The 72,089-nt window shown below is 34.3% G+C and overlaps 3 protein-coding genes across 3 annotated transcripts; 2 read left to right on the top strand and 1 right to left on the bottom strand.

Annotated features, from left to right (window-relative positions):
- Window positions 1-1,158: 1,158 nt before the first annotated feature.
- LOC140977541 (probable 2-oxoglutarate-dependent dioxygenase AOP1) lies at window positions 1,159-2,948 on the top strand. Its single transcript, XM_073442290.1, has 3 exons — window positions 1,159-1,579; window positions 2,100-2,421; window positions 2,587-2,948. The coding sequence occupies exons 1-3, from the start codon at window positions 1,209-1,211 to the stop codon at window positions 2,833-2,835; spliced, it is 942 nt and encodes a 313-aa protein (XP_073298391.1). The 5' UTR covers window positions 1,159-1,208; the 3' UTR covers window positions 2,836-2,948.
- Window positions 2,949-24,356: 21,408 nt separating this feature from the next.
- On the top strand, window positions 24,357-26,083 carry LOC140977504 (probable 2-oxoglutarate-dependent dioxygenase AOP1). Its single transcript, XM_073442246.1, has 3 exons — window positions 24,357-24,790; window positions 25,276-25,597; window positions 25,697-26,083. Exons 1-3 carry the CDS (start codon window positions 24,420-24,422, stop codon window positions 25,943-25,945), a joined length of 942 nt encoding a protein of 313 aa, XP_073298347.1. The 5' UTR covers window positions 24,357-24,419; the 3' UTR covers window positions 25,946-26,083.
- A 35,171-nt stretch (window positions 26,084-61,254) lies between these two features.
- Window positions 61,255-62,764, bottom strand: LOC140977510 (gibberellin 3-beta-dioxygenase 1-like). The gene is made up of 2 exons (XM_073442252.1): window positions 62,114-62,764; window positions 61,255-61,986 (listed from the first exon to the last, which is right to left on the bottom strand). The coding sequence occupies exons 1-2, from the start codon at window positions 62,602-62,604 to the stop codon at window positions 61,365-61,367; spliced, it is 1,113 nt and encodes a 370-aa protein (XP_073298353.1). The 5' UTR covers window positions 62,605-62,764; the 3' UTR covers window positions 61,255-61,364.
- Window positions 62,765-72,089: the final 9,325 nt, after the last annotated feature.

Genomic DNA, 72,089 nt, shown 5'->3' on the forward strand with positions numbered 1-72,089 from the left:
AATCATAACCACGGACTTATCCTCTCGATGAATGATAACCACTTGGAAAGTCCGAGGGAGGGTTGTTCAGTATAATCATCATATGACTACCCATCTGTATGTTTGGACATCTCTATGCCCTTACCAAGAAACGCAGTACACAACATCACAGATGCTAGTCTCGAGCTCGAGCGACCTTTATCCCTGTTTTAGGCGGCTGAATCGACTAGGAACGAATTTAGAATATGCAGTGTTTACAAATGAGTTTCAACATCGAATTACGATTCATTTGTATTAAAGCATAATCAAGGACTTTATCTATGCTGCTTGCATGGGTATACAGATAAAGTACAACAAAACCATTAAAAAGTAAATTATATTAAAATAAAGATTGTTTATTACAACTGAGTCAATAAATTCCCTAGCCAACAGTTGGCTTACAGGGCATCTCTTCTAACATAGATCAAGAAAGATGCTCGAGAATAATCCGATTTAAGTTGGTACAGACTTGAAGGATTTTGGTGAATATTTTATTACTTCCTAGTTTTTCTTGATGCAGTTGTTTGTTTATTTAATTCGAATTATTATGGTTGACTTGTTTTCTGAAATCACGAGAATCTCGCTTACACTAAGGCTATCTTTTATTTTATTTCCAACATTTATAAAATATGTCAAAACACAATTAGTTGAGATAAAAAGTCATAAAATATAAGAGTTGAAACTTTAAATTGTTGAGAAACATGTTACTTTGTCTCTCTCATTAAATATAAAATGCATGTTTCAAAAAATATATAGACACAAATGCAACTAATTTAGATTTAGTAAGAAATTTTTTTAAAACAATAGATTGACATTCATGATGTTGATCGATTGTGGAAATATAATTTTAAGAATTATATGATTAAAACAATATTCTTCATGACCGGAACCGCGGTTGCTACCCTTTGGATGTGCTTTTGGTTAACCATCGAACTTAACACAGTAGCCTACAAACCACGTCAAATGGGTACACTACACTAGGTCTGACTCAACTAAAAAAGTATTGGTAGAGAGAATCGAACTCGTGACCATTTGATCTTGCGCTCATCTATTTCATCAACTTGTACAAAAAACACGTTTTCTTGATTGTACGTAGGTCACGTAGCTTATAAATGTATATAGGCAACACGCCAACACTTTTCATACCTTTTTATCTTCCAACTTCCATAGATAAAAAAAATTAAAGAAACATGGGCTCAGAAACTATCAAGCTTCCAATCTTCAATTTCTCAGAACTGATTCAAGGAAGCAAAAGCCCCAACTGGGAATCTGTTAAGAACCAAGTAAAGTTCAGTCTCCAAGAATTCGGCTGCTTCGAGGCAACATATGATCAGATTCCTCAAAATCTCCGAAACTCGGTATTTGAAGGGTTGAAGAAGCTTTTCGAGCTCCCTTTACAGAATAAACTTCAAAACAAGTCAAATAAACTCTATCATGGCTACATTGGCCAGCATGCCAAGGTGCCACTCTATGAAAGCTTGGGAATTGATAATGCACTCGACGACGGGAGTATCGAAAGCTTCACGAATCTTATGTGGCCTGAAGGAAACCATGATTTCAGGTAGGAGTTAATGATCTTGTAATGAATTCAAAAATCTTGATTTTTATTTCATATTGTTAATTAACTACATCCAGATGAATAATTTTGGAATGCGTGTAAATTTTTTGTTAGTATGTGTTTTTCAGAAATGGAGTCTAATGAATGAATTTGAGTTGTTTCAGTATGTAAAAGAGGATTTCAAAATTTTCATTTTAGTGAAAAATATCTAAATTTTAAAGGATTTGAGATTTGGGGACCTGCAAATTATTTATGGAATATAAGTAATTTCTATTAAGGATTAATAATTTTTCACTTTCCTTTCAAGATATTTCTCTGGGAATTAGATCTAAATAATCCATTTGCAGTCACTTTGATATAATTTTTGCAAGAATACAAATCAACTTCGAAATTTTCGTCATTTTAATGAGTTTTACCTTAGTTTTATATGCTTCTCTTATAATATTAATTTTGGCTTTCTTGGAAACCATTTATTTTTTTGGCACAAAATGTTGCTATGCTAATTTTCAATTCCTCTTGGTAGCAAGAGTATTCAGTCCTTCTCAGAGCAGCTATCCGAATTGGATCAAATTGTGCGTAAGATGGTTCTTGAAAGCTTGGAACTCGAAAAATATGTAGACGAACAAATACAGTCGACAAATTACCTCATTCGAGTTCAGAAATATGATCCCCCGAAGAGCCATGAAACCGAGCTTGGATTACCGGCGCACACAGATAAAAACATGGTGACCATATTATATCAAAATGAGGCAAAGGGATTGGAAGTGCAGACAAAAGATGGACGATGGATTTCAGCACAGTCTTCTCCGAATTCTTTCATTGTCATGACCGGAGAATCTTTTCATGTAAGTGCCCACCAATATCACTTGAACTACTACTTTTCCTTTAGCGTGCATTTGGATTAAGTCATTCGAAATATTACGTTGATTTGAAACCCAATATTCTGATTACTGTGTATATAAATAGGATCGAACTCTAAACACTAAAATAACTTTTTGTTTAAAATCAAGGCATGGACAAATGGAAGGCTGCATTCTCCGCAACACAGGGTGATGATGAGAGGAGATGTTGTTCGTTATTCAATAGCAATATTTTCAGTTCCAAGAGAAGGTTACATTATCAAAGCCCCTGAAGAAATGATTGATGAAGAGCATCCCTTGCTGTTCAAACCCTTTGATTATTCGAAATTTCTTGATTTCTATTACAAGGATATGGATCAAAAATCCTTTGGAGCTCTAAAAGCGTACTGTGGGGCTTGAAATTTTGAGAAGAATTCGTGTTTAGAGATCATATCGGTGCTTTGGCTTGATGTACCTGTAAGCGTGTTTTTTTAATAAGATGTGAATCATTTAATTATGTAGGAAACAATTACGAGCTTCGTATTGTTATTATTATTGTCAGGCCCCATATTAATTACTTAGTATTTGACGATAATTATTTGAAATTAAAGTGCCAAAATATTAGAACGTGTGTTTTAATGAATTGGAAAATATCGGAATTATAAACAATATTAAAATATAATATGGAGTTAAATAATACACAGTATTTAAATATACCACCAGGAAACTTTTTTAACTAAAAATATATTTGGGTCACACATACACATATCGTAACACATACTCACAATAGATCTGTTTTTCAAAGAATCATAACCTAGCTCACGTTTTCCCCGAATCCATCGTTGTCGCCGATTTTCATTGTCCTGGAGTGATTCCAACGGTGTTAACGTTTCTTTCGGAAGTGTAGGACGAGGAGAATACGGTTCTAGATGAGAATCGAGATGAAATGGGGTAAGGATTGTATCTTTCTCACGAAACAGTCAAGCTCGACACAAACTCTCATTGAGGCTGGGAAATTCTTGTAGTTCTAGTCTTTCAGCTTGAATCTTGAAGGTATTTTGGTGTTTGCTACAAAATCTAACTTCTAAGAGTTAGAAAAAAGATAGCATAATACAATTGGAGGAATTTGGGATATTTCCTTTAATTACGAGTAATAGTTTAGTTACATGGGTATATATATACAAGTGTATGAAAATAAATCTACAATTAATAAATTAACAAATTAAATAATCAAATCTTTACCGTTTGTTAGTCTCTCCATCATTTTACATCCTTCTAGAGAACAATCACATGTGTGATCCCAATCATGTGAATAATATTATAGTGTTGTGCCTTCATACTCGAACCCAAGTTTCACTCATACATATTACTTGACTTGCCTCTGCTAGCTCAACAAGGGATTTAGCACGACTCTGAGCATGGATCCAAAATTGGTAAAGTAGGCAGGGAATAAAGGCTTTTTAAGTACTTCTGCAATCTGATCACATGATGGAACATGTCGGACAAATAGAGTGTGGGACAGAACCTTCTCTCGAACAAAATACAAATCAAGTTTAAAGTGTTTGGTCTAGGAATGCTGGAGGAACATTGTAACGTCTGTCGTTTTAATAGTGCAGAAATATATTTTTTTTAAAGTTCATATTTACAAAATAACATTTAAAATAGTCGTATTTATTTGACAATAAAATATCGCAATTTAAAAATAATCAACATCATCCAAAATCCAACGTAAACATCGATGAGTAAAAATCATAATACGAACAACGTATAGAAATGTCTAACTCCTCTCAAAACACATGGATCAATATGCGAAAAAATAAAGGTCCTCGGGTCCTGTCGTCGCACATCCCGCCTACCTACTCAGTCTTCGGCACCTCCGATCCCCTGATCAAAATGCTCACCTGCATCACACACCCCTAGTGAGTCTAAAGACTCAACACACCTGTACCAGTAATAACGAGTACATATACGTAGCACACAACAGTTAAAAATAGCATAATCAACATGCATTTCATGTCTGCAGTAAAATCGTATACGTAAACGTGTCCTGTCAAAACATGGTAAAAATCATAGCATGCATCATCGTATCAGCATATACGTGTTAATTTCCTTAATTTGAATTCTGTTCATTAGCTTTGACTTTCGTATTATCATGTCAGTCGATGGATCCCACTGAGTCCCGGCCTTACATGTCATCGTGTCATCGTGTGAGTCACAACTAAATCACTTCCTTCAAAAACGTGTCATCATATAATCACTTAAATAAAAGCATGCATATACATAATTTTTCCTTTAAACCAAGCATGCAACATATTTATCGTGATTACGTAAAAATCATGAACATGATGCATAAACGTTTAAAATATCATAAATTTGTGCTCAAGGCGCTGCCAGGACCAAAATCTCACCCTGGGTGCAAAATGACCATTTTTGTCCCTAGAAACCCAAAAACTATCATTTCACCCCTGGACCTCTAAAATTGACCCAAAGCTTACCAAACTCCGTAAAATGTCCCAAAACATTTTTTATAAGCATTCCTAGATGTAAACTCGAGCTCATTTTACAACTTAACCGATTCGTTTTAAAACTTGGACCGGGGTCCCGATTTTAACCCGAATCGAATCGAAACTTAACCAAAACTTTCCCAACTTTTTACCATAATTTAAACAACTCATTCTAAACCATTTACTACTTAAATTATGTCCTTTAAATCCATGAAACTTCAGCCAACAACCACATGTGTGATCCCAATCATGTGAATAATATTATAGTGTTGTGCCTTCATACTCGAACCCAAGTTTGACTCATACATATTACTTGACTGCTAGCTCAACAAGGGATTTAGCACGACTCTGAGCATGGACCCAAAATTGGTAAAGTAGGCAGCGGATAAAGGCTTTTTAATTACGTCTGCAATCTGATCACAAGATGGAACATGTCGGACAAATAGAGTGTGGGATAGAACCTTCTCTCGAACAAAATACAAGTCAAGTTCTAAGTGCTTGGTCTTGAAATGCTGGAGGAACATACAATTCCGTAAAGAGAGATCGAATCCGAAGCAACTCGAACGTAGCATGATCTAAACTCCGATATTTAGTTTCTGTATTAGATCGGGAAACAACTTGTTGGTTCTTGGAGCTACAAGCAACGGGGGAGGCTCCAAGAAACTAGCAGAAACCCGAAGTGGAGAGACGATCATCCGGATCACTCCCCGAATCCTCATCGCAAAAACCCGTGAGAGACATTCGAGTACAGGCTTCCATTGTAATTGATCAACAGGAGTTTGCATGAATTGGCAAAACTTATTGACACTAAATGCTATATCTGGCCTAATGATTGTTAAATATTTCAATGCACCAACTGATATAGTTTGTCATCATCAAAAAGATCACCTTCCTTGGCCAATAGTTTGAGACTAGTAATCATTGGAATTGGAAGAGATTTGGCACTGCTCATTTTTGTCTTTAAAAGTAGATCTTGAACATATTTGGATTGGGATAGAAAAAGAGAACCATCGGAGAGCTTGAAGACTTCACTTCCTAAAAATAACATACGTTTCCCAGATTTTTCAGAAAAAACTGGTTGTCTAGCTTATAAATAAGAGCAATATTTAGAGTAGAGTCACTTCCTGTTACAATGATGTCATCCACATGCACAAGAACATAAATAATTAAGGCAGAACAAAATCTAACAAATAACGAGGGGTCGGCTTTTGAGGCAGAAAAACATATCTGTTGTAAGGCTGATTTCAATTTATCAAACCAAGCACGAGGTGCATGTTTAAGACCATAAATAGCCCTATGTAATCGACAAACCAATGTAACATCACCCTTCTTTTGTTAAAACCCCGGAGGCTGCTGCATATGAATTATCTCATAATGGGAGCCATTAAAAAATGCGTTGTTAACATCTAATTGATGAATGGGCCATTGCTTGATCAAGGTAATGGTGAGAACAAGTGGAATTGTTGTAGGCTTAACAACCCGCGGGCTAAAGGTTTCAGAGAAATCAAAACAAGCCATTTGGGAGTAACCTGTTGGGACATCGTATTTTCGCACCCAAGACGCAGCGGAATTTAAAAATTTTGTTCTTGGGCGTCATGTGTTTATTCATAGGGTGTTTAGGATTATACCTTTGCGTTTTAGACGCTGGACTCCAAACTATTCTGGTTTGAGACGAATATAGCTTTTCTTGTAATTCCCTACGAACGTCCTTCTTTTGATCTCGTCTAATTAGGTACACGATCGAAGACTGTCTTCCTCGCTTGGTTTGTACTAGAAAATCTAAACGATTTGTGCGTTGAGATTACGCACTCTGAATTTCCAAAATCAGGTGACGGTGTAGCGTCGTCGGCGCGGTGGAGGAAGGAAAAATCACTTGGCCAAAATTTTTCCATTTTATTTCTTGGCCGAGAGCTTTTCATGAAAGGGATGGGATGATTTTTTTTTTTCTTAATTGATTCTCAATCAATTATTATGGATTCTCAATCCATAATTAAGCAAATCAACATTTCCTTTTTGCCAAAATTTTCTTCCAAAATTTTTATGGTGGCCGAGAGTGTAGATTGCAATTGGGAAGGATTTTGTGAATTTTTTTATGAAAAAAATCTCCCTATAGTTATGCCCTCTTATAGTATATTTATAGAATGAGACTCCTAATCTAATTAGGAGTCTCTCTCCCACAAAGACTCTAATAACTACATTATATTAAAACTCTCATGTAATTAATATATAATGTATTTATTAACTTTTAATAATACATGATATAATACCATATACACATATATTATATCACAATATAAAATATATATGTACATTAATTAAATTAAATAAACATTATTGAATTTATAAATTAACTCATTAGTTAATTTTAATTCCAGACTCCTCTAGAACATATATGAGAATTTGTGCATGTTAGTAGTCACCACTACTAGCACAATCATTTAATTAGTAAATTTCAAATTCACAAAAAAATGATTCTGGACTCATTATAACCCCGATCGACGATCCGAAAGCGCCGATGTACCAAGGATACAAATCTTGTTCTTATAATGAAAATTAAAAATTTCGAAGATTAAAATTTTCATTTACCAAATTTGGAACTTACCATATATGGCAGCTGCCAGTTTTAGTGAACTCTTTTACAAAACAGATAGTTCCACTCTCTTTCCTTATTTAGCAATCATGCTAACTTCCATTTCTTCCATCCTATGGAATCAGCTCATAAACTCCTTTATAAGCTTCTTTTTTTCTCTCCATCAAACTAAAGTCGTCAAATTCCAACTCCTTGAAATTTGATTATCTCAACGGGAACACAGAATCCGATACTTGTGTGTCCCTCAATGGTTCAGGGATACAGCTAGCCATGGGTTCACATCTCCATGCGATTCAGAATAACATTTATTCTTATTCGGGTTTACCCTAATTAACCCCATTCTTTTCACCAACTCTTTGATCAAGAATGTCAGAACTCATTTCTGATTGCACCCATCGGATCCTAGTAAGAGCGTCTAGTAGCATCGTCCCATGATCCCCTAGGTATCACTGATAGTGTCTGCAAGAACCTTTAGTCATGGTTAGCGTACAGTACGGTCCCTTCAACACATATATCCCGGTCAAATCTGCAACCATTGGTTTATTGAAAGTTGCATATGAATTCGACAACGATGCGATTTATCTTTGAGTACTAATAGCGTCATGGTATGTGCAAATAGGAAACACCTTTCCCTAAAGAACATTTCTTGCTCTGGAAAGAGACTCCTTACACTATTAACTCATCAGATCACATAGGATGTCTTCACTCGTAGGCGAACGACGAATCCCCGACTACAATGCATTTGCTCCTACGTATTTAGAAACTACACCCAACCTCGCCACTTGATGACCCTCGATGGTGTCGGTAAACGGATCAAAGTGCATGCTAGTACGTATAGCTCCTACATTATCCCGGGTCAAAGGACTAATGGTGTACAACCATAACTGCGGACTATTCCACTCGATAAGTGAGAACACTTGGAAAGTCCGAGGGAGGGTTGCTCAGTGCATCATCACATGATCACTCATCTGTGTGAATGGACATCTCCATGCCCTTGCCAATGAAACATGGCGTTTACACCACAGATGCTAGTCTCAAGCTTGAGCGACCTTTATCCTTGTTTTAGGCGGCTGATTCGACTAGAACCTGTTTAGAATACACGGTACAATTCCTAATGAGTTTCATGATCTTACGTTGCGACGCAGACCTCATGGTACCTATTGTATATTCAAGGACTTTATCTATGCAGCTTGCATGGGTAACAGATAAAGTATAATGTAATAATCGAATAAAATCGTAAAATATTATTAAAATAAAGATTGTTTTGCATTAGAGTCAATAAAGCCCGGGCCACAAGTTGGCTTGCCGTGCACCTACTCTAACATTACCCTTATAAAAGCACGGGCCTTGTGACGAGCAATAGAACCATCAGAGTTATATTTGACTTTATTATACATAATAAAGTTTATTTACTTAATAAAGTCATAACCTCGAATCCACAAATATCTCATAACTTACTTTATTTACATAATAAAGTCATAGCCTAATTTTTTTGAAAATAATATAAAATTTTAATTTGAAGATAATGTTTATTACCTTCATTTTAAACATGATATTCTAAGTTCCTGTATATTTAAAGTTAGTGCTTATCATCCAAAATTTAATGTTCACACCGTTAATTATTGACACAAAAATCAACTTCATTATTTTGAATATCCAAAAATTTATATAATTCTTATCTCAGATTTTCGTAAATAATTTATTATCTCCGAGTCAAATCTTTCGACTTAAGTTGGAAGCGTAAATCAACTTTATCTCTGACTAGTACATTCCCAAAAATATAAGTTAACTTATCTTTGATAGGTATATTCTCAAAAATATAACACAAATTATCTCTTATAAGTCCATTTCCAAACATACAAGTTAATATAAATCGTTTCTTTCTTACATAATTCCACAAAAATTGGACAACTAGTACAATTTACGTGTTAAACAGGATTTTTCAAGAATTTTTTTTAAATAAGAAATTTGGAAATTTTAATATAAAAGGAAAATTTAACTACTGAAGTTTAGAGAATAGTAAGCGGAATAGAATTTTGAGTTTCTTACACGAAGTTATTGGCGATTCAAAATTTCCAAAATTACAAACGCGAGTTCAAAAGCCTAAATAATTGAATTTCGAAGGTGATATCATGGTGAAAGGAACTTTCATTGATATTTTTACTCGATGGACTGATTCGAATCAAAATGCAGTAGGTTTTTGCCAAAATTTGATTTCGGAAATTTTTTCTATCAAAATATCATCCAGATTATGAACCTATTTCTCATACCACTTAAATTTCACGCTCCGAGAACGAAGTGTAAATGACATCCGACGTTTTTTAACCACTTACATGGAAAATAATAAGTCTCGTAGTAAATAGACAAAGACATTCTATTTCAGAGAAAACATTGTCCTTACAAAACTAAATTAATGTGGAAATGGTTCTTAAAATAAAAGAGTACAAAAATGCGGAAGCGATTACAGATAGCTATAGAATCTTGAAGCAAGAGACTTGGTCTTCGTATAATTGGGTTTCTTTACTGACCCTAGAATTGATAATGTTCTTCTTCCTCCACCTGTTATTCAGAAACGTCTGCTTATTCGTTTTCTTAAAAAGTACTAGAAATTTTTTTTTCTCCTTAATCACCATAATTAAAAATATACATATATATAAATACTTTAAAATATCTTTTCACCATTTTAAAAATAAACATACAACTAACATTTAAAAATCCAAAGGAAAATATTTTAAAGCATAAAGTCGTCAAACGTTTTACCAACCTAAAAACATTAAATATGAAAAGTGCAGCCCATACTAAACCTTTCAAAACATAAATAAATAGTCATAAAATCTTTAACGTAAAATTATAAACTTAAATGCGGAAAATAGAAGCGCTGGTCCTCGGGTTATGTGCACCTCCAGTCCAGTCATGAGATTAGGCATCCAAGCCTCCCTCAACATTATTATACTCACCTGCATCAATCATACTTAGTGAGTCTAAAGACTCAACACGTCATATCCTTGATAACAAGTATTACATAATACATATCACATGCAACAGTGAAAAATACTTGTACTTAAAATAAATTTTTCATGATAATGCATAACTTTAAAAATAAACAATTTCTTAACCCTTTTCATTTCAACATATTCATATTCATATTCATTTTCATATTCGTGTTTTGTTGAATTCAGATCGTGATTGTGACTCGTATTCTTAATCGTATTGGGCAATGGATCCATCTAGAGAAAACCACAGTACTGGGCGACGGAGACACCAGCGACACTCTCACCGGTCAACTGGGCCTTTGCCAACGTATTAACATATTCGTATCCGTATTCGTATTCGTATCCAAGAAAACACGATCGTCGGGCTCCCACTGGGACCATAACCATCACGATATTTCCAACATATCATCGTATTTGGTCACAATCCCTTCACGTCCTTCAACATGTTATCATCACTTAATAAAAATCATGCATATACGTATCGTTTTTGTTTTTAAAACCAAGCATACAACATTTCTTTTAAATATACGATAATTAATCCATAAAATCCATGAAAAATTTGAAAATCATGATTCAACATACAAAAACTCTTAAACATCCATAATCATTGAAAATAATCATATTAGCATATAAAATAGCATTTAGGACACTGCCATGACGTTTACTAAATTTCAGGTGTAAAAAACTGTTTTACCCCTAGACGTATAATTTTACGTTTTTGACTTTTTCTTAATTTCTTTGACTCTAACATGTCCCAAATAATTATTTAAGCCTAAATTAAAATTCTCATAATTTTATTTAGCTTAAAAACTAGGCTTTTTAATTAATTCGTAATTAATCGTTTTGAAAGCGTTTTAATCCCGAAAAATCCAAAACTTTAATATAAAATTCCTAAATTTAAAACTTAGTCATTTTATATTATTTTAGCCCTTTTGAACCACGACTCGACCCTCGTGAGCCGTGTTTCGAAAAACCCTAACATGACACTTGGAAGTGCGCCCCAAGCCATCTTTCGATTTTCTTGAGCCACCCCCGAACCATGTTGGTCCAGACCCTGACCAACCCCTTAGGAAACCCCCTTGAACCCTGGGAACCCACGGACATGACCCCTAACTCGAAGACAAAACCCCCCAACCCCAGCTGGTGCATAGCTGAGAACCCCCTTTGGTGAAGGAGTCTTCCTGCTCGCTTAGGACCTAGCCAACCAACTTAGCCCCTGGACATGACCCTTAAGCACTCTCTTAGGGCCCTAAGGCCTCACCCTAGCCCAGCCCCTAAGCCACAGGCCGAGCCCCTACTTCCCTGAAAGCCAGCGCAGCCTGCGCGTGTCCTTGAATGACTCTCGGGTAGGAGTCCTTCTTGGCAAGGACTCCTCCCAGCCCAGTTACTTGAGTCCTAGCATGGCTAGGACTCTTCCCTTGACTCACCCTTGGTCTTAGCTTGGTCTTGGTCCCAACCGAATCCAAACTAAGCCCCCAACTCGTGAAAACCGAACCATAAGATCACCCCATGTCAGATTTGGTTCCAGCTTTGCGTGTTCTGTTTTGTGCCGGGTTTGTGGCTTATTCTAGGACCCCAAACTCATGTAAAACAATTTCTAAACATGTCCTAATCATGGCAGCCCCTTTATGCACATAAACAACACAATTTGGATAACAAATCCTACTTGAAATTTCATGTCATATGAAAAAAATGAAACTTTAACAAAAGTGTCACTTGTTTTCCAATCTTTTCATGCATAAAAATGTACTATGGTGTGATGATGTTTTAAAGGAAATAAGTATGCGTGTATTTGCGTTTTTAACGTACGAATTCTCGTTGACGATTGCGAAGAACGACGACAAGACCCTAGGCTTGATTTTCTTTGCACTCTCGCTTTTTTTTTTCTCTCAAATCTCCCTTGTGTGTGCTGTGTAAGGTTGAGAGAATTTGGTGTGTGTGCCGTGTCGTTCATGTGTGGGTTTTGAGGTGGGTTTACATATTTTATAATAATTAATTCACTAATCAAGGCTTAGGCCTATTAAGCTAACAAATTAGTCTTAATTAGGATTTAATTAAAACATTAAAAATACTTTTTTCAAAATAAGTTTGTGAATTAAATAGCCGGGTTGCCAAAAAGTTCTTATTTTTGTTGAAAAAAAAATTCCAATAAAAGTTACGTCCCGGCGTATAAAATCACCTCAAAAACTCCTTATTTTCAAAAATATGCAAAAGCATCATTCATATTTTAAATAATTAAAAACAATTATTTAATAAAAACATTTTATGTTTTTCAGCCCTCGATCTACGTTCTTCGATCGCAACTTGAATAATCCTTAAAAATACAATTTTATGCGTCATGATAATTAAATCATATTTAACATATAATCATGCATGTCACATAATCAATTAAGCAATTAAATCAATTAATTATTTATTTTTCATATTTCTTAGATTTGCATGTCGTTGGGTTATGTCGTCTTAATTTTGGACCTTACATATTCGTTCTTATCAGTGGAAGGGAGTAAGGGAATGAGCGTTTTGGGAAACAGTGGGGACTGATCAAATTCCAGAATAATAAGTTATATGCATACATATTTGTAAAGTGATCATTTTTCAAAACATAAGTCGAAACAGAGCATATATAGTTCAGAATTTATATCAAATCGGACGACCGTATCATATCATAACAGGATCTTAACCAAACAAAATTTTATCAAATCAGAATCACACAAACACATATCTTATTATAATGACCATGAGTTATCCTGAATCTTGTACTCCCTTTAGTGCGTTCTCCTGTAAATGAGCTCTGTTTGAGCTCTTTTCTTGCATCTGGGATTCTTCTATGGCCTTATCCTACAGGCAGACTCCCTCTGGGGAATTTTTCCTCACAAGATTTCCCAATGCGCCATTATTAGAATCATATCAAATAGATTTATCACTTGAAATGAAGGAATGCATCGAATTAGACGAAAATGACTGATGAAGTCGGAACGAAACTTAGCAAAAGTTGTAATACCAAGCATATATTTAGTAACACGAACTAAGGCATAGCAAAATATATAGTAATCGATCGACTTTTAACACATATATATTATTTAAAACATATATAAGCTCACTTACACTTGGTTCAAATGTGAGGTTTGAACTTGATCGAAACTTGGACGAAACCTTGGCAGAACTTGGACAAAACTTGGACGAGAAACTGACAATACCTCGGGTTGGTATTTGGACGTGATCCACAGACATAATAACTGTAACGACCATGGGCTATCCCGATCTTGGGCTCCCTCGGGGGTCTTGTCCCATCTTGGGTTCCCACTGGAGCCTTTTCCCTCACGAGCTTTCTTATGCATCATTACTCATAGGACTCTCCACACCAGGTCGGTGGAGTGTTACCTCCCCAAGTCTCGAACCCATGACCTCCTGGCATAAGTACATAGTTCAAAGAGACTTGGTACCAATTGAGTAACGCCCGAAAAATCAGTCTACGTAAACTGCATGCATGCAAAATTATTTTAATTGCTTAATTGTTTTATTTAAATGATTTTAAATGCTAGCATGATATTTTTATACGATTAAATGTATAATTGTATGATTAAATGATCATATGACATGATTTCATGAAATTAAGGATTTTACCCGAATATTCAATAATAGGCAAGGGAAAGGAGACCGGGGACGACCAAGGCAAGAATGTTTATTTTTTTAAATAATGGCAAGGGTTCTTAATATGATTTAAAAATGATTTAATTTTTCTAAAATGTTGGAGTTCGAATTATTTTACGAGTCGAGCTCGATTTTTCCCGGGAAGTCGGTTTTGGGCAAATAAAGAGTTTTAAAAGATCAAAAATATTATTTTATGGAAACTTATTTTATAAACTTTTATTTTTTAATTAATTAAGTGTTATTGGTCCCAATTTAATTAAATTAAGTACGCCTAATTATCCTTAAGCATGCAAGCCCAAAACCAAAGCCCATTTAACTTGTTAACTAAATTATAAATATGCAACCAAGGTCTTTTAATTACCATAAATCAGCCTCCATCAGCCGTGAAACACATCAAAGCACACACCACAATTTTGAAAAATAAGGAGAAGGAAAGCTTCTGTTCGTCCTTCCTCGCCGACGATTAAAAATTCGAGCGTTATAAACGCAAAGGCACTTTCCTAAACTCTTTTAAACATCATACAAATCATAATATGCTCGATTTAATTGTTTATGCTTGAAAAAAATAAGTATTCGATAAATTTTACGGTAGAACGTTTATACGACGTTTTTGCGCTTTTACGAAAAACGTTTTTTAAATCCAACGATACGCTGCCAAGGTAGGATGATATAAGATTGTAACATGATCAAAACATGATAAATATTGAAGAAAACAAGGCTGGAAACCGTAGGATTTGTTTTAGAAAAGAAGGGCCGAGAGTTGGTGAATGCGTGTGTTTGTTGTGGCTCAAAGGGTTCGATTGTTTTGCATGGTGTCTTGGGGCTCGACCAGGGCAGGGGGCTGGGTCCTAAGGGTAGTGGCTAGGTCCTAGGCAGAGTCCTAGCATGGCTAGGACTCGTGGTTCAAGCTGGGGAGGAGTCCACGAAAGCTACGACTCTCCCCAAGCCTTCTCTCGGCCAGCTGATGTACAGGGGGGTTGTGGCTCGGTGTCTGGGATAGTGGTCCAACATGGTATAGAGTGATGGGCAGGGCTTGGGCCAGGGGCTGGAGTTGCTGGGCTCGACATGGCTCGAGCCAAAAGCAGAAAACGTGAGGATGGCAGCAAGGTGTACGCAGGTTGCTGTCTTTGGTTCAGGGGTTCGTAGCTTGGGTTCTGGTGGCTGTGCTGGTCTAAGCTGCATCTAGGCTTGGTCCAGGGATGGTCAGGGTCAGGTGGGTTTGGTGGTGGCTCGGCTGGAGGTGACCTAGGTTGACTAGGAGTCTTCTAGCCTAAGTTTAGGAGAGTGCAGTTTTGGGTCTGGTTCCAGCAGGCTTTTCGAGGGTTTAAGTGGCTGTTCAAGGGCTTTGGCTTGGTCAGTAGGGTGCCTAGATGGGTTGGCTCGGGTTTGGCTCAAGGTGGCTCTGGCGTGGCTTGAGTATTTTGGGAGATGGTTCGGTGTGTTCCTCGAAGGGTCAAAAATGAGATTTTAATAACTAAAATTGAATCCATGGGGCCACGGATGTGGCTCATGACTTGGGAGCGTAGGATAAATACTAAAAATGTTATGTTTAAAATTTAGGATCAAAATATCGAGTTTTGGATATATCCGGGATTTTATCGACGCACGAATTGCTAATTAAAGAATTAATTGAAAAGCCTAGTTTTAAGCTTCATAAAATTATATTTAAGCTTAAATAATTATTTAGAATAATCCCATGTCATTAAAAGTGACAAAAAGATAAACTCGAGAATTTTTACGTCCAGGGGCAAAATGGTCTTTTTACACTTAGAAAAATACGATAACGCTTGACAGCGTCCCGAAGGATCATAACGCATGTTAAATGATATTATATGATTTAAAATGATGATTTTGATGATAGTATGTATTTTTACGATTTATGGTAAAGCTGTGCAATTTATACTATTTAGAATGTTATTTTTGGAAAGCCATGTTATTTTATGATTTTTAAAAGAAAAGGAAAAATATTTTGAGGGATTTGAATTGACTGTGACAAATGATATGATGTATGATATATGATTTTGTGGAGATGACGTGAGGGCCAAGGCCCCAGAGGGAACCCATATTCGGGCCAAGGCCCCAGAGAAACTCCGTTCACGGGCTAAGGCCCCAGAGGGACCCCGTCTATGGGAAAAGGCCCCCGAGGGATCCCGACGATCGTATTTCCATGGTGAAGCCTAGTGCCCACCCCCATGGACCATGTGGAGCTAAGACTGCAGTCGACCAAAGGATAAAAGCTAATCACTTTCAAGGATCAAACTTCACCCAAAATGATATATGATTGAAAACTTATGATTAAAATGATTTTATGATATATGATTCATGATGATGATTAAAGCTATTTTTAAAATGATTTATTTATGCTTAAAGCTTATTTTAAATGATTTTTAAAAGATTTATTTATGCTTAAAGTTATTTTAAAATGATTTTACGATTTATGATTTAATTATGATAAAATGATTTTATATGGTTTATGTATGTTCAAAAGCTATTTTAAATAAAATTACGATTTTTAATGCATGTGATTGTATATGTATTAATTGCTATTCATGTTTAGAACGTTCTGAGTCTTTAGACTCACTAGGTTTGTATGATGCACGATTTGATGATTTATGGGAGGCGCTAACGCCTGAGTGGATCGAGTTCAGCAGTATACACCCGAGGACCTTTATGTTTCCGCACTAGCTAGATAGATTTATGATTTAAAGATTAATGTTAAGGATTTTATTAGAGATATTTTTATTCTTAATTTTCTTGTTAGCCGATCTTTTTAAAAGTCGATTTAGGAATTTTGGTTAGTCAATGATTTAGGATTTTATTTTATGCACTTGAGATTTCATATGTTCAATTATTATGATTCAGAATTGTGTCAAATTATTTTTTTTAGTAATTTAGAATTTATGATTTAAACTTAGAAAAAGAAAAAAAAATAGAGGTCGTTTCAGTTGGTATCAGAGCCGAGGTTTTCCCCAAAAGGTTGTGTACTGTCACTTCGAGAAGCTCAAGAAGTCACACCTCAAGTATGTGAGTTTTGCTCCTTTATATTTTATATTCTAAAATTCTTTTAAATGCTTATATGATTCATAATATAAATGTTAGTTGCATATTGCATTTATAATGTTAATTACATGTTGGGTAGTAGAATTGTTTGGTATTGATGTTTTACTTTTGGGGGTCATAAGTTAATCGTAAATATTATGAATGCTTTTGGGACACGTAGATTTTTATAAAAAAAATACTGATGACTCGTAGGTGCTAGTTGAGTTAATTATGGGAATTTCACCTAAGGAATAATGATTCGAGGATTGCGATGACTTTGGGAGTATAAAAATGTATAACTTGGGATGTTAGGTTTTAATGAAAAGGTAAGATTAGTTATTAGAATTGATTTTTGGGTGAATAATTTTAAAATTATTGAAATTCTTGTTATGGAAAACATGTAGAAGGAAATTAAGAATGCCAAAAACTTATGGGTTAAGCGTAGAATTTTCGAAATTAAGGACCAATGGGATAATTTTTGAGAAAATTAAGAATTTATCTTGAAATTGTTAAGGAATTTGGGGACTAGTTTAACAAAAAGTGATAATTGAATTGTTTAAATGATAGGAATTTTTGATGATTTGGGCTCGAAAGGATATTTAGAACCTTGAGATATATTAGATTATAACGTTATAAGGGATGTTAATCAAGGGTATTATAGGATAAAATCAATATTAAGCATGAAAATCTAAGAATTAGTAGGTGTGTTTGGGATTTTATAAGATTGAAATATGAAAGGGTGATGAAAATTTTGGGTATAATATAAGGAAAGTAATATACGATAAATGTGGGCATCCATTTTAAATATCGGGAATGGTAAGAAAAGTTGAAATTCGAGGGTATAGAAAATGGAACTAGGTCACCGTGGGTCGTTGTAAGTCGAGTTTCGCAAACGAGGATTTAGAAGGTAGATTTAAATGGGACTGAGGAAACATAAGGACACCCTAAGATTTAGTATTTTATCAGAGTAGCGTAGCGGAAGCGTAGACTTTTGGGATACTAGAACTAAGTCTAACTTTGAGTTATTAAGGATAAGCGAATTTCGGGGACAAAATTCTATTTAAGGGAGGGGAGAATTGTATCACCCGAAAAATCAGTCTATGTAAACAACATGCATGCAAAATTATTTTAATTGCTTAATTGTTTTATTTAAATGATTTTAAATGCTAGCATGATATTTTTATACGATTAAATGTATAATTGCATGATTAAATGATTATATGACATGATTTTATAAAATTAAGGATTTACTCGAATATTCGATAACAGGCAGGGGAAAGGAGACCGGGGACGACCAAGGCAAGAATGTTTATTTTTTAAAATAATGGCAAGGGTTCTTAATATGAATCAAAAATGATATAATTTTTCTAAAATTTTGGAGTTCGAATTATTTTACGAGTCGAGCTCGATTTTTACCAGGAAGTCGGTTTTGGGCAAATAAAGAGTTTTAAAAGATCAAAAATATTATTTTATGGAAAGTTGTTTTATAAACTTTTATTATTTAATTAATTAAGTATTATTTGGCCCAATTTAATTAAATTAAGCAGGCCGAATTACCCTTAAGCATGCAAGCCCAAAACCAAAGCCCATTTAACTTGTTAATTAAATTATAAATATGCAACCGAGGTCTTTTAATCACCATAAATAAGCCTCCATCAGCCGTGAAACACATCAAAGCAACCACCACAATTTCGAAAAATAAGGAAAAGGAAAGCTTGTGTTCTTCGTCGTCCGTTCGTCCTTCCTCGCCGACGATTGAAAATTCGAGCGTTATAAACGCAAAAGCACGTTCCTAAACTCTTTTAAACATCATACAAATCATAATATGCTTGATTTAATTTTTTATGCTTGAAAAAAATAAGTATTCGATAAATTTTACGGTAAAACGTTTATACGACGTTTTTGCGCTTTTATGAAAAACGTTTTTTAAATCCAACGATACGCTGCCAAGGTAGGATGATATATAATTGTAACATGATCAAAACATGATAAATATTGAAGGAAACAAGGCTGGAAACCGTAGGATTTGTTTTAGAAAAGAAGGACCAAGAGTTGGTGAATGCTTGTGTGTTTGTTGTGGCTCAAAGGGTTCGATTGTTCTGCATGGTGTCTTGGGGCTCGACCAGGGGAGGGGGCTGGGTCCTAAGGGTCATGGCTAGGTCCTAGGGAGAGTCCTAGCATGGCTAGAACTCGTGGTTCAGGCTGGGGAGGAGTCCACGAAAGTTAGGACTCTCCCCAAGCCATCTCTCGGCCAGCTGACGTACAAGGGGGTTGTGGCTCAGTTTGGGGCTAGGCTAGTGGTCCATCAGGGTCCTAGGGTGATGGGCAGGGGTTGGGCTAGGGGCTGGAGTTGTTGGGCTCGACATGGCTCGAGCCAAAAGCAGAAAACGTGAGGATGGCATCAAGGTGTACGCGCAAGTTGCTGTCTTTGGTTCAGGGGTTCGCAGCTTGGGTTCTGGTGGCTGGTCAGGGCTGGGTCCAGGGATTGTCAGAGTCAGGTGGGTTTGGTGGTGGCTCGGCTGGAGGTGACCTAGGTTGACTAGGAGTCTTCTAACGTAAGTTTAGGAGAGTGCAGTTTCGAGTCTGGTTCCAGCAGGCTTTTCGAGGGTTTAAGGGGCTGTTCAAGGGCTTGAGCCTGGTCAGTAGGGTGCCTAGATGGGTTGGATTGGGTTTGGCTCAAGGTGGCTCGGACGTGGCTCGAGTATTTTGGGACATGGCTCGGTGTGTTCCTTGAAGGGTCAAAAACGAGATTTTAATAACTAAAATTGAATCCATGGGTGTGGCTCATGACTTGGGAGGGTAGAATAAATACTAAAAACGTTATGTTTAAAATTTGGGATTAAAATATCGAGTTTTGGATTTATTCGAGATTTTATTATCGCACGAATCGCTAATTAAAGAATTAATTGAAAAGACTAGTTTAAGCTTCTTAAAATTATATTTAAGCTTAAATAATTATTTAGAATAATCCCATGTCATTAAAAGCGAGAAAAAGATAAATTCGAGAATTTTTACGTCTAGGGGCAAAACGGTCTTTTTACACTTAGAAAAATACGAAAACGCTTGGCAGCGTCCCGAAGGATCATAACGCATGTTAAATGATATTATATGATTTAAAATGATGATTTTGATGATAATATGTATTTTTACGATTTATGGTAAAGCTGTACAATTTATACTGTTTAAAATGCTATTTTTGGAAAGCTATGTTATTTTATGATTTTTAAAAGAAAAGGAAAAATATTTTGAAGGATGTGAATTGACTGTAACAAATTATATGATATATGATATATGATTTTGTGGAGATGACGTGAGGGCCAAGGCCCAGACGTACCCCGTTTACGGGCCAAGGCCCCAGAGAGACCCCGTCTATGGGAAATGACCTGAGAGATCCCGACTAGAAACTAATTGGGTAGAATGTTGGCCAATTGTTGCACGGTTGTTGCCTTCAAATTCGACTGGAAGTACTCGAATTCAGCCGCACAATGGTGCTCGAGTAGGCTCGATTGTAACTCGAATGTGACCCAATTTTCTTGGAGCTCGAACACGGGTACACTGTTGGGACATCGTTTTCTTACACCCAAGACGCAGCGGAAGTTTAAAAATTTTGTTCTTGGGCGTCGTGTGTTTAAAAACATTCATAGGGTGTTTAGAATTATACATTTGCTTTCTCAACGCTTGGACTCCAAACTATTCCGATTTTTTTTACGGAGATAATTCTTCTTGTAAATCTCTACGAATGACTCTTCAACTTTGATCGCCTAATTAGGTCTACGATCAGATACTGTTTTCCTCATTTGGTTTAGAAAATCCAAACGATCTATGTGTTGAGATTGTAGTATCCGAATTTCATAAATCCGATGACGGAGTAGCGTCAACGCCGCGGTGGTGGAAGGAAAACACTTGGCCGAAATTTTCCCAAATCTTTTGAAATTGGCCGAGAATATCAATTCAAGGGTGAGAATTAATTGATTCTTAATCAATTATTATAGAAGCTGATTATGTCATTAATCCAAAATAAGTTTCATGACATGATTTGCTTCCTACACATGGCCGTGGGTTTTTTCATCAAGGAAGGGAATATTTTTGTTTGCTTTGTTTGTAAAAATTAGGGTGTAAATTATGAGTCCTATTGGTATATATATATAGAGTGAGACTCCTAATCTAATTAGGAGTCTCTCTCCCACAAAGACTCTAATAATTTCATTATATTAAAACTCTCATATATATAATTGATATATAATTTATTTATTAACTTTTAATAATACATGATATAATAATATCATATACATATATTTTATATCATCATATAAAATATATACAAGTATATGTGTATTAAATTAAATAACCACAATTTAATTTATAAACTATCTCCTTAATTAATTTAATTCTAGACACCTCTAAAATATTTATGAGAATTTATGCATGTTAGTAGCCACCACTACTAACATAATCATTTAATTAGTAAATTCCAAATTTACCAAAAAAAAAATGATTCCGAACTCATTATAACCCCGATCGACGATTCGAAACAACCGATGTACCAAGGATACAAATCTTGTTCATATAATGAAAATAAAAAATTTCGAAGATCAAAATTTTCACTTACCATATTGGGCAGCTGCCAGTTTTAGTGAACTCCTTCACAAAACAGGCAGTTCCACTCTTCTTCTTTATTTAGCAATCATGCTAACTTCCATTTCTTCCATCCTATGGAACCAACTCATAAACTCCTTTATAAGCTCCCTGTTTGATCTCTATCAAACTATAGTCGCCAAATTCCAACTCCTTGAAATTTGACTATCTCAACGGGAACACATAATCCGATACTTGTGTGACTCTCAATGGTTCAGGGATATAGCTAGCCGTGGGTTGACATCTCCATGTGATTCAAAATAACATTTATTCTTATTCAGGTTTACCCTAGTTAACCCCATTTTTTTCATCAACTACTTGATCAAGAATGTCAAAACTCATTTTTATTGCACCCATCGGATCATGGTAAGAGCGTCTAGTAGCATCGTCCCATGATTCCCTAGGTATCACTGATAGTGCCTGCAAGAACCTTTAGCCATGGTTAGCGTACAGTACGATCCCTTCAACACATATATCCCGATCAAATCTGCAACCATTGGTATATCGAGAGTTGCATATGAATTCGATAACGATACAATTTATCTTTGAGTACCAATAGTGGCATGATATGTGCAACTAGGAAAACACCTTTCCCTATAGCACATTTCTTGCTCTGGCCAGAGACTCCTTGCACTATTAACTCATCAGATCACATAGGATATCTTCACCCGCAGGCGAACGGTGAATCCCCGACCACAATGCATTTGCTCATACGTATTTCAAAACTACACCTAACCTCCCCACCTAATGACCCTCTATGGAGTCGGTAAACGGTTCAAAGTGCATGCTAGTACGTATAGCCTCTACATTGTCCCAGGTCAAAGGACTAATGGTGTACAACAATAACTGCGGACTATTCCACTCGATAAGTGGGAACCACTTGGACAGTCCGAGGGAGGGTTGTTCAGTACATCATCATATGATCACCCATCTGTGTAAATGGACATCTCCATACCCTTGCCAATGAAACATGGCGTTTACACCACAGATGCTAGTCTCAAGCTCGAGCGACCTTTATCCTTGTTTTAGACGGCTGATTCGACTAAGAACATGTTTAGAATATACGGTACACTTCCTAATGAGTTTCATGATTTTACGTTGCGACGCAAACCTTATGGCACTTATTGTATATTCAAGGACTTTATCCATGCAGCTTGCATGGATATACAGATAAAGTATAATGCCATAATCGAATAAAATCGTAAAATATTATTAAAATAAAGATTGTTTTACATCGAGTCAATAAAAGTTCGAGCCACAAGTTGACTTGCTGGACACCTACTCTAACATACACAACCGGGTAGAATATTTCCTTAGTTAATGTAAGTTTGATGCCCAAAAATACAGCTGGAATCAATTGAGGTTGGCAGCCTATAGTGCTCGACTTTTTTATTGATTTTTTAAAGGTTTTTTTTTAAGTGTCCTTTCTAAGCACCGTGTGGGGTATTTATGGGACATATGTGGCTGCCTTTTTTTGGACAAATGTGGCATACCAAAGGGAGCCTATTCACGATTTCTTGAAGCCCAAATGAAGCCTTAATTACGGCCAAAACTGGCTTACAACCAAACGGTCGCATAAATGATCTAAAATGTCTTTTTATTACATCATGATTATGTCCAACTCTTAGCTCGAAATGGTAGCTGTATTTTTTTATTTTAAGGACAATAATTAATTGAGATCCTTGAGCTCAAAATTCGAGCTTAGAGTTGTGCTTATGGTTTGATGTTTCATAAGGAATAAATTTAGAGTTTTATTTCTTACACGATCATCACTTTAAAAATTCGATCGGGTCATCACATTATATGTTTCTATCCCAAAGAGCTTTGAATATTTTAAATGATTATATATTTCTCATTCAAGATTATTTTCCGTAGAGTAGGCAGAATATGTATAAGCTCCAATTTTGTTCAAATATCATTTTATTATTTTTAAACTCTACAAAGTTAATTTTCTTTAATGCATTTTACACCTCATGCGAAACAAATTGTTTTATTCCACAAGTGCTTGTGATGTCTTTCTTGGTTCGTCGTATTTGGTTTGGTGCGGAAGGATTCAAACCTTCGAATAGCGGGACCAAAACCTGTTCATCTTTTATTTATGATAGCACCCACCTCTAGCTCTTCCACTTGGAAATTATCATCTTCAATTTCTTCTTTCAATACAAAATTAGAGCACCATATGCTTCCAAAGCTACAATATGATTTTATGTTTGAAATTTAATATTACAATACTTCCGTACTATATATCTAATGTCGAATTAATATTTGAGATGCTTTAATATAAATTAAAATATAATTTGGTGAGGAAAACGATGTCACAAGACACGCCTGTTGTCGCCATGCCAACTTGAATTTTTTGACAAAAGAATGCTGACTATTTTAGGTAGCAAGAAAAATTATACAAAAGTCAACTTGAAATGACGTTATTTTAAAAACTATAAATTTATCTTTTAAAAATAGAAATAATTATAATAATGTTGATATTTTTAAAACTATAAATTTGTTTTTTTTTAAATAATAATAATAAGAACAGGTAATTCCTCCATTTTACAATCCAACATCAATCAGCAGATCCAAAAGTCAAGAACAAAGATGGGCTCCGAAACGATCAAGCTTCCAATCATCAATTTCTCCGAACTGAAACAAGAAAGCAAAAGTCCCAGCTGGGAATCTGTGAAGAACCAAGTAAGGTTCGCCCTGCAAGAATTCGGCTGCTTCGAGGCAAAATTCGATCAGATTCATCGTAACCTCCGAGACTCGGTGATTGAAGGTTCGAGGCAGCTTTTCGAGCTCCCTTTACAGAATAAACTTCGAAACAGTTCAAATAAGCATTACCATGGTTACATTGGCCAGCATGCTCTGGTGCCACTTTACGAAAGCTTGGGAATTGATGACGCAATCGGTCTCGGAAGCATCGAAAGCTTCACGAATCTCATGTGGTCTGAAGGAAACCCTGATTTCAGGTACCGATTGATCGATTTTTTTTGCTGTTTCGATAGCCATTCTTCATTTCTAATGACAAAGTGTAAAACTAACTCTTTACGTTGCGTTGAACTGAAATGTTTTAGTTGAGAAATAGATTTTAGAAAATCATTCTCAAATTTCTTTTGTTAAAAAATTCGGTAACTCGAGGAATTTGAAGCGGATTTGCATTACAAATCTGATGTCCAAATCGAAATCTTTTTATTCGAACACATCGATCGTTTCCCTATCAAGATATATAAATTTGAATTTTGAATAGATCAGTCAAGCTCAAATTTAAAATTATATATCGTTTATTAATTCTCTTGGCAATTAGTAAATGTAATCAGTGTAAAGTTTTGATATTATCACACCGTTTGATTCATCGTTTAGCGTAAGTTTTCTGTGCTTTTGTTATATTTTATTTTTCCTCGTGAACCATTTTCTTGCAAACACTGGTGATGTCATAATTTACTCGTCTCGGTAGCAAGAATATTCGATCATTCGCGGAGCAACTATCCGAATTGGATCAAATTGTTCGTAAGCTAGTTCTTGAAAGCTTCGGACTCGAAAAATATATAGATGAGCACATAGAGTCAACAAATTACCTTGTTCGAGTTCAGAAATATGATTCCCCTAAAAGCCATGAAACCGAGCTTGGCCTAACAAAGCACACAGATAAAAACATGGTGACCATATTGTATCAAAATGAAGTGAACGGATTGGAAGTGCAGACAAAAGATGGACAATGGATCGTCGTGGAGCCTTCTCCGGACTCTTTCGTTGTCATGATCGGACAAGCTTTTCATGTAAGTGCACACCAAATTCATTTCAAGTATTTTTCCTTCGGCATTTTACTAAGTTCCACATTTATTACATTAAGCTAAACTAATTTTTCTCTTTCGAAGGCATGGACAAATGGAAGGCTACATTCCGCGCACCACAGGGTTATGATGAAGGGAAGTGTGGCCCGTTATTCAATAGGAATATTTTCAGTACCAAAAGAAGGTTATATTATTAAATCCCCCAAAGAAATGGTCGATGAAGAGCATCCTTTGCTCTTCAAACCCTATGAGCATTTTGAGTTCGTTAAATTTTTTTACACTCCGGAGGGTCTGAAATCATCAGATGCCCTAAAGGCTTATTGCGGGCTTTAGTTTTGAGAAGAAGTCGTGTTAGAGATATGGGTGTTGTGGCACGATGTATGTGTAAGCGTGTTTTAATAATGTGGTTAGGGGTTTTTGGAAGTGTTAATTTGTTTTCAAGAATTATTTGTATTCACGTCATCTATACTTTTAACATTTGTCTTTCTTACAATATTATAATATATAAAGTGGATAAGTAATATAAGTGTAAAATACATATAATACCCCAATTTTAAAATAAGTCATAGTAGATATTTACCACCAAAAACCCAAATTTCCAAATCATAACTCTATGTCAGGACATATTTGTGTCTGCTAATTAGGCAACCGCTTGTGGTCGCATTGGTTTTTGCGAAAAAAGGACTGGATTTAGGAAATTGTGTAACTTAATATGAAAATTCATAGAACCAAAAGTAATTAATCTCGACACGCAACTTATTCCGAACGTAGTGATCAATTTAGTGTTCTGTTTTGTAATTAAAAGGTGAGGACAGAATTTCATAAAACGAAACATCTTAAAATGTGCAAAATTCAGCATAGTAGAGCCCGAGACGTCGCAAAAACCGCAAGGCCGAAATCGAGTATCTCGAGGATGCAAACCGCTAGCTCATGAACTTGAAACTTTAGCTCAAAGAAGCCTAATTCTTATGTCCTACGTAAACCAAAACTGTTGCCAAGGAAATAGCTAATAGATTGGACAAATTTAATGTGCAAAAAGTGACTCTTGGTTGTAGATAAAATTTTGACTACTTCGGTACCAAGATTTCGGCTAAGACCACCCCTTTCAGCTTATAAATACATGCAAGCCCTTTCACAAATCCTAGCTTGCACCAAAAATTCTCCCAAAATCTCCTCCAAGTTTCGGCCACTTCAAGCAAAGAAGAGAGGCAACATTTGGCCATTATATAGTTGTGCAAGTGCTGCCCAAATCGTGACCGAGGTGCTGCTCAAGTTCGTTCAACTGCTCGTGTTCGACCCAAGAATTTCCAAGTTCTTCCAAAGTTCGTCCAAAATCCAAACAAATTCGAACCACACTAGTTCGAACATGTATTTTCCATATTTCTGAGTTTCAGCAAGGATCGTGCAACATATACAAACATTCTAAGGTGTTGTTCTATCCGGAAATCACGTTCGAGTGCTACCCGAACCCTTGCCGAGTTCTGTCCAAAATTTGCCTAGGATCCATCAAATTTTCGATCAAGTTTATACAGCACGTTCAAAACAAAAATATGTGGGCTCATGTATTTTTTAAAGGCTTGTGTATGTGTTAAAATTTGATCATATACTGTATGCTTTTCTTGAATCATTTGCTTCACATTTGCATCTTTTTCTTAGTTCTTTTCCTATCCAATTTGTTCCGTCTGTTTCGTTTTGATTTGATTCGTTTAATCTATTTATTTCGTTCCAATGGAATAATTTTGTTTGATATGATGCGAATGATGGCGCATCGGGAAAACATGCAAAAGAAAAGGTCTCAGAGAGAGCCGGTCTATGAAAAAAGAGCCCCAGAGGGAGCCCGGATACGGGAAAAGACCTCAAAAAGAACCCATTTATAAGAGAAGGCCCCAGAAGGAGCCCAAGATCAAGTACATTATCATTATTATAAGATCTTTTGCTAAGTTTTGTTCCGATCCGATTCGTTCTGTTCTTTCGATTTGTTTTGTTCAATCCGTCTGTTTCGTCCCTATGGGTTAAATTTATTCGATATGACTCGAATGATGGCGTATTGGGAAAGTCTGTGAGGGAAAATGCCCCAAATAGAGCTTGTCTATGGAAGAAGGCCTCAGAGGGAGCCCAAATGCTGGAGAAGGCCCAGAAGGAGCCCATTTACAAGAAAATGTCCTAGAGGGAGCCCAATATCAAGGATAGCATATGGTCATTGTTATAAGATCTGTGTCCATTATGTGATTCTGGTTTGATAAGACTTTGTTCCATAAGATTTTGTTATGTCTGATATGATCTGATCGATATGTGCCACGGCTAATAGGAACTAGTCTGTAGTAGTGGCCGATGATTTTTTTTATTTGAGACCAGACCTGTTTTCGAAATATGCTCTGAAAAATGATCATTTTAAATATATGTATATGTATAACTTGTTATTTTTGTATTTGATTGGCTCCTACTTTCTGACTATTTCTCAAAACTCTAACTCCCTAACGTCCCTCCCCATATAATAATGAAGAACATGTGGAAGAGCCGGAACAAAATCAGTTTTGGGGCTGTTGAAGAAATCCAGAGTTATGAAGAACAAGTCCCTGATTTCATGATTATATTTTATTCGCTTCTGAATTTCGCACTTTTTTTTTGTAAGAACGGCTTCCGCATTATTCATATTTCACATATGTAAAAAAAATATTCTTTTATGAATTAAATTGATTTTGGCTATTTGTTACGATACTTATTGTTTTCAATAAAATTGTTTAAACAATGTCAGATGTCATCTACGCTTCGGTCTCGAGACGTGACATAAAAAATATAAAATTTTCTTTTCAAATATTGTAACAAAACTAAAAAAAGAATGAGAAAAAAATCAACGTGCAATTTATTGAAAACGTAGTGATTAGTTTCTAGTGTATGCTTTGTGATTCTAAAAAATGTAAAATTATCTTCTCAAATATTGTACCGAAGTTACTAAAATACTTATAAAATGTTTAATTGTAATTATAAGTTATCCATATGTTAATTATTAGAAACACATCAATCCAATCATTCCGTATAAAATTATAGTGTTATCCTTAATATATAATTTGTATATATTAAGTAATTAATAAAAAGATTCAATTGTAATTTAATATTTTATCCCAATTTAATCAATCAAACTAAAAATATTATTATTTATCAATTATTATTCCATATCCAATTTAAATATTTTAATAATGATTTTTTTTATCACATCCAATCTCATCCATGACTATTCGAAATACACTCCAATTACTATTGTAAATTGTATAAGTTGTTCTGAAGTGTATTTGAAATCCACTTGAGTTTTATGTAGCGTCTTTACCCAATAAAAAACATTAATAAAACATAATCAGAGTCGTAATCATTAAAATACAAAAATTGAATATATAAAACTCATAATCTCCTTGCTAACAAATGGTAAACTTGAATAAAATATTATACAAACCTATCGTATAGCATAAGAAACCCATATAAACAATAATAAGAAAACTCTGGAAAACAACAATAGATAAACCCCTCATGGCTGCACCGGTCTTCATTAGCTTCTTATCGCACTGCCGAACCTGTCTAACCTGAGACCTGCCTAGTAAAATAGTGTATCAAATATGAAAAATATACACGAGCGACAAATCACCCGGTGCGTACAATATGAATATAAAAACCATACGTACATGCACGAACCATGAACTGGTGATCAAGATATCAAGATGTAAATTCTTGCTCATGCAGTGTCTGTGTGCTAGAGTATGTGCACACTGTTATGTCGATCCAATAATTGTCTCATGTATTAAATACGAACTTGGAACTAGAATTTCTTTGGTTACCAAACAGACTATTCCATCGATCTAGTTGGTGCCTCACGAGACCGGGTCGTCAAAAAAAGAGGACTAAGTGACCCTGCTCAACAAGGCTATCTCAAATGATTCAACACTCGACGTGATAAGCAGATGCCACATAAATATCATGACAAATAAACATGTATCATATGACAAGTAAAATGTAACACATAAGCATGCATACTTAGCTAGATATCTTAGTCAGTACTTACGTACCTCTAAACTAGTATGAGATATCATGTATGTCTACTCACTGATCCTAGATATAATAATTCAACAATTGTATTACTTTCTAATGATGTTGTATCTACCATCCCTCAATAACTTAGGCTCTCGAATCATAGCTTCATCCGACGACAGCCTTTTGGAAATGATAGCTCCGAAACTTAGTCCTCGAGTCGCCTCCTACTCCATGAGCTTTGTGCAACTCCTACAGGCTTCAAGAACAATTGAAAAAGTATAATACACTAGAAATCAAGAGAATACTTGGAAAATTGGTGTGAAAGTATGATTCTCAGATTGTCTATTTATAGGTTGAGTTCAACTCGAGTTCGGACTTTCTGAACTCCAAGTGTCAATTTCATCTTGACGCCTCGCTATTTCGAAGCTTCGATCTCCTCTTCAGAAGCTTCAAACTCCTACGTGTCGATGCTCATTTGACACAATAATTCGAAAGGTTTGATCTAGGTTCGGACATTCCGAACTCCCTTCGGAAGTTCTGATGTGCTTCAGTGGTTCTAAACTATTATTCGGTGGTTCCGAACTAGCTTATGAACAAACACTCTCATTTGCTTATGTAATTACACTTAATCATGTTTAACCATACTTTATTCGAAATGGAACTTGGGTCATTACATTCTCTCCCCCTTCTTGAAATATTTGTCCCCTAAATAAATTGGGTTAAAACATATTACAACTGAAATACACATAGTACAACTTAAAAAAATGCAGATAATGTATATACATTATGTTTTCTATCTCCCAAGTTGTTTATTTTGTCCCTCGTTGTTTCCATTGGACTGAGATGGGAAGAATACATTTGTCTTGAAACTTCTTTCATGTCCAAAACCTTGAGTGGTTGCCCATGTTAGACATGTTATTTTCGAGTTGAACTTCTGCCAGATGCAGAACATGTGACTCATCGGCTACATATCGCCTCAGCGAGGAAACGTGGAACACAATGCGAATACTAGACATATATGGTGGTAGTGCTAAGATGAAGGCCAAATTCCCCATAGCTTCAAGGATTTCAAATGGCCCAATTAGTCTTGGAGTCAACCTTTCTTGGAGTGTAAATCTTATAAAACATCTGAAAGGCAAAAATTTCATGAAAACTTTCTTGCCAAGTTAAACTCTAGTGTTCGCCGCCTAGTATTCGCATAACTAACATGGAAATCTTGTGCAGTATTCATTCTTTTCTTGTTCAGATTAACTTATAAACTTCTTTATGCACTAAACTATGGCCCTTTGACTTGTCGTTCAAAGTAGTCCCCAACACATTATGGAAACTACCCCAAAACCTTGAAGTGAAGCATAGATCTCAATCATTAAATATTATGACTGGTACACTGTGATATCTCAAGTTTTCTTGGATGTACAACCTTGTCATCCTATCAGAATTATAATCACGGTGTACGAAATGAAATGTGTTGACATAGTGAGCTGGTCCTCAACAATCCAGATAGAGTCATAATTCATAGACGCTCAAGGAAAGTGGGTGTTGGAATATTATAAGTTTGAGAGTTTGACAAGTTAATCCATAAAAGAATTGAAAAATCAAACTGATCGGACAATTCTAGAAATCGTAACTGAAGATTTCATTTGAGCTGAACTGGAAAAACCTCATCAATCAACAGAAATATTCATAACTTATAGGACACTAGTTAGAACAGATAATATCCAGCTGAACTGATTGGCTGATTAGTTGACTCTTAATTAGTTGGACATGTCATCAGTCAAAGTATCAACAGACATACTGACAAATCGTACCAAAGTAGAACAGATGAATCAGAACAGAACAGTCTGAATATCTCGTACTGCTATCAGATAAAGTAACTAGAAGAATGTAAAACCAAGAATTTCATATAACTGTGATCATATTTTAGTGATTTAAATTGTACTAGGATTGTACCATCTTGGATGCTCATCCCATTAATTCAGATGAAATATTTTCTTATCAATGTTGGAGATATACAGAATATTTGAGATGTACAGAAATATACCTGGATAAAGATTTAAGCAAAAGATAACTCAATCTTGGATCTCAAAATCTTGAAGAATATATCATAGTATTTTCGAAAAATATTGGAAAATTTATTGTGGATTTTCGAAAATAGTTAGATATAGGGAAAAGTCTACACGATATAAAATACAGGCTTGGGAAAAAAATTTAAAAGTTTAACTATCAGGATTTTAGGAAAAATCAAAATCTTATTTTTGGAAAAATACCACTAAATTTCGGATTTAGGTAGGGAAATTTTTGGGATTTAAGAAAAATAATTTTATTATATTGGGAAATAAAAAGTCTATCGAATATTGAAAATTAGACACAAAAGTCGAAATTTTTCAGGCTGGACAAGGCAAATTTCGAAATCAAGGGAGGGATATCTAGATTTTGAAATATTATCCAGGATCAGAGATAAAAGAATTATAAGTATCTTAGATTCTGATTTGATTCAGAATTCAAACGCGAGGATAATACACAATCAGGATAGCAGCCAACCCCTATAAATAGGAGGGCCCTATAACTCGAAAATCACACCATTTTCTACTCCAAATTTTCGAGTTTCTCTCCTAGTATTCTTAGGATTTTCGAGAGCTTGCTCTCTCAGTGTGCGAAGAAGCGAAGCGCTGTTGCAGTCCAAACCCGAAGCTAGGGTTCGAAAATTCCAATGCAAGGAAACCTCTTTTTTTTCACGTTTTTCTCAAGAATTTAAAGTAAGTGAGCTTGTTTTAAATGGTTGAATTTTCGGTGCATTTGTTTTCGTTTTTTGTTAAAAATTCGGTCGAGTACAATTTTTTTTCTACCCCCCTTCTGGTTACGACTTTCGGCATGATAATGTTTTGACACTGTGAGAATTCAACTCGATATGGGTGGGAATCCCAACTATGATATGACCCTCATACGGTGGGGATATAACCGATTTGGCCTCGCCCCCTTAGAGGAGTAAAAATTAGGGACTGATATCAGTAAACCATTGAAAGTCGATGAATCTCAGTGTCTTGTCAATGATGTGCATATGGTATATGTTCGAAAATTTCATGTTGTTTTTATTGTGCTCGAACGGCCCCCACTTGCTGAGTAATTCCCAAAATACTCACCCCTTACACTTCTCTCCCCAGATAAATCCAAAGAACAGGTTAAGGAAGAGGAATCAGAGAAATTCTGGGGATGGTGATTTTCGAGATTTAGTATCAGCCATGTTATATTTCTTTTGTTAGTTTTGAAGTTAGTAATTTAAATTTCATGTAAGACGTTTCCGCAATTTATTTCAGTTGTAAGACATTGTTATTTTTTTGAGAATTTATGAAATAAACTGGTTTCAGTTTATACTGTGCTACGAGACTGGTTGTTTTCAATTGTGTGATTGTTAAACGACGCCGGTGTCAAACCCGAGTTTCGGGGCGTGACAAAGACAATTCAACGGACATTTGTCATTAAATGCATTCAATACGACCTTTGAGATCACAGACTATATATAGCTAATTGAATCAGTTGAAGAAGGTTGGTGAAACACATGGAACAATCAAACCACAATCTTCAATCAATTGCGATACTTTTCACAGTATTTTCTCTGTTTACAGATCGCACGCTTAGCTCTAAATTCATTGCATTTATTCGTTGCATTCAGGCTACCAGTTACAGTGTTTCAGTTTTTATTTTATAAGTGTTGATAGACTAAGAGTTTCAGTTTGGCAGTGTGTAAGACCAACTAAAGTGGATTATTACAATATATTGTAATATATCAAATTCTTTTAGTAAAATATTATCATCGTGATAGAAAGGGTGACGTAAGAGTATTTGAAGTCTCTGAACATCCATAAAAATTTTTGTGTTCATGTCAGTTATTCTTTCAGTTTTACATTATCATTCCTTCAATATTCAATCTATATTTCAGTATATTTCCGCACTATTATCAGTTGACTAATTTATGTCGACAAACAAGATTTTAGGATCAATTTCTTAAAGAACTTATTCATATTTGGAAAAAGATTCAAAAATCAAAAGTGTTTATTCAACCCCAGATTCAAAAATCAAAAGTGTTTATTCAACCCCCTCACTCCTTCTAAACACTTAAACTCACTTAACCGATCCTATCAGTGGGTGACAAAGTCCATCGTCACATTCTCCAACTTCAATTCAAAAAACAAAAGATTCTACAATAGACCAAATGTTCATTGATGCTCTACCTTAAATTGCTCAAAAGTAAAGCACCGGAAGACATACTAGTACACTTTTCATTTATGTCTTTCCACTAAAACTGAATCTTCAAATCTTTATATATTTTCATGTTGTATGGGTGGAATACTGAACTTGTTGCGATGAGCTTGAGAAATAATCTAGTCTCTTAGTGTAGCATCTTCTGGTAATACATTTCTTCCGGATAACACAATTTCTCATTTGGTTGAGAAGCAAATGTGAACCTATTGTCTCCGTTAGCCAATCTTTCTAATTTCTACACCTTAGGATTTGAAACTGCATGTCTTAGATTCTAGTAAATAGTGGTAGCTCAGACAGAATGGTAGCAACTATGATACCTTCTTTTTCTTTCTTGTATCTAAAGTGAAATCGAACAACAATCTTGAATCATGCTCGAAACATCACTGACTTGAAGAGCGGACAATCTCACCTTTTGAATAAGAGCATCTGCTATGATATTCACTGATAGTAGATGATACTTGATTTCATAAACACGATCTTTAAGCAAATCCATCTATCTACATTGGCGCATATTCAACTCTATCGTGGTGAAGAGATATTTCAAACTCTTGTGATCATAGTAGAGCTCGAATCTCTCACTGTACAGATAATACCACCAAATTTTTAGTGAAAACACTACCATTGCCCGTGCTACATCGTGCACCAGATAGTTCTCTTCATGAACTTTCAATTGTTTGTAGGCATAAGAAAACACGTGCCCATTTTGAGTTAACACATACTCGGGCTCTTGTAAAGAAACATCGTTGTAGGCAATAAATCCTCTAGATCCTAATAGCAATGCCAAGACTGGTGATATCATCAAACATTGGCGTAATTCTCTGAAACTCACTTTGCAACCTGTTGTCCATTCATATCGCACATTCTTGCAGGTCAACTGAATTAATGGTCTAGCAATCTTGGAGAATCCTGATATGAATCTCCGATAGTATCCTACAATACCAAGGAAATTACGCACTCCTGTGTCGTATCCAGATATGACCAAATTAAGAAAACTTTTTACCTTGATTGGGTCAACTGATATCCCATTTTTAAAAATGATATGTCTCAGAAAGACAACTTTGTTAATCCAAAACTTGCACTTACTCAACTTGGTATACAACTGGTTGATCCTTAAGATCTACAACAAAATCCTTAATAATAGGCGTGTTCATATAAACTACGGAAATAAACCAAGATATCTTCAATGAAGACTATAACGAACTTGTCAAGAAAATCTCGGAAAACTATGTTCATCAAGTCCATGAACACTTGTAGCACATTTTTCAACCCAAATGGCAGTTGTATATCCTCTTGCCTCACTTGCAGTTGATGATAGCTAGATCACAAGTCAAACTTGGAATACAATAATGTCCCTTGAAACTAATCGAACAAATCATATATGTGAGACAACAAATACTTTTTTTCACTGTCACATGGTCCAACTGTCTATAATAAATACAGAGCCTCATCAAACCATATTTCTTCTTTACTAAAAGAACTGGCGCACCCCACAGAGAAACACTCAGTTAGATGTAATCTTTTTCGAGAATTTCTTGGGTTTCATGCCAAAAATTGTTGGTTTTTCCGGGATACATCGTTGGGGAAATTTTGCACTAAATTCAATCATAAAATATTTTTGTCCAGATTCCCATTAGTGTTAAACCATTTATTATAATTTATCAAATACTTTGATTACATCTGTTTATTAACTCAAATTAAGTTAAAAAAATGATATATCAAGAGTACACATGGTACTTAATGCCTTCGGTTCATTTCAGAGACATTCACCTAGGGAATTTCTTCTTCTTATGTCTTAAATCCCCATAGATGTAACAAGCTCGTGTGTCTTTACAACATTTACTTTTCCTATGCGTCCTCCCACAATGTCTGCATCAAAACTTCTTCCTCTCAAGATGATGGGTTCATCTAGAACTCGAGGAAGTCGTTCCTACTGCTTTGAAAAGTTGCACTGATGGTCCCAACGAATTGGAACCTTTATTACTAGTCTATAAAGATCTGCCTCAATGTTCCACATGATTTACATATGTAGGTATTGAAACTAGAAATATTATTTCTAGTGTTTGATTGACCATTGGTGGATAGTAAAAATCCAAGAGGGCTCTTTTGAAATGCTCCAACAAAGCTTCCTAAGATGTTGTTGTAATATAACATTGGTGGACCGCCACAATTCTCGAGCTTTCCCTCGCAAGAATAGATCGACAGCTAGAAGCATTTCTTTGTATCAGTAGCCAAACAGAATAAAAAACTTTCCAACTCGTTAATCCAAAGTTTTTCTTCCTCGTCCATTTATCCTCTTGTCAATGGTGGAGGTCCAATCTTGAGTAAGTTAAGGATATTCACCTGTGAATTCTCTGGCTTCCTTGGCACAAAATCCTCATCGTGATGTTCATGCCTACCACTGTCATGATGATTGTCTTTTCCATGGTTTCCTTCTCCATGGTTTCCTTCTCCTGACATATGAAAGGAAAACCAAGGTAATTCTAAAACGCAAAACAAATAATCTATGTAGCACCTGCACCCTTACCTGCCACGCTTATATTAAATATTTTCTAGCATGCAATAAAAAAACATTAATAAAACAAAATCACAGTCATAATCATTAAAATGAGGAAACTGAATATATAAAACCCATAATCTCCCTACTAACAAGCAGTAAACTTGAATAGAATATCATACAAACCAATCAAATAGCATAGTAAACTCAAATAAACAGCAATAAGAAAACTTTGAAAAACAACCGCTGATAAACCTTTCCTGGAGGCACTGGTATCCACTAGCTTATGCTTGCACTGTCTGACTCGTCAAACCTGATACATGCCCCATGGAATAAGGTGTCCTCACATTAAAACAAAGATGTGAGAGACAAATCGTCAAGTACATATAATATTATATACAAACCTATATGTGCATGCATGAACCATGAATTGGTGATAAGGTGATCAGCTAGAAATTCTTGCTTAGGTTGTGTCTAGGTGCCAAAAGATGCGCACACTTCTCTGTTGATCCAGTGGGCGCCTCACATACTCTATTTGATCTTGGACTTGGAATGTCATGGGTTACTGTGCACACTATTCTGTCAATCCAGTTGGTGTCTCACAGGACCCGATCATCCGAGAAAAAAGGGTTCAGTGACCCTATTCAACAAGACTATCTCAATGGAAACAAGGCTACACTTGATATGCAGATGCCGCATAAATATCATGACAAATAAACATGCATAATCTGACAAATAAAATGTAACATATGAGCATGCATACTTAGTTGGATATTTCAGTCAGTACTTGCATACCTCTAAACTGGTGTGGGGTATCATGTATGTCTACTCGATGATCATATACATCATAACACAACAAATGTATTATTATCTAATCATGATGTATCTACTATCCCCCAAGTCTAACTAAGGATCTCAGATCATACCTTCATCCGCCGACAACATTTTGAGGACGATAGATTTGAAACTTAGTCCTCGAGTTGCGCCAACTCGTCGAGCTTTGGGCAACTCCTACGGAATTCAAGAACAACTGAAAAAGCCTAGAATTTAATAAAAATCGATAGAATACTTTGCAAATTGGTGAGAAAATTTGATTACCTGATGGCCTATTTATAGACTAAGTTCGGTATCTCCAAACTCGGGTTCAGACGTTCCGAATTTACATGTTGATTCTGTCTTGACACCTCGTCGTTCGGAAGCTCCAATCTCCTCTTTAGAAGCTCTAAAATCCTACGTGTCGATACTCATTTGACACGATACTTCAAAAGAAAATGATCTGGGTGCGAAAGCTACGTATTGGTCGGAAGTTATGATATGCTTCGGTTGTTGCGAACTACTCTTTGGTGGTTCCGAATTAGCTGCTGAATAAAAACTCTCATTTTCTTAAGTTATGACACTTAATAATTTTTAAACATTATTGTGTTCGAAATGGAACTTGGGTCATTATATTTTATCAATCCAAGCAAGTCATGATTCATCACCTCGAATACATCATGTTGCATTTAAATACATGGATTTAAAGCTAATATTTTTAAATCTATAATATCAAATTCAATTTGTTTGTTTGAGCAAATTCAATAGACAAATAATTAATTTAAATCAAAATTGGTTACTTTTTGAGTCATTGTGGTGTATTTCAAATTTATATTACCGTGGAATAATTTCAAATCTATCTCAGCATGGAATGATTCAAATCCGCCTAAAATATTTTTTGAAATACAACTCTTTCAATTCAAGCATAACCTCATTTCATTAAAATAATTGGATTTGAGCAAGATTTTAGACTGTATTTATTGTATAATGCATTATGAAGAATTATTGAAACTAGACGATAATACAAGGCACCTTCCCCATTAATAATAATAAAAATATTGTTATTAAAATACATATTGTTTTGATCATCTGATTGGTACTTATTGTCGATTAAACAAATACTTAAGACAAACCAATTACAATTTTAAATACTACTCGTTTTGGGCGAATGGGCAACCTCTTAAACAAATAATCATTCAAGAAATATTTTATTAGAAAACACAAAAAAGCAAGAACCCTAAGAAGGTGCCGCGTGATTAGGGATTTCTCCGGTTTGCTTAGAGCACACATAATAGATAATTAATTATACAAAACTACATACACTTCAGGTAGCGAGAAGCTCAATTCTTTCTACACGGGGATGAAATCAGAGTATTTAAAATGGAGAAATGCATGTTATGCTCCGCATCAGCGATGTCTTCGAAAATTTATAACAAATTTGCATTATTAAATTATAGATAAATTTTCAAATATTAAGACATTGTTCATTACTACATTATCATGTGCAACTTTGCTTTTACCTAGTGCTGTTTCATATTGGAGTGTTTAAAATCTCTAAAAAAATGATTATTAAATAATCACTTAAAAATATCAGTGTTGTCTGTTTTCCTAACCCCAGATTTAATATTAGCTTCTTTTTAATTTAATCGAAATCTAAGAGCTGTTAATGTTGTAATTGTTCTTACTTTAACAGTATATAAGGCATATGTCATGCCCCGAGACCGAGCGTCGGGACATCCGGCATTGTTAATCAAATAACAATAAGCCTCGTAGCAAATAGCCAAATACCAGTCTATTTCATAAAATTCCATTGTCTTTACATCGAAGGAAAATACAGAAGTTGCGGAAGCGAAAAGTACGAACGTTACTAAGAAAGACAAATGAACACTAATGGACTTGAATATCCAAAACTTGAATTCCTTCATTCTAATTCTTTACCAGCCCCAGAACTGCTCCTGCTCCTGCTCCTGCTCCTTTTCTTCTACATGTTCTTCATTCTCATCTGGAGAGGGACGTAAAGGGGGTGAGCGTTTTGGGAAACACTCAGCAAGTGGAGCCGATCGAATACCTAAAAACATTTGATACATAATACTTTTAAAACCTTCTTCTTGTTACGTAGCATAGTATATCAGAGTTGAATGATCAGAAGTCAAACATTGAACGAATCAGAGCTTCAGAGTTGGATGAAAAGAAATTAGACTTAGAACAAATCAGAAATTCGAATCAGAACTTTCAGAACAGAACTTATCAGAACTTAACAGATTATAATGATCATGGGCTATCTTTGATCTTGGGCTCCCTCTAGGGCCTTCATATACAGGCTTTCTCTGGGGCCTTTTACCTCACAGGCTTTCCCGATGCACCATTATCAGATTCAAACAGATTACTTATCGTTCGGAGACAAATTGGTTCGGACAGAATGACACCAACATAGAATGAAATGGAGAAGCATAAACGAACAAACAGACGGAACGAAACGATTTGAAGCAACTTAGTGATTTTCGAAATCCACACTTATTCACATCATGCAGTAGACGATCGAATTTTAAAACATACATAATCTTTAAAAAATATAAACCCACTTACCTAAAAGATTGTTCCAAAAATCTTGAAATGAACAAGTTGTAGCTTGACACTGAAAAATCAGTCACCTTTAAAAATTATTTGCGCCTAATTGAACCATTGGATCGATCTGAAATTTAGATATGTTAATCAAAACATGTGTAGGTGTATTCTGAACGGTGAAAATTGAATTTGGATTTATAAAACAATGAGCAAAACTGTAAAAGGCACGTATTTCGTATTCATAAATTTGCGGAATTATTAAAATTTTTCTAAATAAATAAATAACTTGCCCAATTTATAAAATAAACACGTAAAAAAAAAAATTTAACTTTAAACTAACAGCGGAAGTCAACATAATATCTCAAACAACAATTTAAAAATAATCCAACATGTAAAATCGAGTTTGAATAATAAAAGGTGCATAAATTAAATCATGAGGTCCTCGGGTTTACTACTGCTGCCACAAGATCGCTCACTGGTCTACGCCCTCCGTCTCGACCTCATCAGTACCTACAACAATCAAGTCTAGTGAGTCTAAAGACTCAACATGTATATATCGTGAATAACAAGTAAATATATCATAAAATCGCATGCAACGTAAAAATATAGTATCGTAAAGCGCATGGTGAAAATCGTATCATGAATAATTATAACTACGTGCATATCTGAAAATCATACGTAAAAGCTTTGCTCAATAGAGCTCTGTCATGTCATATCATAATTTTCTGGTAGAGATAATGTTTCTAAGCAAGTGGCCCATAACATAACGTAAGCGCCTGATCAGACTAAACCACAGTATACTGGGCGGTAGAGATCAATCACAGCCCTTGGACTGGATGTCCGTACCCATACATAATCATAAACCGGTCGTAAGTCACCGGGTGGAGAGGTCCTCGGTTGCGCCTACCGACTTCCAAACCCATAAGCGTAAGGTGGCCACAAGACATATCGCATATATCTCAAAAATAAACATTTTATATTTTTATGCACGTAATATAATTATAACCTTATTTTTACCGGATGAGTTGGATCGTTCCCAGGCTTGCTGCGACTTACTACTAATATGTGACACATGCAATAAATCTTAACTTGCCCAAAACTTGACAATTGAACCAAAAATGAGACGATTCGGACCAACAACTTATTTTTTTAATCATGGCTTAGTACCAACCCGAACCAATATTAAACCGACGTTTAACCATAATTAAAAATACCCCAAACATACTGAAAAACATGCATAAGAATTGCAAAACAAGAAAATAGGTGAAAGGAATCCAAAAACATAAAACACTCTTTCGAGAGTCATTTTGGCACCTTTCTCCGTAAATTCTCGTACGATCTCTAAACTCAACCAAATCACAAACGGCCAAAAACATGATCTTCCTAACTCATTGAGGTACTGTCCAGTCCAAGGCCATGGGCTAAAAGCCAACCAAGAACTCAACCATGACCTCTGAAACGAAACTGAACTTGCTGTCAAAAACAAAAATTGCAGCAGTAGCTGCTGTGCGTATTTGGTGTACAAATCTGAAACAAATGGCCGATGGCTTGAACCACCGACCAAAGACTCTTACCAACATCCTAAGGCATGGCTTGGACCATGGTTAAGGGCTAAAATCCAATCACAACCCTAGCAAACACCTAGGACAATTACAGCACCCAACCGAGAATACAACTTTCTGTGTAGTGTGATGTATTGACTTGTTTTACTGTCTTGGGTCGTTCCAATGGCCATTTGATTGACCATGTCTTGATCTAGACACGATGGAGTGTTGTATGAACCATGGCTACGGGCTAGGAGCCAACCATCATCCATACAAACACTAGAAACTCGAAACTCACTCACACAGAAATATGAAGAACCGAAATGCACTTGAATTGTTGTTGTGAAATTCTGACGGATCCGTGAACCAAGCTTGGAAAGGACACCTTGGTCACATCCTAGACATGCTAAGGGAGGGTTCTAACCATGGCTACAGTCCCTAGGACAGCCAAGATTCGAACACACTCCTTAATCAATCCATAACAAAAATCGTGACTCATTTCTGTACACAAGGAGAGTTTGCTGTCATTCTTTCGTTTTTTGAGGGTATGGACTGAAACAAATGACCCAAAAACACCCTAACATACTCTAAATTATGCCTAGAGGCAGCCATGAAAGCCTGGAACCGAAGCAACTCCTGAAACCAACAAAAAAACCAGCAACCGTGAAGCACAATCAAGAAGCCGAGATGCATGTTTTGAGTTTTGAATAAGTTGCTGTCATATTTCGTGTTGTCACTTGATTCCTGAACATATACTGATTTAAAATACTTATTATTACTTGATTGAAGAGCAAAGGAATAATATATACATGCCTGGAATTTGTTTTGACAAAAAAACAAATCAATATGACGAATGCGAGCGGCGGAGCGGAGTTGAGTTTTCCTTCTTGTTTCAAATACTGTTATCACGTTCCTAAGCTGCTGGTTTCTGATGTTTTTTTGAGGGTGAGGGTGTAGGCTTGTTAGGCAATGAAGAGGAGTGTTATAGGAGGTGTTAAAGGTGCCATAATATGCATTTAGTTTGGGGGTTAGAAGAGAATAAGTTGAAGGGTTTTGAATTGTTTCCTCATTCCCTTGTTGCCGATTCTTTTCTCACTTTTGTAGCATGTTCTCTTTTATTTGCTAGCACTTTGAATTGAGGAAGAATTAAGGTGTATTATTGTATTTGAATTTTATTACTAATTAAAGAATTAAAATGAGGGAATGAATTCACCTTGATGTCCATTTAGAAATGTCTTGAATGGGGAGTTACCGAACTTTTGAAATGGTTTATGAGTTGACTAGATGGTTACTAATATTGCATATACAATGTTGTTTAAATCTAGTCTTTTAAATATTTAAGGTTTTAAACACCCCCATCATATATTTTAGTAAATTAACAATTTAATTTATTATAAACTCTTGCATGGTCTTGCATGGATTCAAATTTAAGTATTTAAATGCTATGTTTAATTTCTTGACTATATTATACTCGGGTCGTTACAAAAACTTTTCGAAATTGGGCAGAATTTTGGTACTCGAAAATTGCAACTTTTGGGGAGAACATTTGATGTTGTTTTGGTGTGATTTCACTCATTCCTTTGCCACTGTTTATAGACACCAATATGATTTTATGTATTCCCCCTCCATGCAAAACGTTGCATGATTTATGGCATTAATCACCAATGTTACTTTAGGTCTTCCCCCTCCATGCCAAAGGTTGCATGGTTTATGGACTTAAATGTCACCAATGTGACTTTAGGCCTTCCCCCTCCATGCCAAAGGTTGCATGTAATTTATTCTCCTCCATGACATAATTCATCTTTAATACAAAACTAAAATCAACTTGGTACTTTGTCCCTTTGTATAGTAAAATTTTGGATCTTCACAGCATATCATATGTTTGTTGAAATCTATAAATTACTTGCATTGAAAGTATTTTGATACGATCAGGTATTATAATTGTATAGCTATAGAGATTAATAACAATTACAGACTAGGGCCGAGACTGTATCATAAATGGAGCAGCAATAATTTCGAATAGCAACCAATGCAGAAACCGCTGTAGGATGTAATGCATGTCTACGAACATATTTTGAAGGCTACTACAACAAATACAATAGGTGCTGCCAAACAATCCTCTTTCAACAGTTATACAAATTCGTGCAACTAATTAAAATTAAGCTTTTGATCTTGGTTCTATAGGAGTTGTAGAACCGAGTGTTTGTGGTTTTACTTTTACCTGAAGTTATAGTTAAAGATGATAGTGTTTTTCAATTTTTTTTTAAATGTAAAGCAGCTCAAATACTATGTTTCGATCGTCTTTCCAGCAACAGTAGTTATTAGTTACAGACATGCACAATCTATTGTGAGCAAATAGTAAATTGTTGTGTTAGCTAGTTGGTTAGACGGTTACACAAGACTATGCATAAATTGCATTGATGGACGCATTTTCATGATAACAGAAGGCATTTTGAAGTTTTTCTTTTAATTGTTGGTTCTTCGTTGTTTTCTTTTCTGATCCCTACTTCCTTGTAGATCTCTTGATTCTCCCATTTCTTTTATTGCTGGGAGCAAACACTTACCAGAAAAGTTCATACGATCTTTTGTTCTCGATTTCCTATTGTCGGAGGTCGAATGTATCATTTATACATTGTGACTTGTCCAAGATTAAATATTGTATTATTTATGCAACCAAGATTTAACAAGGTGGAAGGTGAGTTTAAATATAGGGAGGTAGGGATGGCAATGACTAGGGTATNGGCACCTTTGAGGTTTTATATATATATAATGAAGTTTTATATATTTTCTTCTCATTTAATATACAAAACATCATTTTTTTTAATTTTCAAATTTATGATTATATGTATTGAATTGAAAACTCCGAAAATCGGTGGATTGATTGATGAATCTTTAATATAAATAATACATACATACATATATATATTTATATAGATTAATTTAAACGGGTATTCGGGTCCGGTGTGGGTCGGATTATATCAAACCCGCCTCCATACCCGAACCCGAAAATCCCCATACCCGATTACCCAATTATTTAATCGGGTCTAAAAATCCCTCCATACCCTCTTCTATTCGGGTCGGGTATCGGATTCTCCAACGGGTTCGGAGGAAATTGTCATCCCTATAAGGAGGTTCATTTAAGATCTGAACAAGCTCTATGCTAGAGTAAAGAAATTATTGTTAACTTGTGGTAATTGCATTTATTGATACTCCTAATATAGTATATAGATGGAATATATGATTTAAATATCTTTTTATAATTTCATACTTGAGGAATATTTTTTTAGGAATGAATTAAACCAAATATGTGGAAAAATAAAATATTTAATTTTTTTTAATAAACATGATGTCGTACAAGTTATAAGTTCTCTTCATTATAATGGTCAAACTAGATTAGATACATAGCTCTGCTGCTCTGCATTTTCATTTCATATTGCCCTAACTTCTTGCATGTCAATAGCTTTTAATTTCTTCTGTGATCCTAATCATGTGAAACACCGTTTTAGTATGGTAAAATTGAAAAATTATTCAAATTGCATTCACAGTTATGAAAGGCGACTGCCAGGCACATCTGTTGCGCCTTGGTTATTACCCAGGCGCAAGACATTAAACAAGCACGCACCTTAGGCGCACATATGCTGAAAACCGTATGTATGTGCCATATATGGTACGATTCGATATATATAATTCAGGCCCAATAAGTTTTAAAGCTCAATAACAAACACAATCCCTATTTTATGTTTTAAAAAGCCCTGCAATCAGCATGTGCCTCACAATTCTTTCTGTATATGCGCAACAGCCTTTCTCTACATCTCAAACTCTCTGGTTATGTTCTTCTCTCTCTGTGCTATTGTGCTTTATCAAAATGTGCTAGTGTGCTTCATCAAAAATTGTGAGTATGTCAGACATGGCTTTATAGCTTACAATATAAGATTTATTGTGTTTGGAGTTTGGACGTGATTAGGAAAAGAAAGGCTTACTGAGTCATGAGTCACTCTTCCTTATTGTTGTTGTAGTTTTATTATTAGGATCATTTACAAATTACAAGCCAAACGTAGGGTCTCATGTATGTTACTGTTGCTTGATGTCAAGATTGGTTTATTACTTTATTCTCTACGTTGGTGATGAAACAACAATAGATTTTTAATCCTCTAATTCTTGATTTGAAATTTCACTCCAGTTTTATTCTTAAAGATCATTTAAAAGCTAGTGTTTGTTATCATGTGTCATGCCCCGAGACCGGGGTTGGTCGACACCGGTGTTGTTTTACAACCACACAATTTAAAACAACAAGCCTCGTAGTATATTATAAACCAAAACCAGTTTATTACTCATAATCAATCATAAAATTGTCTTTACAACGTAGATTCTGAAAGCGATAAAAATCTGCGGAAGCGTTCATAACTAGAATTAAAAACTCACAAGAACATATTGTTAATTAAAATTCTTCATGCGTCCACTATCAGCCCAAAAAACTGGTGTCTAATTCTTCTTTCTCTATTTCTTCTTCTGATTTATCTGGGGAGGGTAGAGTAAGGGGTGAGTGATATGGTCGTCACTCAGTAAGCGGGGGCCGTTCGAGCACAATATAAAAATATTACACAATTTTCGAAAAAAACACAAACATATCGTGCTTTCCATAACGTTTCATCATATTAATATCATAACAGCACTGCGATTCTTCCACCTTCTATGGTTTACTGATATCAGTCCATAAGTTTTAATCCTCTAAGGGGACGAGGCCATAAAACGGTTCTATCCCACCGTGAAGGGCCATATGTTGGGATTCCCACCCATTTTCAGTGAATCCTCACAGTGCCAACACGTAAACGTACCAAAATTTCACAAAAAAAACGTAGAGACAGAATAACGGTGCTCGATCGAATTTTTCGAAAACAAGAAAACACATAACCGAAATTATGGATTTAAAACAAGCCTACTTACCTTAGACTTGAAGAAAACGTGAAGAATTCGAAAAAAATATAAGAATTGTGTAATCAGCACCTCGAAAACACAGCAGCACATCTACCGAAAAATCAGTCGCCTTGTAAAATTCTTTGCGCCTTGATGAACCGTTGGATCGGGATCAAACTTGGACATTACGTTCATTAGTACGTCAAATAAATTATGAACGGTGAGATCTAGTTTGGAAGTCATTTTAACATGTTCATGTACGAAAAACCGTAGGTATGCTGTTCCAGCCTAAAATCTGAGCAGTTTTTTTACGAAGGCTATAAACAAAAAACTAACCGTTGGATTTTACTGAAATTTGAATATGTTATTCAGAACACATGAAAGAATATTCGGAACGGTGGAGATCGGATTCTGAGCAATTGAACTAGAGAAACGAATTTCTGAACCTAGACAGAATTTTGATGATACCAATATCAACTTTCATTGCCTCTCGGATGATTGCATTAATTAATATATTTTATTTCAACAATATATTTATATTTTATACTTTGTATTTATACTTTTAATTTTTTATATCAGCAATTTACTGCAGAATTCTAGAATAAAGCCTGTTCTTGCCGATAAAAATGACAAATTCTGAATCACATGCCCTTCGAAAAGATCCAACGTGGAATTATGCAACATTAGAAAACCCAAAAAATACCAAAAAAGTGATGTGCAATTTTTGTGTGCAATTTTTGTGAGAAAACAACTAATGGTGGGATTTATCGACATAAACAACATCTTGTTTTTTTTTCTCCATCTTCTATAACTAATCAGTGAAATTTGAAACTAACAACATCTTGTTGGAGGCATTAGGAATACGAAAACTTACTCAAAATGTCCAGAGCACGTGAAAGAATAAATCAGTTCTTATATGTCAAAAAAGAAATAACTAGAAAATCAAATGGATGTGATCCCTCACTTTGATGAAGTTGCAGAACAACAAGAATATTTGTAAGTTGAAGAATATGTACCGGCAAAAAGGAAACGACTTAAATCAGTTTCATTTGGTCAGCATTCTAATATTGCACCTGATTTTCTTGGGAAGAAACTAAAACAAGCTGGTCCAATGGATTATACTTCCGACAAGATGTCGATGAGACTGTACTGCAAGGAAAGACAAAAGATGCAAAGACAACGAAGTTATATGATGAAAATAAGAAGAAAGTGAGGGAGAATGCAGTGCAAAAGTTCGCTATATAGATGTATGATGCAGGTGTTCCTTTTAACGCCATGAATTATTATAGTTTTAAACCATTTATTGAAGCTGTTGGACAGTTTGGTTGTGGAATGAAACCCCTTAATTATCATGAAGTTAGAGTTACATGCTTAAAAAAGAGTTAGAATATACAAAACGGATATTGAAAGAATACGCGGATGACCATGTTAAATATGGATGCACTTTGATGGCAGATGGGTGGACTGATAAAAAAAATAGGACATTGATTAATTTTTCGATAAATGGTCCTAAAGGGACTGTGTCTATAGAATCGGTGGATGGGTCGAACTATTATCACGCGGGTGCAAAATTGTTAGATTTGTTCGACAAAAATGTGCAATAAATTGGGGCAAAGAATATGGTTCAAATTGTTACTGATGGTGGAAGCGCAAATATTTTAGCTGGTATTATTTTAATTTTTAAATTATTAGTTATATCACTTTATATAAAACTATGATACTATTTAAATTAAAGTACTAACTTCTAATGTGTAATTTGTATATTGTATTTAAATTTTAATGAACAGAAAGTTTAAATTTTAATTAACAGAACGTCATTTGGAAGCACAATATCCTCACTTATATTGGTCTCCATACGCAGCTCATTGTTTAGATTTGATGCTTGAAGATTTTGTTAAACTTCCTCACTTGAAGAAGGTATATGAAAAAGAAATGATGGTTAATGGATAGATATGTAACAGGCCCCAAAGTTTTAAACATGATGAGAGAATTCACGAGACAAAAAGATATGGTTAGAGCTGAAAAAACTCGTTTTGCAACTGCTTTTTTGGCTTTAAATCAGTTTCAAAATCACAAATCGAGTTTGAGAAAAATGTTTACATCTGACAAATGAAACATTAGTATATTTGCAAAGGAGGCACTAGGTAAATTGGCAGCAGAGTTTATACTAATACCTTCATTTTGGAATACGGTCGTTTATGCTATTAAAGTGGGTGGCCCTGTGGTGAAAGTTCTTCGATTGGTTGATGAGGAAAAAAAATCCTCCAATGAGCTATATTTATGAGGCAATTGATCGAGCTAAATAAGATATTGCTGCCTTATTTGAACACAAAGAGGATAAATATAAAGATATTTTTGCTATAATTAATCATAGGTGGACGATCCAACTCCATCGACCTTTACATGCTGCTTGACATTCCTTAAACCCGGAGTTCTTCTATTCGGATTCTAATATAGAAAACGATAATGAAGTTGTAACGGGTTTGTATAAATGTAACGCTAGGATGTGTGAAAACGATTAGCTACCGGATAAGATCATGGACCAATTGCCAATGTACAAAAAGGCTTAAAGAATTTTTGGGATGCCCATGACTATTAGACAAAGGAACAAAAAATCACCAGATAATGAATATTTTATTTTTATCATATGATAATTGATATGTAATAGTTTTAATGTTCAATTTTTTATTTTGTTTCAAAATTACCAGCGGAATAGTGGTTGGCTTATGGAAGTTCGACGCCTGAATTGCAAATGTTCGCGGTTAAAGTTCTTAGCCTTACTTGTAGCTAATCGCTAATCTGCTTGTGAACGAAATTGGAGGGTGTTTGAACATGTGAATATTAAGTATTAGTATTTAATGAAATATAAAATGAATTTATTATTTTAAACTTTAAAATTAAAATTAGTTTGTATCAAATATGTGCAGCTTCATTCCAAAAGAAGAAATAGATTAGAGCAAAAAAAAATTGAATGATTTGGTTTATATCAAGTATAATAGTGCTTTGAGACGATGATAGTAATGAATGGGTGATGAGAGAACTAAATAATAATGGTGATGACGAAAATGATCCAGTGTATGATGATAATAGTTTGACTTGGGTGAAGTTGGACAAACATCTGGGATTGATGAAGATGTCTATAATTTTATATCTCGAGGTCCATCCTATACAAAAAAAGCAGTGGCTAGTACAATAAATACGTATAAAAGAAGATTCACTAACCATGCATCGTTATAACAAAGAAGAAGATGAAGAAATTGATTTTGGTGAAAACGATGAGGAATCAGAAGGATACAAATCTAGAGTTTCAGCTTCTGGAGATGATGATGATACAATTGGGGACGACAAAGATGAATTCGATGATTTAGATTTTTTGAAGTTTTTTCCTTAATATACTATGATGCACTTACGACTTACTAATGAATTTTAGATGACTGAAGTTAGTTTTTTGTTATGATTTATTATACATTATCTGTCAATGGATTTTTATTTATATTATTTGTTATTTTTGTGAAAAGTATTTAATTTAAATAGTATAAAATACTTTATATATATTGAATTTTAAAATTTGTGTCAAATACGCTTTACTTAGATAAAGCGTGCGCTTTTCTTTGCCTTTCGCCTCATGCTTCAGGCCTCAAGGCACTCTAACGTTTTAGTGCACCTTGAGCCTCAAATAACTATGATTGCAGTGAGAATCAATCTAGGAGGAACTTGGGATCAGTTGGATGGTTGTCGGATCCTGATCCCTATTAGTCTTGTTCCTTAGAGTGATTACAAGAATCAGCCTATTTAACTAAATTCCATGAATTATCATAGTGGCGTACGTTTAGTTACAGGGAGTACCAACCATTACATCTTAAAAAAATTGGTGATGTAGTATCGATATATCCCAAGTTATTAAATCGTAGCTCTTTCAATGAAAAGATTGGTGGGCTGTTTTCTTTATTCATGACGAATATGTCTTTGAGGTGTACTTACTGCATGGAAAATTTATATTCAGCCAACGTGAAATGAATTGTAATATACTTTCGATGGATATGACAAGATCTCCAATAATTTCTTATAAAGCAAAAGAACATCTGTTGGATGAAACGATTATTGATAAGCGACGAGAAAGCCACCTATTGCGAAGATGAAATGCCCATCGACAACTCTGCATGACAGTGTCTTTTGTATACATTGTCAGGAGGTGTATTCATATTAAAAACCAAAGTCCCGTTTGTTTCTTGGTTCCGAAAGACTTGATTGTAAAATAGTTTTATAAATTTATTTTTTTTCAAGTTATGTTTTTCTGATTTCCGAGAAATTCAAGAAAACTGTATGTCTTGATTATGTGTTTTCGAAAATTCTAAAAGTAATCACGTATATTGACCTGTATAGATCGAGTTTTGGTCTTCTAATTTGGAAGATTGTTTTTTAAGCATGTCAATACTTANAAAAAAAAAAAAAAAAAAAAAAAAAAAAAAAAAAAAAAGACTTATTCTACTAAGATCAAGTTTTGCCTAATTAAATTATCAAAACTTTACAATGACTAATTTACAAGAAGGTTTTTTCAATGTTTTCTTTTTTATTGTTTCTTAGATATCCAAACGTGTTCTCTAAAACAGCCATCTTTTGATTAGTTAAAGTTAGGCGTCCATCGGTCATCTCGTACTTTCTATAGCTGGCTGGACGACCTGAAACTATCACCAAAACCAGAAACAATACAATATGATATGTTAGGATAAAACGAGGCTCAGACGAACTGATTTTGGCCTCTCCAAATATGCAGTAATCCAAGACGAAGACCACAAAGGTTTGCCGATCAAAAGTTGGGCTTGGGATAAAGTTGGGCCAAACCCAACAATTACATAATCCAGATTTCAACAAAAAGATTACAAGGCCAAAATATCAACACTGTTAAACATTAAGTAAAATTTGATCTATATTTAATTAATAGAGCATATATATTTGGATGTCTAGTTCTAATAAAAATCAGAATAATTCAATTCAAAATTTATTCGTGAGTGCAAATTAAACAAACTCATATCATTGTGGCATCTGACATAAAGTGGACTTCTTTGGAATAAACTAATGTTGGGGTATATCCCATGGTAAATTTTTAATAATATATAGATTGCTTGTCTATTCATATCTTTAAAAGTTGGAAAGAGAAGCAAAAGGGACCATTTCTTTTAACATTTGTTTTTTGTTTTTTCCAATTATTATTATTTTGGCTTATTCCCTTTTTTGTTTTTTGGTGGGAGTGGGGGATATATTTGGGATATTTTTTAATGTAACATAAAAAATAAATTGAACGATTAGTGTTGAGCAGTATTCGAAGAATTTAGCAGAGTTGATTGAGTGCATTATTGTTGTTTGTTAAGCTAGCATAATAGGAGATCTTTCTGATAAAGAGTAAACGCCAAAAGAAAGGAAAAAATCTGATAGGCACTACCTGTCTTTGTTTCTAGAGAGAACGAAACCACAAAATGGAATCATGATGTGCCTTTTTGTGAATCTATGTTGTCTCCTTAGTGGGAGTATTGCTTGTGCCACTGTTGATAATGGGACAAAACTGGGGTCGGACTCAGAATTTTAGTTGATGGAGAGCACTTAATGTGATTTAGTACCGCAAAAAATTCGTTTAAGATGAAAAGTGACTCTTCTGTTTGACCCTTGTCCAATGAACCAATTTTACAAGACTGGTGGGTTGTCGGTAGGACTCTCTATGTGACATGATGCAGGCTGGTTAGTGGGATTCTACGTTGTTGATGATAATCATCATTGCTTAAGACTCTTTTCAATCCAATTATTCTCATGTTGATAAGTATGTCGGAAATCAAACAAAAGATTATTAAGATTGTAACAATTTGATGTGATTTTGTCATACCATGTTTTACAAGTTATTCGACCGTATGCAGAGGCGATGACCAAATTTCAAATCAATATAATCAATTAAGACACTTGTCATAGTTTATTAGTGTGTGAACATATGATTTCTGTTTTTTTTTTAACATCAAGGAGGGCTGAAGTGGGATAGAAGACGAACTCATTTCATTTTAAAATTGTTAAGCTCGTGAATAATTTAAACTCATCTCGTTAATAGCTTTTTTTCATGTTTAACGAGTTTGGTTCGAGCTGAGTTCATTAAGCGAGCTCGTTTTCGAGCTCGTTAAACAAGATCATTTTCGAGCTCGTCAAGGATTCTTAGCTAAAAAGTCAACTAAGATATGAGAATTTAAGGGGGTAGACTTTTCATTTTATAGTCTTTCAATCATTTTTCTTACGCTCAAAGTTCGATGTAGGACAATTCAAGTGATTAATGTACATTCAAGGCCCAACAAAAAAGTTAAGCTCGCGAGCTTGTGAGCCAAATATCCTTATACTCGAGCTCGACTTGATAAAATTGTGGAACTCGAAATCAAGTTCGAGCTCGGCTCGATAAGCTTAACGAACAGTATTGAACGAGCTTTTTACCGAGTCGAGCTCAGGATAGATCGCGTGCGACTTGGTTCATTTACATCCCTAAAGAAGATGTTGCCACTAGACCATGCAGACAATGGGCACCTGTGGATGCCTGATGAGTCCCAAAGCATGTCATTTTATTCCTAGAGTCTTTTTGTTCATTATTTTGTTTTAGTTTTTCATAAAGCTAGTGAGTGTAGTTTGTTATCACGGAAGAAGCGGGCATAAAAGTTTGACTATGTCGAGTCCTTGTTTATGGATGTCGTGTTGGATCAATTTTATTTATATGAACTTATATGTGAATAATTATGTGTTGTATGTTGTCTATTAAGTTAAGCCCAAAATTAAATTGATTGGTTAAAGTTTTGGCTATTGTGATTTAATGTATCTAATAAGTTGCGAGTCTTTAATTTGTAGAGACATAAGTGTAATTTATATTTTATTCATGGGCTAAAACAGAAATATCAGAAAATAATTATTTACATTATCTATTAATAGGTCATAGTCCCCAGATCGCGTGAAATCACGTTCCCTATTATCTTCCCCGTTAAGAAAAATAATCAGAAGAAAAAACTAAATGATTCTTTCAAGTAAAAGACCGCGTAGTCTGGAAGATCAAGACACATTCTAAATAATTCAGTACGCTTCCGCTTAAGTTTTCAATCAATTTTTTAATGATATATGTTCAAATTTTTTTGTATTATTTGGTTCCAGATCAGGGAAAGAAAAATTTTGTTTAAAAATTGTGTGATATAGCTTCAGATCTGGAAAAAATTTTGGTTGAAAAAAAAATCTTTTAAAGTTTCGGTTTTGGTTAAGAGATTTTGCTTGAAAATTTCAAGGATTCTGTCTAAGACTTCGATTTTTCGTCCATTTTTTTGTTCAAAAAAATAAAATATTTTAGAGGAAAATCGAAAATTTGGGTTAAAAAATTTAAGAGCGTCAAGACAGTCGTAAGCACGAAGAGGCACCTTTTCAAGATGCCCCCGCGTGCCCAAGATTGTCCAAGACAGTTGGAGGCATGCAAGCACGCGATTTTGGGCCACCCACGCGTGCCGAGGACATTCTAAGTAGTAGCAGGCGCCCAGTGCTCGCCATACGGAATTTTCTGGAAATTTTTTTTGTTTTAGGTTTATTCGGTTTAAACTTAAATATTCAATTATTTTAATAATGGTAAGGTTATATGTATTTTAAAATAGATTGATTGAAATAAAATGTCGTCAAAGTGACCTCTTTATGAAAATTAATTTTATTTTGAAATACAAAAAAATTTTGGTATATAAAATTTATATGGATATTGATCGATCCAAAGGAATATTAATATTTAATATAATACATATGCACTTATAGTGGTAAACATGTCATAGTTTTTTGGTTTTTCATGTTAATTATAAATCGGCCTAAAGAAAAGATGTTATTTGACATGATAGTTATTATCAGTGTTTGAATTCTGTGCCAGGGAATCACTTACAAGTTAATCTTTTGTCCAAAGATAAAACATTAATGGAGTGCTCGATATCCTGTTTATGGGGTTTACATTATTTGAATTTATTGATTATTTTATTTGAATATTTAGTTGAGCATGTGTATTTGGGTTTTTTGTTTTCTATTAAGATTTAACTCCTACAAATATTCATTTCAACATAAATTTTATTTCTATGTTAATTAGCTCCAATTTTAAATCGTGGCAAGAGAATTTATTGATATTTCTTGGAGTCATGGATTTTTGGATCTTATGATAAGGGTTGACTCTCCTCTCGCCATTACGGATAAGAGTACCTCTAATGAAAAAAAGGAGTTTGAAAGGTTGGAGAGGTTGAATCGCATGTATATGATGATTATGAAGAGGGTCATGCCAGAAACATTTAGGAGCACAATGTCTAGAGACATTGCTACATCTAAGAATTTCCTTCAGGACCTCGATAAGAGGTGCGTTAAAGTGAAAATTTTGAAATTGATACACTTATCGAAAGCCTCATTTCAATTCTGTACAAGAGTAAGGGCAACATAAGGGAGTACATTATGGAAATGTCTAATTTTGCTTCAAAGTTGAAAGCACTAAATCTTGATCTCTCTGAAGACTTGTTGGTGCATTTGGTTTTGTTATCTCTTCCTTCACAGTTCAATCAGTTTAATGTGAGCTATAACTGTCAGACAAAGACTTGGTGTTGGATCGTGTGCTGGGCACCAAGAGTGCTTCAAACACAATATTCTCCAAGAGCTGCAATAGCTCGTGTTATAAGAATATTTACACCGATGAATTAAATCGAGTTTGATTAGAAGGCAAGCGGAAAACACTCGAAGTAATCATTCGTTAAGGAAACTGATATATTTTATATACTGTGCAACTGAATAACTGAAAAAGGGTAGATTAGTTTTTGCATTCCTCAATTCAGTTATGGTGACAACTGAACTGATGAATACTCTTGCTAATCCAGTTAGTTTGAAAACAACAGTTGATCTGTTAAATACACAAGATATGTTTATGGATGTTCGGAGACTTCAACTTCTCCTACATCACCCCTTCTACCTCCTCGGGTAGGATACACTAGAAGATTTAGATTTATACAACTGATTGTATAAATCTTACACAGCTTAGGACTTACACCACTGCCTAACTGAACTTCTACTCTAGACTGAAGGCAGAACCTTCCAGCCAACACTTTTTTAACGTCTATATGTCAAAGACTACATACACAAGTTTATTGTCTTTGTACAAGACTGTATTTGAGTGGTGGTGTGTGTGCGTGTGTGTGAGAACTGAACAATGAATACACCAGAAAGGTGTTCTCACACACTGATGGAAAATAGCTTCTATACTAAGCTGATATATCTTGAAGTGTTCCCTCGCAACTGGGCGTAATGCTTCTTGAAATCTGATGAATAATAAGCGTGCCCTTCTTATTTTTCCACACTCTCTGTGTTGTTATGATGATGGTCTTGGCCTGTATTTATAGCAGCAAGATGACCTTATACCAAGACTCAGTGCATGTGACCGTTGCAGCTTGAATGCATTCCTTGAAGTTTTTGTCTCGTCTTTTTCCGACATCTCTTCTGGAACAATTTGTCGTTAAGCTTTGCTGCTCGGTCCATTATTGTCCTTTGATTGGACAAAAGCTTATGTACCTTTGCACATTGCTGGATTCCAATAATGTTGAATGTCGTGTTATGCAACTGATTGCTCCTAACTGAATTTCTGAACTGGTTAGTTGAACTGGTCTGCAGTTGAATAAGTGAAATCAGTTGGCTCGTCAGCTGAACTGCTTTCACTAGTTCAGTTGAACTGATCAGCTGAGATCTTCATAAGTTGAACACTTCATCAGCTGGACGGGCTTCTGAAGGTTTCCTACTAAACTACCTTTCAGCTAGTTAATCAGTTGAACTGATTTAATATAAATCAGTTGGATTCTGTTCAGTTCATAAGATCAGTTGGTGCGCTCAGTTGGCGTATCCGATAGTCTTCAGTTTGGGCTATCAACTGATTATTTCAGTTCCAGTTTTCTGTGCATTTAAGGTAGATTATTAGAATCACAATAACAAGTTTTGTTAACATCAAAATCAAGTAAAGATTGTGAACATGAAATGTTCTAACACTTGGTGTCTGAATGAGCTCATCTCGCACTGTGTTCAGGAAGAGGAAAGGTTGAAGCAAGACAAGATAAAGTGTTCATTATAACTCTTCTTTGAAAGATAAAAGAAAGAAAAGGAAGGATAAGGAAGCTACGGATACACAGCCTCCGAAGAACAACAGAAGAATCCTAGTGATTCTCAAAGTACCGATTGTGTTCTTCTGTGGCAGTGATGAGTATATAAAGAAGCAATGTACAAATTATCACGTTTGACGTGCTAAGAAATGTATGCTTCTGAATATGATTTTTTCTGAGGTTAATTTAACTTCAGTGATTACACATACGTGGTGGATAGATTCTGGTGTAACAATCACACCAGTGTGTCTATGCAAGGTTGTTTGGGTTGTCGAAAACCAAGTGATGCTAAATAATCATTTACGTTAGTGACGGCAACAAATTTAAAGTTGAGGCAATAGGAAAATTTGGATTAATGTTGAAGACTGGAAAATTTGGATTAATGTAGTCGATGATTGTAATCTAAATAAAGAGATGCATAAATAAGAATTCGACCTGTTGAGTTTTCAAACCATGTATTTCGTTTGGTCATCTCTTCTTGTTAATTCTTCAAGTTATTGGTTTTGTAGTAATAAAATAAAAGTAGATTTTGCCAAAGAAGATCATACGGATGGGAACTACTCTTTAATTCTGCTTTAAAAACCTTATCTCTTTAATATCTTGATTGACTATGAAACGTGACAGGAGGAGGGAAAGACAAATATAATTTGTCTTTCTCTAAATAGATATGTTGGGAATGTAACCAAAATATCACATTAGAAATATAAGTGGAAGATCATAGGTTAATAAGATGCAAAAATATCTTAATTGATATGAGGTTTTTTGAATAAAAATCAAAATCAAATTCTTACAAGCTTGCTCAAAATGAATAATATCACGTGGCTTCCATTGTGGTTTGTTAGTGCTTTTAATAATGCAGCCTTTTAGTTGAAATGATAGGACAAGTGGAGGAAGTGTTTTGTTAACAAACGCTAAGATCTATATGTTCTATTCCACTAAATTTATATTAAATATTTTAAAAATTCTTAGTATTCATAAGATAAGATGTTTAATAATATATAAATTCTCACATCTTGTTTTATAATTAAGCTATCGAAGAGTTTGGATACGTTAAATTCTCCTTAGTTCATAGGAAAAGTTAGAGAGAAAAAATTTAATTTACCAAATACTTATTGACATCTTATTAAATACTACAAGTTACGATCCGTTACTTAAAATAATACTATTTTAATATTTACGAAAAAATAAAAATTTTCTTACTATATAATTAATAATAGACATAGTTCTCAAAATAAAATAATGATCACCATGCATTTTACAAAATAACTTTAATAATAAAATTCCAACATTTGAATACCACAATCATAAAAATCCCAAGTTAGTAACGACTAATTTAATTTTGAAAAAGTCTAACATCATAAAGAATTTTAACCTGCTAGTCACCAACACTAATGCATAAAAAATCATAGTAAATAGTTTTAAAACGTACATAAATAAAATATCATGATATGCAAGGTCCTCGGGTTTGCACTGCCACTAGTCCGAGCCTGCTCACTGGTCACCGCCTCCTCTCTTCTCATCTAAATCATCTGCATCGATCAAGTCTAGTGAGTCTAATAACTCATCAAACATAAGCCGTGAATAACAAGTAATACGTAAAAAAAATTCATACAATATAAACATAGCTTGTACATAGCATAATACGAGCATAAATATGTATAACGCGAATTTCTTGCATAAACATTTTCATAAAATCATATTTTCTTGCTCTTCATACATAATCGTAATCATAAATAATTTTGTGTAGGTCGTCTTATCAAACTAACCACGTTAGTGGGCCGACGGGGATCACTACAACGCTTGGACTGGATATCCACTCCCTAACATATAACATAATTCTCCCGAAGAGGTTGGAGAGGTCCTTGGACACGTTCTCCAACTTCCAAACTCATAAACATAATTGGCCACAAGACAAACTGTATACCTCAAAATAATTATTTTGCACGTCATACGTATTTACGAATATCATGTACCTCGTTGGATCGTTCCCGGACATGCTGCCACAACATCCACATATAAAATCAAAAAAAGCCCCTAAAAATGCATTCGGACACGTACGACTCCCGAATTAAATAGGACTACTTAGGATATACCAATCAACTTGGGACTCGACCCATACGTGAACCACATCCCAAACTACTGTCCAAGGCCCTAAACCAGCCCCGAACCATGACCGAACCTTTTAAACAATGCCCATCAATCTATCGAATACAACCTGTCCAAGGAATGACCCTTTGACACATATGCGCACCGCACGACTCCCTACCGATTCCAACCCGAACAAAGCCCGAACCAAGCCTTAGACTTGCCCTAAGACACCACTTAAGACCCTGGTTCGCCCCTTTCCAGCCAAAGACTCACGCACCAGCCCTGAATAACCCTAAATGTGCGCAGTCCCCACCTAGACCCTAGCCACGAGCCCTGGTCCAGCCATGCATTGAGCCACACGGACGAAGTCGCGACCACCCCTAAGCACTGCTGATTGCCTCTCGTGACTTCCTGATGTACCAGCAGCCTAACGACTCATCATGGACCCCCTAATAACATCTAAACACACTCCATATCATGACCATACGTAGTAGCATACCTTCGGATCAATACATCGAAGCCTGCGATCAAAAATCTCAAGAAAACTTGGAAGTTCATATGTATTTTGCATAAAAAAATGATATCGGTAACGTTCTATCACTCATATAATAAAACCAATGAATTTTCATGCATATTTCATATCAAAATACAGTATATAAGGTGATCGATACATCAAAGAAGGGTTTAGACATGCCTTTGCTTTTAAACGCACGAATTATCGTATACCGATGCGAAGAAGACGGAGGTCGAACAGAGAACGATTTGTTGCGCTTTTTCGCTTCAAAAGTGACGAAAATATTCAAGAAAACTAGGGTTAAGGCTTCGGTAAGGTACTGCTATGAGAGGAAGCCAAAAACCCCAAACCCTAGGCTAGTCTTCACGTTATTATGTGTGTTTGCGGCTAGTGTGTGTGAGGCGTGAGTTGTGAGAGAGAGCTAGGGTTAATCCTCCTATTTAACACAAAAATAATAATAATAACTAGGTAATTTAAATTTAATCACAACTTTTATTAAAAATTTAAATGTCATTCCAAGTAATTAAATCCCACAATTTGAAAATGGCAATTAAAAATGCTTAAAATCCTAAATTCATCTAATAAATTAAATACTAACAAAACTAATTAATTTAGATATAAACTAATTAAAAATATTATATCTCGAGTGAAAGGATTTAAATCCCCTACTTTTCAAAATTTGCTAATTAAAATGTTTAACATTCTTTTGGTTCACTCGATAAATTAAATTTGACCCTTAAATGCTAAAATTCATAAAATCTTTAAAATATATAATTTATCGACTTAAAATAAAAATATAACATTATATTTTAGCACCTCAATCGTTTCCGGTCTTATTTCTCGGTCTGATATCGAATATTCGTCTGAAAAACTAAAACTCGAGAAAATATTTTGAATTGCATAAAAAAACATATATACGTTTAAAATAATTTAAACACATATCATGCATCACCTAAATCATTAAATAAATAAATAAATAATTTCAATCATTTATGGGGTTTACATGTACTGTCTTGGGGCACTACACTGCAACTCCGAGAAAATAATTTTTTTCCCACTAAAATTTTTTATTTTGTATTTTGATCTATTATGTTTTCGATGTTTGTTTGTGTTCTAATTTTGATTTTTTTTAATCTTGTTTTTTCTTAGTGAAAACGTGATACTGAAAAATGATAATATGACATCGAAAAATATTGATGTGACATCGGATATCACGTTAACATGACATAAAATTAAAAATTAGTAATATCAAAACTAAAATCTAAAAATTTAATGGACCAAACCCAATAATCAGACAAGTTAACGGACCAACAAAGTTATTTTTCCATAAACTTATCAAAGCTAATTAATTCGAACATAATTCTAACATATATGTTCATACCAATTGGAGTTTCCAACTGAAATGATGCGTGAAATCAAGTACTTAAGATCCTCTATTATTATTATGGACTTGGAACTGAAATGAAAAAATAAAATAAAAAAAATCGGTTTGTACATTGAAAAAATTTCAAGCCACCGTAGCAGGTACCCTCTTTCTTGATATATTTCCATTATTAATGTATGTATGGTGAAGGAAATCGCATGGTTACGGGAAGAAATTATACACCTAAAACCACAAATTGCTGCTTGGCATTGCAAGTACTGTCACCATGTTTCCACAATAATGCCTAAAAAATTCCTTACTGGAAAAGAGGAACAGAGATGAATCAAAAAAATAAAGCGGAACGTGACAAATTGCGGCCGCTGTTCTTGGCCTCTTGCTAAAAAATTTCTCCCTTCTTTTCTTTTTATTTTTTTTGCAATATATTTTTCGCAGTGATTTTTGTCTCCCTGATCTTTCCAATATGGGGTACGACAAAATGATTTAACCATTTTTATCCTCATCCCTGTCTTGTTCTTCGTAGGGAAAGGTTTTCCTTTATAACCGGGGAGTAGGAAACCTCGGCATATGTGTCGTCGTTTGCTTGGGTTTTCAAAAGGTACCTTTTTTGAGTTTTTCCCTATCTTTATTACCTTTTTTGGACCTTTTTCCTAGATTTGATTGAACTTTATTGTCAGAATCTATTCTTGATTGATAAGGAGAGTTTTTTTAAAACAAAATTTTTGCTTTTTGGAACGATTCCATGTAAATTAATTTTAGATTTTTATGTGTGTACATTAACCTGAATCTTGTCTTTCCTATTGTAATTTATCTGATTAAGTAAATCGCAGATTATTACATTAATATTGAGATTTATCTAATAAACATCAAAAGATATCATTTACGGGTACACAAATCATAAAAAATATATATATTCATCGTCTCCAAAATATTCAGCCACGGTATGTGATATTAAAAAAGCAATTACAATAGTCAGTGGAAAATATAAAGTTGAATTTTTTGTTATCATCCAACTATTACACTATTATGATCGTTTCCATGGTTTGGAGCACATAGCCGTACTGATGTGAGTGCCTTGTCGAAATTCTTGGCCTTAGTGCCAAGATACTCGCTCCAAGTGATGGCCCTGTAGAGTGGTGGGTGACAATTGTCAACTAGTTTCGGGAGTGGGCTGATTTTGACACTTGATGGTGGTCCATACAGATATGCGATGGATAACCGGCGTCGAGTCCGGTTCACTACGGCTCGATGGAGAACACTTGGGTATAACCCATTCGACAGCATGTGCATGAGGTCCCCAACGTGGACCACCAGCGCTCCCGGGTGGGGCGGCACCGTGATCCACCCGCTGCCACCCTCTCGGAGGACTTGTAAACCGCTGGTGTTGCTTTGGTGGAGAATGGTCAGAATGGTGGAGTCGGTGTGGGCGGCTAGGCCCATGGCACGCTCCGGGTCCGGACAAGAAGGGTATGAATTCAGCTGCAATACTGCGCATCCTCCTTCAGGCTCGCCTTTCGGACCGACCCATTTTAAGTCCTCTTCTGTTATTCCCAATGACCCTAGCATGAGCCACATCAGGCGCCCAGCTAGTTTGTTCATCTCCTTTTTGTAGTTTTCTACTGTATCACTGCAAAATTTACAAATTCAAGTTATCAAAAATAATGTTCAGGAAATTATACATATATAACATCATTATATTGCATCCGATCGATTAGCTAAATCGTAAGAGATTGATTTAGAGTACGAGAATGTACCAAAACTTGTGATAGTCACGTGGCCAAAGTTGGCGAGCATGTTCGAGGGGTGATCCTGCAATGGTGAACCCCTCGGACCACATGAGCTTCGGAAAGAAGGAAGAAATTCGAGCCACCCCGTAACCTGAGACACCATCCGGAGGCCGCGCTGCCCTAAGCTTCTGATTTAGTGGCAGGGAGAAAAGCTGCTTTCCTGCCGACTCAATCTCATATAGAAAATTCTTAAAAATATTGTGGTTAATGACTTGGAACACACCCCATGTCTTGCATGCATGGCCGATGAGCTCGGTGGCATTTCGGTTATTAAGATCGATGATAGGGACGGATTCGGGATCGTACGTCCCACCGGCCGAGGTGTACTCGTCAAGGATCCTTGTCGTCGTCCATGCATGGGAGTCGGGCAATTCCTTGATCGAATTCAGGTCCAAGAATTTATGGTGAGGATGGACAGGGTGTGCTAGAAAGGGATCCGAAAGTACTCGTGAAGGCATGGTTTTTCGTGTACAAATTTGGAAAATAACGAATTACTATGATTCTTTAATTATTATTGATTAAAGAAGAAAGAATTGAGGTTTGGGTTTGGGTTTTGAGAGTCGTACATCGTACTATTCAAGATGTGTGTAGGAAGCTAGCTATCTAGCTTGGATATATATGAAGTTTAAGAGATTGTGGTGGTGTCTATTGTGTTTATATAGAAATGGAGGGGGGATGATCGATGACTACTCACCACCACTCACTCATGGATTTTTGAATTTGTTGTTTGTATTTTTGTTGAGTGTGCATTTCTTTCAGGATAATTTTAGTGATTTTCTTGATTGTTGTCCTATTATTCTTATATTCTTTTCATTTAAATAAATTATATTTACACTCGTATCGAAATACCGATGATTCTACCATTGAAATATTTTGTTGGCAACTTCGTTATCGCACAATTAGAAAGCTGAAAATGAAATGTGGAGGATACCAAAAATTGAGGGGATTTGGAGATAAAACTTTCACTAGGGTAAATATAAAAATATTATGTTTTGGCATAATTTACATGTTTTCAATAGGTAAATTCTACTAGGGGTATATTCTTAAGAGGACATATATTTTGACCAGGCAAATTTTGCTAGTGGTCCTTTTTTGGGGTGATACATATTTGACAAATGAAAACTCAAATGAATGATATATATTATGTATGTATGTGTGTATAGATAGATAGTAGGGAAAATGTGGAGCAGCGAGAAATGACCAGATTACCCCTGTGCATAGATTAGGAAAGGAAGCATCTCAACATCACACCACTATGGAAGGGGCTCCAAGAGGGCCCTATCACTTCTCCATGTGCCTTTGTCTTGTCCTCGAGTAGGAAAACATCCCCATCACATCTTCCCTACTTGGCCCTAATAGCCTCCCCATTCGCTACCAGAAAACACCATTCATGGTGAAATGACGGATATGACCTTTGCCTTTCGGATTTGATGAAACTTCACTCGAAACAAGGATATGGCTAGAGCGCTAGGAGGCGATCACATCCTCATTAAAGATTTGCATTCTCCAATCCTCAATTTGGAGTAATTGAGCTTAGATATGACAAAATAGGGGGAAACTTCAGTAGAGAAAACAAAAGGATTTAAAATATGGGACGCAATCCTCTGTTATACGTGATGTTCTAAACCGTCCTACATTTTATTTAAACAAGTCTCGTTTGAATAATAATTAAAAAAATAAGCACGCATTAAACACTATGTATAAATAAAATACAATAAATCATAAAAAAAACATACGACTAGTTTATTTTTTAGTTTAAAAAATCATCAATATATTGTTTTAATCATTTGTCGTGATTGATATATAATTTATTGTCCATCTCTTTTTAAAATATAGATGAATCGAATGTTTTGTCTGTGATATATTTTATTTTATTTATATGTACTATTTAATGCGTTTAATTTATAATAGTGTGTTCAAACAAGACTTCTTTTAGTAAAGTATAACATGGTTTGAATCACCAATTGTAGCAGATGATTTCGTCCCTATAAAACATTAACTGTTCATGCTTGTTATAAACATTTTATAAATCATGATTTGTTTACAATTAATTTGTAACGTTTAATTTTCGATAAGATAATAAAGGAAGACATTGTCCTCTATCTAGATATTTATTTAGTTAAATAAATTAAATTAAAGTGCGACGTGATTATCGACTAACGATGATTGTTTTGAATTAATAAAAAAAATTAGGAGGGAGATTTTGTCATGGTTTCCCCAAAACTCCCCATAAATTATGTAATTATTTTGATAATAAATATCCCAATAACTTTTGGCTTGTGGGTTGATTTTGTCCCTAGCTATTGACGAAGTGGACTTCTTAATCATCATCTTGATTAATCCAAGCATTTTATTAACATCCAATATCACATTTTGGGACCTCATTTTCACAGAGGATTTGGGGCAATCGTATCCACAACCACTATCTATTGCCTTTTCTTACATTTTGTTGTAAATTTCATTTACAGTTTTTTTCCAAAAATTCCCACATAAGAAAATAAAAATGTAGGTATATATTGTGTACGATAAATGCATGTGGGAAATATTTTATTAAAAGTTTATATATTTTGTAAAAATTATTTTTAGGTTTGATATAAGACGAGACTAAGTTTTTACAAGGGACATGCGTGTTACAAAGAGGGTATATTCACATGCATAATTGTCATTTATTTAAAATTAATATGCTCTTCACGTGGTTAAGTTTGGTGCCAAATTTTTTGAAATAAGAAATCGAAATTTATTGAAATGTTTAAACCATTTTAGATGTTGTTACGATCGAGCATTTATTACTAGGACAGAATCTATAGTTGTTAGTTAAGATGTAATTTTATTTCTTTATACTCGTGACAGCGTATAATATACCTATTTCGGTGCTAATGTGTAAGACCCTGTAATTAATTATCCGGTAATTGGACATAATTAAAATAATTATTGAGTTGTAAATTAAAATAATTATTTATGTCAAATAAATTCAAGAAGTGTGTTAAAAATATGTATTTTAGAATATCGGAGAATTTAACTATATAAGGTTCTGTTGAGGTTGGATTGCTTGGTTCTGTTCATTGGAGTCTCGGGATTGAGGTTGGATTGCTTAGTTCTGTTCATTGGAGCCTCCCAGTTAGTATATATGTATGTGAGTATGTCTTGAAGTTTGTTTCAGTCTTGTGTTGTAGTATATTTGCCGGGGAGATGCCCCGTGTATCTGTAATGATATTTGGTTGTTTTTGTGATGTTCTGAGTCGACATTGTCGTTTTTATGATATGGTGAGTATTTGGTAAGTTTTAATTTCTTCTTAGTCCTGGCCAGTGCGGCTATAGGTTATTTGACTTCGGTTTTTGTTTTAATGACTCTAGTTGGAGTATATTTTGATATAAACTGCTGCTTTAGTTTTTCGAGATGTCCTACTTATGGGGAGGTCATACCGAAATTTTTCGAGCTAGGCCATGAGGTCCATTTTAAAGTATTTTAAACTCCTTTTCCGCTGTGCTTTAAATCAAATAATTATTCTTTGATAAATTAATTGTCATCGGAGTAAATGGACCTCACATAATGAGTCAGACTGTTAGACACATGAGTCTGAGGAAGTGTGTGTCTATCTGTTAGTGTTGTCACATATATCTTAGAGATCAATCTTATCATTCTTCTACCACCAACCTTGTTCCCAGCAGAAACATTTTTACCTGTTAATATATTGTATCACTCTTTTACGGTTCACATAATCAACCGGATCAAGGGACACAATGTCAATAACTTCACCTGTGAGAATTTCCAAGAGGTTACACCTCATAGCTTAACCTAACAGAAATTTTAATGTAATTATCTCATCATCAACAAATAGTGAGAAGTCCATAGTGCCCTCGATGGCTCGAATTGCTGTTATTTCTGGTAAGGTAATAAAATGAGGAGTAGGACTCTTGTGAGACGGTCTCACAAATCTTTATCTGTGAGACGGGTCAATCCTACTGATATTCACAATAAAAAGTAATACTCTTAGCATAAAAAGTAATATTTTTTCATGGATGACTCAAATAAGATATCTGTCTCACAAAATACAACTCGTGAGACCGTCTCACACAAGTTTTTGCCAAAAATGAATGACCAATAATTATTTGAATTTTTTTCTCAAAATTTTTCTTTAATATAATAAAATAGTAGTAGTCATGTAGCACATGCTAATGAGTTTGATTTAATCGTTGCTTAAATTTTTTTTATTTTTAGAATTAATATGCAATTTGTAATTTTTAACTAAGATACGTGTTCATTAAAAAATAATGATTTGAAATAATACATAGTTTGTGGTCATTTCATATAAATATATATTAAGAGGGAAATGTGTAATTTGAAAATTACCTAGCTAAATGTTTTGCTAAAATGTACAAAGATTATGAGTCAGAGAATTTGAAATCCACAAGTTCAGGCGCGACCTAATAATGATTAAAGCATTTCATTTCAAAAAATGTATTTAAAATGACTCCAAAAAATGCATATTTTTACTTTTGTTTAAAAAAAATTTGAAGTGGAAAATTTGGCATAATATAAATTAACTTGATATTCAGACAATTTGCGCAAATTAAAAAATCAAATATTTAAAATATAAATTCACCTATTCCTTCAATTCAAGCTTGGACAGCTCGAATATTGCAATCATGAACTAAATATTGTAATCATATTCACCTCTAGCTTTCTCACGTGAACTCACTCAGATCAGTAATCTTGTGCAACACTTTGTTTACGTATTTTTTTTAAAAAAAAAAATTAGTGATTATAAAATTAAAAATTTTTAGAGATTATTTTTCATAAGATTTATTGGGAATAATTGAATAATTAATTTGGATTATTTAATTTTTACAAATTATATTTATTTCTAATAAGAATTTTTGGAAAATGTTAAATTATGAAATTATATGGTCATTTCGACTGTAACATGTTACTAGGGGTAATAATTATTATGTACGATAGACAAGATAGACAGATCGTCCAACGTTTTTTGTTCCGTTAAGATTGATAGATAATCTTTTTCGATATATATATATATATATATAATATATATATTATATCTTTAACTTATTCACATCTCTCTATCAATTTATGACTATATCTCTCCGAATCAATTTTATATTAAAGAATACTAGCTAGATATATTTTTAAAAAAACCTTAATTTTTCCAAAAATTTCATACAAATACCCTGTAATTTTATTATATTTTTCTATCAATTTTAATTTGTATCACAATTAAAAATTTCATAATATTTATGTGTTGTTTTGAAGACATACGCCAAGCTTTATATAAGTATTTAGCAATTTAGTAAAAAATCATTTTGTACGTGAACTATTGATGAATTGGTAAATTAATACATGAACAAATGTAAATAACTTAATTAGTACATGAAATATTTATAAATTAGCACATCGGTACATGATCAAGATCAAAAGTCAATTTTACTCTTAACATAAATTTTTTTAAGTTCAATTACTATTAATCAATTCAATTAGGCATATAATTTTATTTTCAACATTATTTATTTTTATTTTAATGATTTAGCTTTTTTAAAAAAATTATGTTTATTTTAAAAATTTATTTGATGAATAATTATCAACTCAAATATACAACAAAAGTTTTATCATATTGACAAAAAATATAACCAAAACTAAGAGATATTGTTTTCTGATAAAGGGAAAAAAATAATTATCATTTTAGTTTTTCAAATCCAGTATTGATTTTTGGAATTCAGGAAAGTGTTTAACAAAAATTTAAAGCACCGATACGACAGCACATAAAAAATTTCACTCATTTCCAATTTACGTAACTACAATGGCCGAAAATTTATGCGCTTGATTTAGACATTTATGATAAGTTTCGTGGAATTTGGATGGCTTTGTGGTGACCGAAGCACCAATACAACAATGCATAAAAAAATATAACTCATTCTCGATTTATAAATTTCAAGTTGAACACTTTTTCGAATATCAATAATCAATACCAGATTTCAAAAAACTAATATGATGGTTGTTTTTGCACCGATCGACGAATATCTTAATGGAGAAGTTTTTTTATGAAATATAAATATGTTGAATATTTAAATAGCCACACGAGAATATTTTATATTCTTCATAAATATATTTTTTCTTTATCAAATAATTGGTACTCTGATTTAATAAAATTGGGTAAATATAATAAAATCCAGAAAGAAAAATCCATGCATTTAAATTATAATTAAGTGGATAAAGACAAATATATCAATTCGAGTGATAATAACCCACGAAAAAGGAGTGGGCAACCGCCAAACATATGTAAAGAAAATGTCCCAAGTTGTCATTTTATTTTTTTTAAATTTTTTAAATTTTAGCTATCATTATTGATTGACACACAAGATATATTTAAACTGTAGTAGCCTTTTCCACGTTACCTGTTTCTAAAGAATCCCAATATATGTGTACTTTCTTTTTCCAAAAACAGGAATATTATTGAACCACTTTAATAGCTAAGAATAATAGTGTTTTATTGCTCTTGGAGGTCTTTCAAATTGGTGGAATAAGTGATGTCTAATCAATAATTAGAAATTCGATTTTTTCTACTGATATTTTTTTGGATGAATATGTCACAGAAAATGTGTCCAGTATAGTTTATCTGACTAGAGTGGTTTTCAGATTACGGCAATGCTCAATGAAAAATAACGATTCCAGGTTTTATTATCATTAAAAAAATAATGTTTTATTTATATCACATAGGGACCATAAATTGATATATATGGATGGATATATAACATAAAATATTATTCTAATCATCAGTAGAAATTGAGACAAATACGTGAGACCACAAAATTCATGTGATATTGGGTTCAATCACATAGGTAATTTAGAATTAGATTCAATATACAAGTATATAAAACACACCCACCCTTATCCCCCAATTGTATCAAATATAAATGGTAAAAATTTATGTGATACGGTCTCACGGGTCGTATTTTGCGAGACAGATCTCTTATTTGGGTCATTCATGAAAACGTATTGTTTTTTATACTAAGAGTATTACTTTTTATTGTGAATATCGGTAGGGTTGACCCGTCTCACAGATAAAGATTCGTGAGACCGTCTCACAAGAGACCTACTCCAAATAAGAAAAAGAATTTGGACAAATATTAAAGGAAATAAAGATTTATAATATTTTAATATATTATCATTAGCACATATTTGAGTATAAAAGTCACAACAAACCATTTTTAGCCCCCAAATTAGAAAAATTGATGACTTATCGCTAATAATATCGGATGTAAGTTACAGATGAAGAGATGATAGCGGGAGCACACAATAGTATTCGTTAATTATTATCAAATATTAAGAAATTAGTTTTTATCATTATTGTTTAATAAATTTATATATTAACATTCAAGTTACGCTAATATTTCATATTAAAATTTGGGATCAAGATCTTCTCATGTTTGAGGGTGCTATGGTCCACATCACTATTAAATTTTTTTTTTTAAAATTGATATTTTTATATTTTAATTGTTTCAAAATCAAAATTATATTTTTATATTAAAATATGTGATTAATAATTTAATTTAAAGTTACAATTTTATTTTTTGTTACAANAATTAAGAAATAATCCAATTAAAAAAATGTACAAAAATTTAAAAAGGTTGAACCTATCAAACAATTAAAAATAATACCAAAAAATTGTAACTTTAAATTGGATTATTAATCACATATTTTAAAATAAAAAATATAATTTTGGTTTTGAAACAATTAAAATATAAAAATATCAATTTTTTTTTTAAAAAATAAATTTTCTTTTTAATAGTGTTGTGGAGCATAGCACCCACAGCAGAAGATCTTGATCCTGAACCCACAGCAGAGGATCTTGATCCTAAAATTTGTGGTCTTATTGTGGTAGATTCGGCCATGGTTCTCTTTGAACAATGAATCGAATTCCAGAACGTTTTATGAAAACTAAAATGGGAATAGACAAAGGCTGAGAATTCGGTTTCAGTTCCGAGAAATTAGAAACTAGAACAGATACACAAGTTAGAATTGTTGGTGAGAATTCGAAAAATGACAAATATCATAATAAGTTGACGTTAGTGTTAAACACTATTTTTTTGAGTAGATTTTTGCCCACTCTTGTCGTTTCCAAAAATCGACAATCTTATCTCATAATACAACAACTTGTGATAACAATGTAGTAAATCATAAGTTTAATAACCAAAAAATAATATAAACTCTCTTTGCACATAAAGAAATAACAAGATGAATGTTATTGTATTTAGAAACCCTGAAAATTTGTGTTCTAATCATCTTTGATTCTATATTTAAAGTTGTTTGTCTGCAGGGACATGTTTCACAATGTGGGTGCCTTTAGGGGTCAAAAGTGTGGAGAGAAATCGATTAAAGTTCACACTACTTCATGAAACGGGGCTTCTGATGCCCCCGCGCCATGTTCCGGTCAGCCCCGCTCTCCCTGCTTAGTTTGGGAAATTCCCGGACAAAAGTTGGAGCGCAGGGGCTCTCATTTTTCCGCCGGAGGCAGAACATAGGGTACAGGGGTGCCCCATTTTGGACGCCCCTGCACCTTCCCTACTGCAAATTTCCAGACAACTTTTATGTGCGTTGTTATTTCCTTGTTTCAAGTTTTCGAGTTTTCATTGTTTAATTTCAATTAATAAAACCTAATACTCCAACAAGAAGAATATAAATCCACCAGATATTGCTAAGTTGATATTAATGTTCTCTTACATGGCTCACGAGATAATAATAAAGCTCATGTTATATATATTAAAATATACATAAACTAAAATAAAAGGAAACATCAACTTTTTTCCTCTCGTTTTGAAACATTTGGGTTGTTTTACTTTAATTTTTCTCCATTTTTATCATATGAATTTAATTTGTGTGATATGAACTTTATTCTTGTCAGTCATGTTACAAGAGAGAATCAATTACAAATAAATCTTATTCGATGTATTTAGTGGTTTCAGTTAAAAAAAAAGTAAAACAAAAAAAAATATAAGTAACTATATGAAATCAAAATTTGACAAATTACAAGACTAAAATTTAAAACAGACCAGTTTGCATGACAAAAATTGCAATTTGTGAAAGCTTCTTTAATTTTTGTTAATTTTATTTAATATTTTATAATTAAAGTATGTAAAAAAATTTTAAATTGTGACTTTAAATTTAAGTCACATATATATTGGCTTAACTCCTTGACAGTTGGAATAGTCGTGCTTTCATTTGGCATGTAACTGGGGAAAAAGATAAGACCATTAGCTTTAGTGTGCATGGCCCAATACTCACATGACTACACTTACCTGCAGAAATCAATAATTCGATTAATTAAATCGAAAAATCTATCAATTACCTTGTTCAATCATAAGTCACGGGCCATCTTTGATTTTTGACAGATTTTATTCGTTACAAAAGTATTATAATACCCTGTTCCATATTTAATTTCATAAAGTATTAGAATGAATTATTTTATTTTATAGTATTTTATATTAATTATTTTAATAATACGAGAACATATTGTTACAGGAGTTTATTGTGCAATTATATTGGTTGAAGGACGGGTCTCCGTTACTATCAGAGGCAAAAACTTGTGTGAGACGGTCTCACGAGTCGTATTTTGTTAGACGGATCTCTTATTTGGGTCATACATGAAAAAGTATTATTTTTTATGTTAAGAGTATTACTTTTTATTGTGAATCTCGGTAGTGTTGTCTCATATATAAAAATTCGTGAGACCGTCTCACAAGAGACCTAGTCTTTATCAGAATCACCAAAGAATTGTTAAGTTTCCAACTTATAAGTTTGTTTGAAACAGAAACTGAATTATGCGTGAAACGAAACACAGTTCTCATTCTGTCATTCGGGTAGTCAATTGAGGCCTAATCACTTGGAAAAATCGTGAAACATGCATATTCTGACAAGTTAATAGCGTAGGAA

The sequence above is a fragment of the Primulina huaijiensis genome, chromosome 5, assembly GCF_012295235.1.
Source record: "Primulina huaijiensis isolate GDHJ02 chromosome 5, ASM1229523v2, whole genome shotgun sequence".
Taxonomy (NCBI): Eukaryota; Viridiplantae; Streptophyta; class Magnoliopsida; order Lamiales; family Gesneriaceae; genus Primulina; species Primulina huaijiensis.

Coding starts and splice junctions, on each gene's coding strand:
- LOC140977510 (XM_073442252.1), bottom strand. CDS start 62,604: ATGCCTTCACGAGTACTTTCGGATCCCTTTCTAGCACACCCTGTCCAT. Junction 61,987..62,113: donor CGTGACTATCACAAGTTTTG/GTACATTCTCGT, acceptor TAAATTTTGCAG/TGATACAGTAGAAAACTACA.
- LOC140977504 (XM_073442246.1), top strand. CDS start 24,420: ATGGGCTCCGAAACGATCAAGCTTCCAATCATCAATTTCTCCGAACTG. Junction 24,791..25,275: donor GAAGGAAACCCTGATTTCAG/GTACCGATTGAT, acceptor TCGTCTCGGTAG/CAAGAATATTCGATCATTCG. Junction 25,598..25,696: donor TGATCGGACAAGCTTTTCAT/GTAAGTGCACAC, acceptor TCTCTTTCGAAG/GCATGGACAAATGGAAGGCT.
- LOC140977541 (XM_073442290.1), top strand. CDS start 1,209: ATGGGCTCAGAAACTATCAAGCTTCCAATCTTCAATTTCTCAGAACTG. Junction 1,580..2,099: donor GAAGGAAACCATGATTTCAG/GTAGGAGTTAAT, acceptor TCCTCTTGGTAG/CAAGAGTATTCAGTCCTTCT. Junction 2,422..2,586: donor TGACCGGAGAATCTTTTCAT/GTAAGTGCCCAC, acceptor TTTAAAATCAAG/GCATGGACAAATGGAAGGCT.